The sequence below is a fragment of the Strix aluco genome, chromosome 2, assembly GCF_031877795.1.
Source record: "Strix aluco isolate bStrAlu1 chromosome 2, bStrAlu1.hap1, whole genome shotgun sequence".
In the NCBI taxonomy this organism is placed as follows: Eukaryota; Metazoa; Chordata; class Aves; order Strigiformes; family Strigidae; genus Strix; species Strix aluco.
This window is the reverse complement of record NC_133932.1, coordinates 59718123-59790211: the sequence shown is the minus strand read 5'-3', so window position 1 is coordinate 59790211 and position 72089 is coordinate 59718123.

The following is a 72089-nucleotide window of genomic DNA, read 5'->3' as shown; positions in this document are numbered from 1 at the left end:
TTTTCTGAGCTGTATAAAGTGGGCAGAATAAAATACTATATGGATCACAGGATTTGTAGTGAATGTTGAAAGATTAAGACAGATTTGGATGATTGTAAAAGGCATGAGTGGAAGTTTTCTTTGGGACTCAAAATAAAATTAAACTCTTAACTAGGGAAATTAGAGACATTTCTTTGTTTATGTCAGAATGCCCTCAAATTATATCTAAAAATATTCACATATAAGTTTTATAGAAAAAAAGAATCACAAGCTCTTGCTGTTACACAGATTTTCCTTTGTGAAAAATTAAATAAGGTAATATTTGTAGTCAGACTCATCACAGAATACATGTTTATATCACTATCTCAACCCATGATTTGCAAGCAGTCAGAACTTTGTTAGTTCAATTTCTAAGTAAATTACACAGTCTTTGGTTAAAAGCATTATAAATTTGAAATGGCACATAAAATCATTACAGATTTCTTTCAAACCTGAAAGGGTTTGGAGGTTTATGTTATTTTTAAATATACTGATGTACGAAACATGTTATTATAACACAGAAAAGGCTAAATAATTTACCTGAATTTCAAAAATAATGTCAAAATACAAAAAAAGTAATCTTCTAAATTGTCATTCATAGAGGAAAAAATAAATAAATTATAAAACTATAAATATCTAAAGTGCAATTCCATGTTAATTAAAGTTTATTGCTATAAAGAAATAACAAAGATAAACCTCCAATTATACTGAATTTACTAAATCATATAAATTAATATTTCTTAAAATATCAGTGAATACCATAAAAATACTGTAGACACAATTCCAACTTTTATGCAACACATTTGCTTGAAATTCAAGCCTTGAAAAAAATTAATGTCCTTTCTCTTGTTTGGCTTTCACATCATTACAGTACTTCTACTCACATGTGCTTGTCAAGTTATTTACAGTATTTGGCAATGTTCACGATTGAAAAGCGTATGTGTTCCAAGAGAGCTTGCAACTTTCCTTAGTTTTACCTCTTCTTCATCAACTGCGTTCACCTTATTAATCCTAAAACATTTCACATATCTATCAGACTTTCAAAAGCATCACGTAAACTGTCATCCTTATGTCCCAAATCTGCTTGCTAATTCTCATCACAGAGTTTTTGAAACTTAACTCAAATCAGACAGTCCCCAGCTCTCCCACCATGCACACTGCATAGCCTGAGCTAAGAGGACAAAGGCCTAAAAGTTTGCTGACACTTTCCTCTCTCCCCTGCATCCAGCTTACAGGATTTAATGCCTCATATAGCAACATGACAATGTTTAAGGAGAGATTGAAGAAAAATAATATCTAATGTTTCAGAGCAGCATCTAGGTGACAAGTTCTAGTCATTCATAGTATAATCTGACCACCCCAAGAAGGGGTACAGTTATAACTTGTACTTCTGTCATAGCAAGAACTATAATAAGGCCAAGTTTCCAGAAAAATTGACAAACTGTGAAAAGAAAACTCATAATTCCTTTGTAAATAATTTGGGCAATGACAATGACCATCTTCTGATATTGAAATATCATTTCCTTCCTGTGTAGTTTACTAGAGCAGAAACTGCCTCAACCATGAGTGTTCTCATATCCCAAGTATTTTTTTCTATGAAATGAGGGGTAGCTTGTGGCTTCCTATATATTAGTATCATCAATATTAGGTTTAGAAAATGTGTGATTTTTTTTTTTTAAATTATATCTACTTTTCATTTCATTCTATTATTCAATCTGTCATTGTCACATTACTACCGAAGTATCTTATTTTTTTCCATTTTGCATTCATAACTTTCAAACTCATCTTAATCACCTGCTTATCATTTTAAATACTCTTGTTTGTCTAGTTTAACATCTACAATGTCATTTCCTATAACTACTATTTTTTTATCTCAGGGATGTAGCTATCCTGCTTTTTTCTATTATATCATTTAGTTTAAAACAGAAGATTATTTCAGTTCTTCACATCTAACTGTTCAATCCGTCACATTCTCTATAGTTCTTAAATATTATTTTTAAAAATTAAGCTTATATGATTATGGAACCCATGTTTTATAGATGTAATCTGTCTTTCTGTTAAGGTTTCCTTTTTTTACTCATTTTGGTTTTCTCTCAGGCTTTCCATTTCATTGGTAACATTTTTCTACAAAACTAAATTTTTCTACAAAACTAAACCAGACATTTTTCTACAAAACTAAATTTTTTCTAAATTGAAGTAACATTAGAAATAGATGCCAATAATCACATGATTTACCCTGCTTTACATCTGAAGTTTAGACATCTAGGTGTGACCTGAGTTAACCTTACCTGTTTCAGGTGCTGTTCCTAGGAGCAGATGGATCACCATCACCTGGTGTGTCTTTCTGCCCATTGTATGGTAGGAATTTTGGGTAAACTGCTGATGTTTAGGAATCTAACTTCAGGACAAAAATTAGTAGAGACCATAGAGAATTGGTTACTGAATGTTATGAAAATGAGTCAGTTTTAAACAGTTAAAGTTCAGTTATTTTAAAGTGTCTAAACTCCCCATAAAGAAGAAAGAAATACAAATTGTTGTAGGGTTTGCTATCTTTGTTTCCTCTGTTTCTATCATTTGTTGTTACTTGCTTTGAAGACAGTACTGCTGGCTCTCTTAGTCTAGAGCCAGTCTTTGAGGTGTCTCAATTTATTTGTGCATTCAAGTTATCTAAAAAATTTATGTGAAAAAAACATATATAGGTGGAGGTCTCTAATAAATTAGTCTGTCTTATGTTATTCCCTGCTCACTCTTCTCAAACCTCATAGTGTACTATGTAAGGGAAAGTATCAGAATATATCTCTTACCACAATGTTTTTGGGAAAAAAGAGTGTTTTGTTTGCAAGATTTTTTAAATTATTATTTATTACATATTTTTATAATTTGGATGAGGATTTTTGTATCTTAAAATATTATAAAAGGCATATTGTTGCATTGTTGCATCAAAATCAACACACACAACTTCTGTATGTCACTGAACTACTACTTATTTGTAGATGTTATCTGGATTTTCCTGTTACATAATTTTTAGTGACACCTTAACTATAAAGGGGTTATTGTATTCCTATCAGTGTGAGAGAAATTATGTGTAACTTTCAAAAAACTTCATTTTTTAACTGTATAACTGTTTGTTTTAATCAGATAGCCAATTTTGAAATTGTTTTTATTGTAATAGAAAATGTGAACTTTATTTTTTTCTTTTACATTACTTCTTTTTCCATCTCTGTGAATCTTTTGGTAGATACCTAAAGCTTTATGTACTTCTTGGAAACCTATTACCACTGGCATTCTGTAACATATTATTTCTTCCCTTGGTTGTCAGACTGACAAGATTCTTTGATGTTATATAGAGAATTACAAAATGAAAAGGAAGACTATAGAGGGTGGAAACAAGGACAGATAGCCTGGGTGGAAAACAGGAAAGCTCTCCCAGCATCCAGGAATCAGGTTAGGAAGGCCAAAACCCTGATAGAATTAAATCTGGCCAGGTATGTCAAGGGCAATAAGAAAAGCTTCTATAGGTATGTTGGTGATAGAAGGAAGACTAAGGAAAATATTGGCCCTCTCTGGAAGGAAATAGGAGACATGGTTACCTGGGATGTAGAGAACAGCTGAGCTACTCAATGAACTTTTTGTCTCAGTCTTCACTGGCAAAGGCTCCAGCCACACCATCCAAGATGCAGAAGGCAAAGACAGGGACTGAGACAATGAAGAACCACCCACTGTAGGAGAAGATCAGGTCTGAGACCTGAAGATGCACAAGTCCATGAGACCTGATGAGATGCATACGTGGGTCCTGAGGGAACTAGCGGCTGAAGTGTCTAAGACACTATCCATCTGTGGTGGTTTAGGCCCTGCCGGGACCTGAGACCATGTTGCCGCTGCCTCTCCCCCACCCTCAGACTGGACAGGGCAAGGATTGAAATACAAACCCTGGGGTTGAGATAGGGAAAAAATTTAATACAACAATGTAACAACAACAAACTGAACAACAACAATAACAATAACTATAACTATAACAATAACAGTAATAACAATGAACAGAACAAAAGATATACCGCACGGATACAGCAGTGAGGGTACCTCTCAGAGAAAAGCCGTTCCTGCTCTTCCAGCACTTGGGCGCCTGGACCTGACGTCAGCATGGTATCGAATAACCCAATAACCCGGCTAGATCTCCCTCCCCACTGCTAGAGAAACTTAGCCCTATCCTAGCTGAACCAGGACACCATCATATTTCAGAAGTCGTGACAGTGCATTGAAGTTCCAGCTAACTGGAAAAGGGGAAATATAATGTCCATTTTTAAAAATGGCAAAAAGATCGAGAGAACTACAGGCCAGACAGTCTCACCTCTGTGCCCAGCAAGATCATGGAGCAGATTCTCCTGGAAACTATGCTAGGGCACATGGAAAATAATGAGATGATAGGTGACAGCCAGCATGGCTTCACTAAGGGCAAATCATGCCTGATGAATTTTGTGACTTTCTATGACGGGTTTACAGTGTTGGTGGATAAGGGCAGAACAACTGATGTAATCTGCTTGGACTTGTGCAAAGCATTTGATACTGTCCTGCACAACATCCTTGTCTCTAAATTGGAGAGACATGGATCTGATGGATGGACCACTCAGTGGATAAGGAACTGGCTGGATGGTCACACTCAAAGATTTACAGTCAACGGATTGATGTGCAAGTGGTAAGCAGTGACAAAGGGCGTTCCTCATGGGTCTGTACTGGGAAAGGTGCTGTTTAACATCTTTGTTGGTGACATGGACAGTGGGATTGAGTGCTCCCTCAGCAACTTTTCCAACGACACCAAGCTGTGTGGCGTGGTCGACACGCTGGAGGGAAGGGATGCCATCCAGAGGGACCTTGACAGGCTTGAGAGGTGGGCCCATGTAAACCTCATGAAGTTCAACAAGGCCAAGTGCAAGGTCCTGCACATGAGTCGGGGTAATCCCATTCACAAATATAGTCTGGATGATGACTGGACTGAGAGCAGCCTTGCAGAGAAAGACTTGGGGCTATTGGTGGATGGAAAACGGAATATGAGGCAGCAATGTGCGCTCGCAGCCCAGAAAGTCAACCGTATCCAAGGCTGCATCAAGAGAAGTGTTGCCAGCAGGAGGAGGGAGGTGATTCTTCCCCTCTACTCTGCTCTCATGAGACCCCACCTGGATTATTGTGTCCAGCTCTGGGGCCCTCAACATAAGAAGGACATGGATCTGCTCGAGTAGGTCCAAAGGAGGGCCACGACAATGATCAGGGGGCTGGAGCACCTCCCTTATGAGGACAGGTTGAGGAGTTGGGGTTGTTCAGCCTGGAGAAGAGAAGTCACCAGGGAGACCTTATAGAAGCCTTCCAGTGCCCAAAGGGGGCCTACAAGAAAGTTGGGGAGGGACTCTTTATCAGGGAGTGTAACGTTGGTAGGACGAGGGCTAATGGTTTTAAACTGAAAGAGGGTAGATTTAGATTGGATAGAAGGAAGAAATTGTTTATTATAAGGGTGGTGAGACACTGGAACTGGTTTCCCAGAGAAGTTGTGGATGTGCCCTCCATGGAAGTGTTCAAGGCCAGGTTGGATGGCGCTTTGAGAAACCTGGTCTAGTGGAAGGTGTCCCTGCCCATGGCAGGGGGGTTGGAACTAGATGATCTTTAAGGTCCTTTCCAACCCAAACTGTTCTGTGATTCTTTGATTGTATGTTACCATGTAGATGAAAAGGTCAAAAAATCTGACTTACCTATGTACCTGTTATAATGAATTATGATCAATTAATCTGAGTTAGATTCCTTTTATGTAACCAGTGAGATATGAAATGATGCAACTAAAACTATTCTGTTTCATTCTGCTCTGTTTTTTTCAAATTAAATTATACTAGGAATTGTAATTCATACCAGTCCTCAGGCAGTTGCCTTAGTTTAATATTAGTTCCAAAATCTCAGTGATCACAAAATAGTTTCCTATTAACACTTAAATAAATGATGCAACAAGGAATGACTATCTTGTCAATTATATAAAAATTGCCAGTAACATAGCAGGGCCATATAAAAGTATTTAAGCTTGTGGATTTTGATGAATAAAACAATACAGTTTTCCAGGGGAGCAGCTAAAAACTCCATCATTGCATCAATATAATTATTATTTTAGCTGATGTGAGGTCTTATTCTCAGGAAATCTGTGTAGTAGATGACACTGTACTTGTTGGAAATATATTTTTTAAGGGACACAGTAGTTTTCCAGCTGATATTCTGAGGTATGGAAGTTGCCTTTCTTAAATAAATTTTAAAAAAACGTTTTTTCATAAGACTACTGTTTACTAAGTTGAAAAGAAAGGCTTATTCTTGCAAACCATTGATGAGATATGAAAGCATCCTACTGTACCCAAGTAGTTTGGATAATTGTGATGGTAAAATTGTCCTTTACTGTCTTGCAGTAGTACAACTCTTAACATAACAAAAATGTTTAAAGGATTGGGTTGTAATTGATTGAGCTTTTATATATATATATGTGATATATGTATTTTATTAGATAATACATTATATCATATATATAGCATGCATTATAAACAATGTATATTATATAATTAATTTATAATAGTATATATTTTTCAGAGGAATGTCAGGGAGAGATATATACTGGTTTCTTCACTATAAAAATATACATTTATACACACACCCTTAAATACACAGTATGTTTGCTTTTGCAATCAAAGGACACATCTTTGTCAAGATTATATTGTTCTACTCAAACTACAGCATGTATATCTAAGAAGAATCTTTCACTTCAGTTGTATGACACATCTGAGTATCCAAGAATAGATTTGATGGAGTTGTGTCATGCCCCAATTTCTCAGGATGACAAGGCAGATTTGCCGATTCTCTGGTCAGAATTAAGGTAAAATGACATCAAGGATTCTTCAATTCACAAAATTCACTTTTCATTTGGTCACAACAGATACTGGCATGAAACTTTGTCAGTAAGTCTTTCAACCTGTGCAACAAGCAGTAAACTTCATAACATACACCAACAAACCACAAACCTTAATACATAAGCTGACTAGCAGCAGATCTTATAACATACCCCCACAAGCAGCAGACATGCCCCAACAAATGGCAGACATGTCCTGACAAGCTTTGTCTTATATGCGGGGATACAGAATAAGAATGGGAGAGAAAAGGGGAGAGAGAGAGAAAAAGAGAGTGAGAAAGTCAAAAAAGAAAGATTTCACCAGTCCAGGTTCTAGTCTTGGTCCATCCAGCCTAGGGGTCCAGTTCCATCGGGGCACAGCCACCTGAGGCTTTGATTCATGTCCTCTTATAATTCCTTACCCCTCCTTCAGGTGGGGAATTGGACTCATTGACTAATTAGGCATCATGCAGTTTATGCTTCTCAAATTCTCTTTGCTTTGGTGCATGTGTAGTTTGTACCTTCAGATTCTTCTGCAAATGGGTCAGTGGTCTTGGGGGTCATTGGGGAGTTACTCCTCCCTGCCTGCAAGTATGACCATTGTCTGACCTTTCTTCTTGGCATGTGCATCATGAAAACTTGTGCATCATGAAAAAGTGCATTGGTGCACTTTTCTGAGGCTGAACTTCCTTATCTTGAGCAACTCCATAGAGAACCAGTAGAGAAGTCTCTTCCATGATGCATGCACCAAAGCAGAGAATTCTACAAGCATAGATTGCGCATGATGCTTAATTAGCCAATGAGTCCAAGTGCCCGCCCAGAGTAGGGGCAAGGAATTATAAAAGGACATGAGTCAAAGCCCTGGGTGGTGCACCCCTCTGGAACTGGACATCTAGGCTGGCTGGACCAATGCTGGAACTAGGACTCATGAAATCTTCCTCTTTTTGGTCTCTTTCTTCTTTGTTCTCGCTCTCTTTTTCTTTCTCTTTCTCTCTATCATTACTTTTCTCTCCCATTCTCTATCCCTATATCCCTGCATACAGAGCAAGGCTGTCAGTGTGTGTTATAAGATTTACAGCTTGTCAGTGTGTGATATAAGTTTCACAGTTTGTCGGTATGTGTTGTAAGATTTGAGATTTGTTGGTGTATGTTATAAGGTTTGCCGCTTGTTTCAGAGGTTGCAAGGCTTACTGATGAAGTTTCATGCCATTATCTCTTTTGAGCAAATAAAAGCTGAGTTTTGTGAATTAAAGAATCCCTGGTGTTGTTTCACCTTAATCCTGACCTGGGAATTGGTGAATCTGAGTCGTTGTCCTGAGAAATTGAGACATGACAAAAGGCTCTAAGCAGCATGGTATACCAAGGTCATCTCATCTGATCTGAATAAGTGAGAATATTCCTAATCTAGAGAACCATGGTAAGGCTTGTGTTTGATTTCTTCCTCTACTTTCACCCACAAAATTTTTTTGCCAAGAGAAACAGGTTACAACAAGAGGGGCAGTGTCCCTCTACTTAGTATAGCCTACATGTATAGAATGAGGGAGATAAAGCATTCCTTTTAAATTTTAAATGCTTTTGAGCAGACAACAGGACTGCAGCCAAATACTTGACAAATGTTCTTACTGTTACTGCATTGTGTTACACTACAGTTTTATTGTATACATATCTCTACATGTTCACTACTTTCTTCTCCCTTTCTCTGTTATTTAGAAGAAACTGGGAGGTGTATCAGCATTCTGGTGAGAAATGCAAGCCGATGGATATACTGTGAAAATGCCAGGTGAAGAAATATAGCTAGAAATATGACTAATTTCTAGACCCTTTTTGTGTTTAGGAATATCTGATAAATTCTCAACCCTGTGAAGTCTGAGACAAATCTACATATTCCCAGGGACAGAAAACAAACAACTTTAAAAAGACATAATTAAGTTCAGAAGCCTTGCAAAAGAGACAGCAGCTGGTCATATTTGGAAGCACAGATTTTCAGATTTGTCTGAATTTTGTCTAAATCCCACTCATTTTTTATCTGGAACACTATTCTCTCCCTGTGTAAAGGCAGTGGTTTTGCAATGTTGTAAAGATGAACAAATTAAAGACAGAAAGGATCAAAAGCACTTTGACAAAATGAGTAACCTATGGAAAATAGGCATCATATTTGTTCTTGAACAGTCTCAAAGGAACAGGAGAGGCTGCTGATTTACATGGATCCACATACAGTAAGACTAATAGTATACTGTGCACAGTACTGTTGCCCTTGTATTTATCCTGGACAAAGCTGTAGCATCCGTTGTCTACCCTTGATGTCCACTGCAAATCTGACCATGAATGAGGGAGCAGATGGTCAGTGTGTGCAGAGTATGTTCTGGATAGCTCAGAGCAGCTGAACAGGAGATGCACTTGTGTGCTGGCAGTTTGTCTGGGTTTTCTGGGCAGCAGGCAGACAGCTGGAGTTCCTGTCTCAACAGAAGTAGGTGGAATACCAAAATCCCAGATAAGCAATCTGATTCCCACATCATTTGCGAAGGCAAAAAATCAAACTGGACCAGAAACACAAAAGGCAGTGGTAAGAGGAAGACTAAAGTTTCTTCAGTTCCCTGGTAAATGCATATATTTAAAACAATGTCACTGATTTTTCTATCAGGCAAATCAAATCCTTTAAAATAGTAAAGCCTAAATTTCACTACATGAGGAACTAAAGCTGTATTAACTCCTGCACAGTTTCACTTAAGGATAAAATAACTGAACAAAAAAAGAAGGAATAATGTTATGTGTAAAAATGGGGGCTCAGGAATGCTGTGGAATGGGTGAGAGAAAACAGACTTGCAGAAGTCAGTGTAAGTAAATCACTGAACATCACTGATATTTTTGTACCTTTGTGGAAATACAAATTTGGTCCTTGTGAGAAGAAGTGAGGCATTGAACACAAAAAAGAAAAGTTAGGCAAACATTTCCTGGAATAAAATTTGTGGTTTACTTGGCTGTGTTTATGTAACTTTTCTAGTTGTATTTCAGTCAATATTATATTAAACGAGTTGACTGGAAATGATGCTTTCACAAAGTTAAATGTTAACGGCACTAAATTTTAATTCATTGCAGCATTTACGTATGAAATCTGGGTCCGAGAAAAATAATTGATGCACTTAGAAAGCAACTACTTATGTATTCAAGCAAAACGAAAGAACAGTTTTAGTTCAGATGACCCAACACTCACAGAGCCTACAATGTAATCCAAAGACAAATTATTATTGCTGGAGTTTACTTGGAGCATAAATGTCAATATAGAATATATGTAGTAAACATTGTAAGCTATCCATGCACAGACTATTGACACAAAAGGATAATCTTTGATTTAACTCCTACATAGTGTTTGTTTAGATCCAAATACAGAACAGATCCAACAACTATTTCCTTCCTTCCAGGAAGAAATGTAGCAGTGATTGCAGGTTAAACACAGCAGCAAAGGCTTTAGATTCTCAAAACATAACAAACCTGAAACAAATTAATGCAGTCCTTTTGCCAAGAAATGAATCAAAAATGAATATATGAAAGAAAATAATGCAGTTTAAGAAACATATCAGCTGCAAAAAGAGTGGGCCAATTTACTCTTGAGACACCAAAAAGGCTTTAGGCTTGAAATTATTGGGTTTAGTATCTATTGAAACCAGTAAGATAGAACAGAGTAGTGTTTGTCTACAAAATTTTCTAAGGCATTTGTTTTGGTTGTTTTCCAGTAGAGTCACACAGAGAGGACCTACAGCTTTGAATCTAAGCAATGGAGAATTGTATACACCTTCAAGGAATCTGTAAAAGGCCAGAGACTTTAACATAAAAAGTCAGATTTTACTGTGATTACATTGTCCAACTGTGATGTGCTTTGTAGATCTATCTCCACAAACTGGTCTTCTGATATAAGAAATGGCATTAGTCATGAAGTTTTAAACACCTACATCAGTTCTGGGAAAGCTATAACTCAAGGGTAGTAACATGTAAGATGAACTTTCATCTTCCATATTACTGAGAAAAATACTCTGCTCACTGATGATTGAAATAATTTAGATATGTTTTAAAAGAAGTGGGTATTAAAGACCTATTTTGGGCTCCTAAATTTAGTGCAGTGAATATGAGTGAAATTCATTTTTTTGTTTACAGATGTGTTCTTTGTTTCAGAATTCTAATCCAAAATCAGATGCTTTGTTAGAAGTAGTGATAGTATTTTACAATAATCTTTGTGAAAGTAGCTTTATGAATATTGATGACAGAAAGGTAACTGTTGCCTTTATGCAGAGAGAGCCTGAAACAGTGGTTATTACCTTAGAAGTGCAAACTTTTCTCCTCAAGTCAGTGTCCAAGATTATCTTTTCTGTGTCTCTGCCATCCTGGGACCAGGTGTCTTTTGCCTCACAGGTTTTCTCAAAGGTGAGATTTCTTTGGGATGAGTCAAACCATCAGATATACCATTAATCTTACTTTTGCTGTGAAAAATACAAAGCAGCATAAATGCAACATACAGGCCAAGATGCAGTCAGAGGAACATGTATGCAAACACAGCACTAGACAGGGGTAAACACCTTTTGTAAATAACTGTTCACTGTTGATTCTTGCCCTCATTCTGTCCTCTTTTTCAAAATCTCGTATTGTATTAAGATTTAGATTCCTTCTGTTTTTTTCACAAACCCCAACTCATTATCTCTCTAGTTCCACTAATGAAACTCTTCCTGGTGGCACATTGTAAAGTGAATTACCAAAATAAGGTATTTCAAAGCCCTAACTGGGTATCAGAGCAGGGTATTGAAACATTGGTCTGACACAAAATGGTTGAAAGCTTCTTAGGCCTGACAGACATTATATTAGGTTTCATTTCTATACAGTTTGGGTGCAATGTTAAATTCCTTAGGATTGTATAAATCTCCATAACTTGTGGATTAGTAAGAATATGGAAGGTATGAAAATAAATACTAGATTCTAGCATGTTTAAACTGAAACACTATTCAGAGGATGTTCAGGAGTTTGGCTGTAGCCTTAAGACAATTAAATAGGTTTAAGCAAGCAGTTTAACTTCTATTAACATGGCTGTAATTAGATAGATATTACAGTTTTAATAGCAAATAATTAGAAAGACATTATACATATACACAACGTCATATATATATACATACATATAAAAACATGTATGTTTCTTTTCTCTTTTACTATTGCTATATAACCTGAGTTTAAAGGCCTCCTGAGAAATTTGGAAATGCTAAAGTAAGAATGTAAATTAAGAATGTAACCAGAAATATATTAAGGCTATATTGAAGCATATTTGGAAAAGTCCATGTCTTGCAACATGTCTTAAAAGACTGATAATTTCAGTAGTCCACAGATAAACAAGCTATCTAAAAAAAAAACATGATCCAGAAATGAACAGGTCAGAGAAAATATCTGTTAACAGAATGAATGTGTTATGAAACTAAAGAAAACAGGCGTCTTCTGTAGAAAGACCAGTTAACTTCTTACAGGCATCTCTCATTTTCTTGATATAAAGCAGCCCCAATGTTGACTGTAATTTAACAACATAGATGGAGCTGCCTCTGGTCTTGGTATGTAAGACTGTAGCTAACTTTGCTGAGCTGTGCAGTTTCCTCTTTTCTTCAGAATGAAGTTGGCAGATTATTTTATAGGTGGTCAGAAGTGATTGCTCATAAACTTTGTACTGCACTGTTATCTCTGTAAGCACTGCTATATTATCATTAAAGGGACATTTACCACTATTGCTTGTGCTTGGTCTTGTACTCCACTCTTAAAACCTGGTTGTAATTTGTATGCAATGATATGTAATCTACAGCTATGAGATCTATCATATAATCTATCTACTGACCCCAGCCTACAACAGGCATGTTCCTTCTCTTCTTTGCAGTGCCACACTTGGACTGTGGTGTGAAAGCATGCATTTCAATAACACATTTTCTTCATTTTCCAATACTTAAAGTTTTCTTTTCATTGTTTCAATCTCAGTAAATGACAAAGTTTTGAGACTGATGATATTATATAACTAGTTCCATAGTTTATATATATATATCTAAAAATAAAAATATTCAATGCTTAAAATAAGTCTTCCATTTTACAGATAAGAATCTGGTGCATAGTCAACGCAACTTTATAGTCTGCCTGAGCAGAAGCCGAAGATAGTCAGGGAATCGCATTAGTATTATCAAGCTGAAATATTAAATAATGGTGCAAAATTACAAATTAATAATACACCATGGAAGCTTTTATGAACACACTTAAAATTGTATATTAAATGAAGGTATTTTATTGATAAACTGTAATAATAAATGAGATCTCCACAAGAATCACAAGTGAGTCTCCTTTTGTCAGTGCTGTAAAGAATACTAACCAAATTATTGATGACGAGACATTTAAAGTTCTACCTATTTTTAAAAAATTAATTCTAAACATTTAATTTTAACTGAAGTGGAAATGTTTTCATTTAAGACTATGTATTTAAAATGGTATAAATTATTAAATTCTGCTTTGATGTTTTAAGTTGTTTTATTGGATAATATGTTCTTTATTTCAGAAACTTAAAATGAACATTCCATCTGTTATTGTAAAACATGCATAAATTCATTGCATCCCAAAATTCTTTCACTAAGAAATTTTTAAAATTTTTGACTTAAAAACATTAAACCAATTAGGTCTGGATGTTATAATATCGACATAAATTATATGCCTGTATGCAAAAGTATTTATTTGGGTAGATAAGTGTATGTTTATAAAATGGATTCTATAGCTACAAATTTATTTTTACTTTATTAGTGTGTCAATATATGTGAGCATTTTTCTTGAGTTTTTACTACAGCACTTTCTGTTTCACAGTTAGCGAGTAGTGAGGTAGTAGGAAGTCTCAAAAGTTTTGTTAATTGAAATCATGTTCATTCTCATCAACTTCTGTAGACATTGTGTCAGACATGTAAATTTTATGTTGGTAGTTTTATTTGCACTGAGAAGAGTATCATGCTGTCTGTTATCCCACTGAAATGAATAGGACTACAAAGGAATGGGTGATCACTCAAGGTGTAAGGCATAAGGATCTAGCCCATTATTTTGTTAGGACACACTGTCAATGCATAGTACATTTGCATGAAATCCATACCTATATTATCTGAATTATTTATGACATTTAACATAAAAAAATGTTTCATTATTTAATATTCAACATTGAATGCATTTGATGAATTCAATTTTATTAAGTCATAACAGGTTAAGAAAATTTACAATAGTTATACCTTGAATATTGTAGTGACTTGTTCCTGGCCTCAAAAGTTTGTTCTTGACCTTGTCCAAATTATCAGACATCTGTGAACCCAGAATGATACATAAGAAGGGCTGTACCTCTAAATAGAATTCTTGACAATAAAAAAGTAATAATTGTTGATAATAAAAAAGTATTAAATGTACATGTGTACATCTCAATTTTGAGCTGGAGAAAGCTCTAAATTTCAAGCTATAGATATATGCTTATATTTATTTTTTAAAAAATAGTTTAACAAGATATAAAGTAACAAGAATTTAAAAGATGCAGGTCTCCCTAGGCTTAACAAACATAGATATGTATTAGTTCAGTGCTGAATAGACTATGTCTCTTACTCAGTGACTGGTACCCAGACAAGATATATTTAATAAGTCAAACATGTAAAACTAGTGATTTTATATCTCTTAGAGGTTATGCCAAAACTATGGAACAAATCAGTTCTGTGATGTTTCAGTTCATGGGCTTTTTTTTCCATCCCAAAAAATGGGTTAGCCTTCGCAAAAAATCTCTCCCCAAATGACATCTGGGACAATCTGCATTCAGAGTCAGGCTCAGGGGATAGGGAACACTCCTGGGTCCTATGTCATATATGAAGTAAGAGAAAAGAGACTTAGCGTAAGGATACACATTTAGATAGGAGTTTCACTGTTTCGTTTCTTCAGCAGAATCATGTGGAACCAAACTACCTTGATATGCGTAGGTTACAGCACAGCCACCATAGAATTATAATCAATTATCTACAAGATAATTATCTTAGGTTTCCCATAATTGATTACAAAGGCCACACAGGTTTGATGAATATAATTTGATCTTAGGTGTCTTAATTCTGTTATCTGTGATTTCTGTTCTTTCCTGAATGGTACAAACATGCGAGAAGTGACCTCTGCCTTGAAGGACTTGACAATGCTTAACACTTTGCAAAAATCTGTATTCTGGCTGAAGTTTCTCCCTCATGATGTTCTTTTCATTCACATTATTTGAAAGCAATCTGCTCATTTATGCAGAAGTTTTCCTCCCCAGTTCTTCTCTACTTTTAGCATTTTATTCACGGCTGTTCATTTTTTTTGTCCTTGTCAGATAATTGGACAGCACTTCTACCTACTGACATCAGTACACAAGACAGAAGTAAAATCCCTAATAATTTTGTCACTGAGATGCCTCCACAAGCAAGAGGATTTTTTGTGGTGTTTGGTTTTGTTGTTTTTTTATTTTTTTGGTTTTTTTTTCAATATTACCCCTTTACTCTGCATGCATGCCCCAGAATGGGAAGGTCACCTGTTCTGCAAGTGTTTTCTGCCTCTTCACAGCTGTCCAAGAACACCAGCGTTTAAGGTTCCAATGTACACATCTCCCCTGGCTGGAATTCTGTGGTGAGTGCTGTGTAAGAGATCAGACTGCTTCCTTATAGCATGAAAGCATGACTCTCAAATACCATCTGAAAGGAACAAGTCAGCATGCATATGACTCCAATGCATTGAAACACAGAACATGTTTATCCCATATGAATGTTTCTTCATGTCACCTTCCTTGATTCCTCCTCCCTCAGTGTTTCCTTCCTTTTACATTTAATAGGCAACAACTACGTACGAAAAAAATTACCTAAGTAGAAGTGAGCAGCATAATAAATCAATGTGGAAGTCTTGCCTATGGATATTTTGTCTTTCCCAGAGGAAGCTAAAGATGGAAGGTTTGCTTGAACATATTCATGACCCTGTATTTCCTCCAAAACTCCCTTCTTCAGACTGGTGTGGAGTCTGAAGCAGCTTTCTTCAGCAAACATTCTTTGCTGTCACAGTCATTTAGGGAATTTATCACTGATTCAGATCCAAGGAAGCTGCCACCTAGCTCAGTAACAGAAAGTAGTCTCTGTTCCTCTTCTCTCAACTACTGGCAGAGTGTTGCCACCAGGCTTTGTGGATTATATGCTGTGTACCTTATAGTTTTTAGTTGCACCAAAATTTTGATATGCAATGAATAGTCAGTAAAGCTAGATATTTCTGAAAAAAAAAATAATTACATGATCTATTGTAGAAACAAAGTTATTGACATTAAAAATAGAAAAAAAGATCTAGATCTGTAGTTCCCAACATCTTAAATTCACAAAGGATGTTTTGTCAATGATAAAGTGAAAATGTATGGCACTAATCATGCTTGAAACCTCATCACTGAGAAACAGAATTTAACTATTTAAAACATTATACAGTTTAAGATAACTGAAAGAAAATAGTAGTTTGACTAACGTAAAGAATCCTGTGAAAAAAAGTGATTTTGCAGTCCTTTGATCTTGGTAGGTGTGCCAGACTATCCTGCTTCTAAATACTTCTAAATGCTTCTAAATTTCTGAAATAGTGTTGATGATAGAAAATATTTCACAATAATCAAAAGTCTCTAAAGGTATTCTGAAAGCTTAAAAAAATTTAGATAAATTCAGAATTCATTGCCAAGTTATATTCCTTTCAAATTTGGACATTATCCAAACAGGGACTAAATCTTTTCTTTCACCTGTCTTCTACATCTAAATATCAATTCTGATGATATTAAAAGGGTATTAATAATTTGGCTACATATTTTAAAGCAAAAGTTTGGAAAACGTGAAGAGCTGTTATCAAAGTAGTCATCTAGTCAATGTAAACCTTCATCTTCACTACAGCTGTTTGTAACATTCCTTGTAATAATAATCCCTTTCAAAAAGAACACACACAAAACATTTTCAAGGGAAGAGTAATAACATCTCATCCAAAGAACATCCAAAACCACTGTGGACTCTGGGTACATCAAAGCCAAAAAGAATAACATATGAGGATGTCAGACTACCACTGCAAGTGCACGCAGCTTGACATGTACATAGCCTAGTACATCTGTACAGCTTCTGACATCACAGAACATTTGTTGGTTGGGGGATAGGCTCACGGTAATAAGTTTATACTTAATGAATTATTTTGTCAGATTCAAACTCGGAACAAACTTTAACAGTTATATAATGATCTATAAACAAACTTATGTGCAGCTCTCAGCAGTATATCCAAGATCTAAGTGCCCATGTGGTAAGTCAAATAAAATTGACATGAATATTTGCTAAAGTTTATTTTGATAGTCATTAGTATATACTTTAATGAACACAGTCTCAAGCCTTTTATACTCTACTGATCCCTTTTCTGTCTTTAATAATTAATATTAGCACAGTCTATGGTGAGAGCAGGTCAACTTGTACTTAGAAGATGAGTAGTAGTTAATAATTCTAATGATGCTTCTTTTTGAAGACTATTAGCTACAGAAAAAGTAATTCTTACTTTCCTTTTTCCCCATCCTCTTTCTCTTTCCATTTTCCTTCAGTTGTTTTCCTATGCTAGGCTTCATTTTACCTGACTCCTCATTTACTGGCCTTAGGACACACTTGTATGGAGAAGACATCTCCATCATTTCTACCCAATAGCTTCTGCAGTGGGAATGTTATTAAATATTTGGGCAGCAGTCTTGCTTCATTTTCTTCTCTGACCATTACCTCTAAGTATATGCAATTTTATTCTCCTGTTCCATTTCATCAGTCTCATTGTTCCTTTACTCTCTTTTTATACCCCATTCTTAAGTGTTTTCAGTCACGACTCAGGGGATTTTGAGCTTTCCTTTTCCTGTTGATTAACTGGTTCCACCATGCAGACTCAATACCTTAAAATACATTTCTTTCTTTTCAGTCTAGACCTTTGTGTACTTTACAAATAAATTTTGGCCTCTGCTTGGAAGCTTTGTAAGAGAGCCTAAAGGGACCTATTTGCCACAGTATGAATCTCTGATGAGCAGCTCACTGACTGATCCTTAAACACTTGCCCTTTCTCAAGTGAAGGGATTCTTCAGCATTTCATCTGTTTTTGTAATTCAAGCACTGCTGATTTTGCAACCATTACTTTCTTTTAACAATATCACAAGCTTGCCCTGATGTTGTTTCTATGGCAATCTGTCATCCTTTCAATTTGTTTGACCAGGGAGCACACAATGTAGTGCATTTGTGCAACTGTAACTTAAAATCAGCAGGTGACATTTTAAAACAAAAGCAGCAAACTCCAGCAAATTCTTTACCCCCTTCCCCTTTAATAAATGTAATCTCTATGCCTCTAGAGTTTTGACTGATAATAATTTGTTTCGTTTATGAAATGTATGACATTATAAAAGAAAGGAAAACACACATAGTGCAATAACTGCTACCATAAAAATATTGGAATAAAACATGAGAAACCACTGAGAAGTACACATTTATTATTTTCTGATTTCCTAATCTCTGGAGTTTAACCTTGAATTTAAACAGCAAAGAAAAGCCTATTCTCTAGTATTACAGAATAGAATAGAATAGAATAGAATAGAATAGAATAGAATAGAATAGAATAGAATAGAATAGAATAGAATAGAATAGGAGCCAGAATAGTCACACAGAAATTACTGACTCACAGTATTTTGAGATTGAGAGTGAAAGAGAGTTATATTTTACACTGTGCTAACAGAAAGAGTTTCAGTATTATAAAGGATTTTATGTTTCCTTTGCTTGTTTATTTACTTGTAGAACTGGGAAAAGGAATGACGTGTTACGAAGGCTTAAGGTTGCATTCATGCAGAATGGGAATATGAAATCAACACATGTTGCTTCATGTTGGCTTCCATACAGCTGTCTTCAACATCGCTACAATTTTCTCTTGAGAGGCTGCAATCCTGAGGTTAGTGGAGCTAAAATGACTTCAGTCACTTCACCTCTGCTGAAGTTCTGTTCTTTCCTATGAGTCCTGTCATAGTCCTCTTAAGTTAGAGCCTTCATCAGTTGTCTGATGAATAAAACCACATGGTCCAGTGATTCACAAATCCTCCTCAGCATACCAGCTGGTTGAGCAAATCTGAGATCTGTTTTATGTTTAATCAAATTTAGTTTTCCTCTTCAGGGTCATAACACGGTAGAAGCAAACACACTCAGGCTTTGTAAAGTGGTCTGAAGTCAACATATTTTCTTAGGATTTAGCTTTTATTTAACAGGAAATAAAGAGATTTAGGTGAAAAATAAATTATCTTTTATTCCTCCAGAAAGGCTTATTCACCTGTTTTTGGATGCTTGAACATTACTGATCTGTATAACAGACAAAGAAACTCGCACAGGACATACCTGAAATTTCACCTTCTGATTTTGATAAGGAACCTCCAGCTATGAGAGATACAAATTTGAAACATAGAAAAGCTCTAAGACCTTTTAGATTAAAAGTTAAAACTCACCATGACACACTGACCTTAATTAAGGCACTACATGCTAATGAAATTTATCTTAAACTGGGATTGCAAGGTCCTGTTCTATGAGTAAATTTACTAACACAGTGTATTTGACATGAAACAGTTTGAGGTAAATAAATTAATAGAAATTATGTATTTAAATTCAAATAATTATTTTAATTCTTATTTCTGTGTTGATGTTCTCTGAAGAAAAGTAGACGTAAAATGAATTTTGCTTATGTTCTCACAGTGAAAATATGGAAGCAAAAATACAATATGTACTCTGTGGAGAAGCAGTATGTGCTGTTTCTAAAGTGTGGCTTCAGCATTGGTCCAGGTAACTGCAGCACTAGGAAAGACAGACATACTCCCTGCATTGACATTCTTGTCTCTGTCACTCTAATCTGGATCAGGGACATACTGAAACACACCACAGCTCCTGCTAAAAATGTAAAACATAAGATGAATTGTTGAAAACTGAAACCCCTTGTTCAGAATCCATGCACAGTGTCATTTGCCATCAGCCATTTGCCATCAGCAAAGAAGTAATATTTTCTTGCTAAGGAATATGATAAAGTCAAAACATACACACACAAAAGAGAGTAGTTTTGTTAAGAAAATATATCATGATAGAAGACATGATTTCATGATAAGAACATTTTAAGGAACAATGTATACAGAATAGGCTTCTATAATATTGACTACAAAATTTTTAAAAAACAAGGAATATTTTTTCTTACAAGTTATGCAATTACAGAGCAATTGTGGTAGTTCTTTCATGAGAAGCTTAAAGATAAAGAGATAGAATCAAAAACCCAAACCCAATTCATAGATAGAAGAACAATAATGCAGAAAAAATAAGCATGGAGGATACATAGATCAAGTATTCAGGAAAAGATGCACATAGGATCAAAATACATACAAACATAACATATGCATATATACGTCCATGTGTGTTTATATATATGTGGATGCATTTTTTAATATGATTAAATAAAATTTGACAGCATAATACTCAAAGTAGTTTATATGAATCTACCTTCATTTTGTGTCTTATTTGGTGTAATTATAAGATTTAGGCAAAGGATAAATTTATCCTCCAATATTCTGTTACTGTAAAGACCTGAAGTCTCAGGCCAGGCTAAAATCAAATGTTCTTCAGTCTGGACATCAGTCTTTGTTAATGTGTAAGTATGCATATCTATACTGTGTAAGATAACAGTATGTTGCTTGCAATATTAAAGAAATATTTGGAGTTTAGAAAATACTGAAGACAAAACCAAAAAAAAACCCCTAAATTTGGAAATACTATTTTTAAATACATCACCATTTAATCTTATTTTTAAAAGTAATCTATCCCATTCAAATAAGCAAAATGTCATTACTAAAGTCAGTAGAACTATGTGTGCTTTAGTATGTTTTGTGTGTGACCTTTGTAATCAACTATTTTTATGAGCAAACTCTTCTACAAATTCTGGGTTTTAGGTATAGCAGTAATATGAATTCAGTTTATTTCCAGAGAGGTTATTCTACAAGTATACTGCATTCTTTTCCTGCCTTCCTGCCTGCCTACCTTTCAGCATTCCTTCTCCTTTCCTTACACCTTGACTTGCCTTGCCTTGATTTTCCAGGAAATTAAGAGTGTGTTAGAGATAGAGGAAGGTCAGGAAGGGCCTTAGGGGTTAGGATGCAGATTTGAAAAAGAATAAATTATGTTCTGTAAGTATTTCCTATAAATGAGAGGAACTACATACTTACCATTGAAAAGATTTAACAAAATTTAAGCAAAAAAGGGAACAGCATTTGAATCATTAAGTTAATGAACACTTTTTTCCAAATCTTTCAAATCCAAAGCAATTTCACTAAAGTAGTAGAACAAACTTAGCTCCACACAGCATATGCATTTAGAAGCAAGGCGAATTGATGAATACCTGACAATGTAATGTTGCTTTCTGACACAAAAAAGGGACATGACTTCATCTAATTATATACAATTTTTGAACATATCATGAGGATTTTCTAATGTTTTCTTGAAAGAAATATCTTTTCATAGCTTTCCTGTTTTAGATAGTTATTATCCCTTAACACTTGATTCTATATAGTAGAAATAAAAGTATTCAATTTGTCAAAACTAAAGGTTCAATGAATTTTGGAGTTGGAATTTAACTGGAGTTTGAGGTCTTAATCTCATTGGATGCTGTAAAGTAAATTCACTGAAATTATTTTTCAAAAGTATTTTATTATAAGTCTTAATATTTTCTAACTGAAAAAATCCTTATTCTAAAATCTTTCATATTTTGAAGAGAAAAATAAAGGAAACTTGTCTTTACAGAAGACCTGTTATTATTGTAAAAATCATACAGAAAGGATAAAGGTGCATGGATTAGAAGTCTAAAGAGAGTAAAGAGTAACTTCTTTATTAATTTCTGTATTAATACTTAATTCAAGTTAATAGTTCATGCTTTCCCTAGACTTCTAACCCACCCAACCTTAGTCAGGTCAGGGCTCCATGCTTTCTGAATTTGATTTGACATAAATTATTACTGTGACAAAGTACTTACTGATTTTTAAATAAGAATATTTTCCTCTCTGCTTCTATGTTTGTAACTGCATATCATTTTCATGTTCTTAATGACTGGAGTGGAAGGACATGAGAAACTCGCTCATTTCCATGTTCTGAAGTTAGGTCAACAATATATAAAACTTCTTTGAAGACCTGCAATACAGGTAGTAAAGACTTCTTAACCAATATATTACATAATCTTATCCACAATCTCCTTTCTTGAAGTTTAAACTCATTGTTTCTTGTCTTGTTTTAAAAGAACACAGTCAACAGCTTTATGGCAAGATGTCTGCACTTTTCTGGCAACTTTTCTGGCAAGATGCCATCAATTAAGCCCAGAGAATGACTGAGCACCACGCAGATGCTTGCTCACTTGAAGTGCTAAGGCTTGGACAATAGGCCCAAGCCAGAGTTGACCTATAGATGAATCCTCTATATTTTATAACTGATAACCATTGTGCTAACAGGTATTATACTAAGTTAAAACAAACCACCTAGTCTGATGTAAACGGTGGAAGTGTTGAAGCCTGAGCAACAGGCCCTGAACCGAAACTGTTAACTCAGTATGTAATCATTAATGAAATATGCATGGAAGATGTAGCTATCTTGAACGTATCTTTCGCTTCTTTTCTATGTGAATAGAATAATGGAGTCATGGAGACAGGTGTCTGTCCTCGAGGCCTGATGTGAGACCTTTCGCATAATCCAATCAGATAAACAAAAAAACTCCCTTAGCTTCTCCCTTGAGCCCTGGCCAGGCTCTGGGGGGAATCTAATGTGAGATTGAAACCAGATATTTCCGCTTAAAACAAAGGTGCCAGCTATTCTGGCTTGCTGATTTTTGGGTATATAAGGCTGGACCCGCTCACAGCGACTTTGGATGCCTCACCTATGGGTGGACGCACCGCGTAGGATTTCCCACTTGCCGGGACAGGCTCTCCAAATCCTCGCTGTAACCAGGGCTGCCCAACAACTGCGGATCTGGATGATGGTAACGTATGCAAGTGGTGATGTATCTTTCTTAATCACTATTCTCTCTCGTGTAGTAATGATTTGATGCATTACCCTGTATTTTCCTATTTGTTTAAGTGCACTATTCTGTCTTTTCTTACTGTATGTTTTCTGTATTATTCTGTTATATTATTTAGTTATTCCTAGTAAAATACGCCTGCTCTTTTCACTCTGGTGTCTGAGTTTAATTGATATCCCTAATCAGCAAAACATCACTTCTCCCTGATGCTGGGATGGGGAGGAAAAATACAACAAAAAGCTCGGAGATCGATATAAGGATAGGGAGGGATGAGTCACCAGTTACTGTCATGGGCAAAAGACAGACTTGATTGGGGAAGAAAAAGAACAGCAATTTCATTTGAAACCACCAACACTAATTTACTAATCAGAGTAGAACAGGGAGAAATGCAACCACATCTTAAAAACACCTTCCTCCCACCCCTCCCTTCTTGTTGGGCTCAGCTTTGCTCCTGATTTCTCTACCTCCTTCCTCTCAGCAGTGCAGGGGGGCAGGGAATGGGGGATTGCAGTCAGTTCATCATCTGTTATTTCTGCCTCTTTTTCTTCCTCAGGGGAAGAGCTCCTCATGCTCTTTCCATTCTCCAAAGTTGGGTCCCTCCCACGGGAGTCAATCCTCCACAAACTTCTCCTACGTGAGTCTTTCCCATGGGGTGCAGCTCTTCACAAACTCCAGCGTGGGTCCCCGCCATGGCTTGCAGTTGTTCATGAACAGACTGCTCTAGTGTGGGCTTCCCTCAAGAGTCACAGCCTTCTTTGGGTGCAGCCACCTGCTCCAGCATGGGGTCCTCCATGGGCTGCAGGTGGGTATCTGTTCCACCATTGACCTCCATGGGCTGCAGGAGGACAGCCTGCCCTCTCACCATGGGCTGCAGGGCAGTCTCTGTTTCGGCATACCTTCCCCTCTTCCTCCTTTCTTCCTCCAACTTTGGTGTTTGCATAGGTATTTTCCTCACTCCTCCTTCTCTTCTCAGGTTCCCCTTCTCAAATACATTATCGCAGAGACACAGCCACCATCGCTAATTGGCTCAGCCTTTGCCAGAGGCAGGTCTGACTTGGAGTTTGGGGAGCTTCTAGCAGCTTCTCACAGGAGCCACCTCTCTATCCCCTCCCCTGCTACCAAAACCCCACCACACACAAACCCAGTACACAAGCTTTATCATATTTGAAGACATTAATTTCTCTCCTCAGCCTTCTGTTTTCAAAGCTAAGTCACACCAACTATTTCTGTTTAGCAGATAGTGCTTCTTGATTTTTAATCACATTTACTGAACTACTTCACACTTTTTAGTTGATCTGTATCTTTATTGAAGTGTTGTTTAGAAGATTAGGTAAGTACTCCAGTTTAGATCTTTTTTGGGCAGAATAGAAGATTACTTTGACAGTCTTAAAAACCTATTCCCATCTAGCCCTTTTTTTTTTCTGTTTTTTTTAGTAAAATTGTTATTGGTAACTGATATTCAGTACTGTACACTGTACAGTCTGTATACTTCAGTACAGTCACAAGACCTTATGTGGTGCTGATTCTTAGCCAGTCTTTTCCCTGTGAGGCATTTTTGCTGTCAGCTGCTACTCCAGACTCTGCACAAATCTTTAGTGGGATTTATGATATTTATTTAGACCTTGCACTTAGTTGAGCAAATTATTTTAATGCTAATATTTCCTGAAGTACTTGCAGTCTTCATTTTCTCCTTTCACTTTCTCCTGCTTCTTTCCCAGGCTATTAACTCCAGCTTTGAATAAGGATACTCTGTACTGCATTTAATGAGAACATTAAAAAATAAAAGATCCAAAAAAGCTCCCAAAGGTACATACTGAATACAACCTTCCAGTTAGAATGTGGACCTTTGTAAACACCCTTTGGGACATTTTAATGAGGTCTTCATTATCCCTTCCATAATTTTGTGTAGTCTGTTTCCATATATTATATATGAGAATACCATATTCAACCATATATGTTATGAATTAGTAAATTAGCTAGTAAATAAGGTGAGTAAATTAGGTTATTTGAATATAATTCTTCTTGGTATGTCTGTATTCTATAATTATTTAACATTCAGTTTAAAAGTAATCTACTGAGGAATCTGTTTTCACTAATTTCCCATGTATGGAAATTCAAATGTCTGCTCTACATTTCCTTTGGTCCTGTTTCATCTTCATTTAAAGTTGGACAGTATTTTCATGCTCTACCTATGTTCAATGATCCCACCTGACTTCTATGGTTCCATAGGCTTCAAAATCAAAGAGCTCTAATTTGCTTTAGAGAGATCTCTCACTGCAAAAGAAAGAACTTGATTAGGCTTACTAAACTGAAGACATCTACCTAGCAATTTTAAAAACTGATTCTTTTTTCTCATTCTAGATTAAGCACATATAAAAATATCAACATTAATTTTGTTACTTACAAAATCATGAGCTTTTGTTGTTTTGTGGTTTGGATTTGGTTTTTTTTGTTTTTTTTTTTTACAATGAATACTGATGGTAAAAAACATTCAAAACTTCATATTGGCTATTTTTAGCTTTTAGTATCTGTTACACAGACCAGTTATGTCTTCCACTCATAAAATTGTACTTCAGAATGTTTGCCTTTTACTGCCTCACATTCCACTCATTGTAACTCTTTTAGTCTTGCCCTTTCTTGCTCTACATCTACATGTTATAGAAATTCTTAAATAGTAACCTCTAATAATTTGATCTCATTTTCATATTTTATATATCTCTGTGCCAAGTTTCAGGTCAGTTAAGAGCTCATGAGTCAGTTATTGTATTCTTCCTGCACTTCTCTGCTTTCTTTCCAACTTTGCTAATCTGCACTTGTGCCTTTCATAATAATATTTATTTTAGAAGATGTCAATTACCCAAATACCCTTTTCTTGAGATTTTTATTCCCATATGATTTCATATACATTCTTTGTTTATTTGTTCCTACTGATAAATATGCTCTTCGGATTTGTTGCTACTATATGCCCGTGATGCTTCTTTCCCTTTCTAAGAATGAAGAACTCTTTTGTTCTACAATTGCAGTCACACACCTCACCTTTGACACAGTAGAGATTTTTCCTCTTGCCAGAATCAAATGTAGAAGAGCCTGCTTCTCTCTACTGTCTGTATCAAAAAAAGGTTTTGCAAATTCATTCCAAGAAATTATTCGATAATCTATAATATATATTGTTTTTGCAAACATATCTATATAAATTAGGAAACTTGTTATTCCAATGTTATTCTATTTATCTGAATGCTTCTTGTGGGAACAGCAAGTTCTTTCTCATTTCTCTTAAAAGAATAATGAAATAATTCCCTTTTAGTCTCCAGATTCCCTGTTCATATAAATTGGTATCTGACTACATTCAAGCTACTGAGCTAATTCACACCACACAGAGACATCAGTCAGTTGACTTGCTCATATTCTTTTCAGTACTGCCTAACAATGATATATTTTATTTATATGTACATTATAAATATTAAACAAAAAAGGCAAAGAAAATATCCATTAGCTTTCTCATTATTAGCCCCATGTTGATCATAAGTTTCCTGGAAATTATGTTTTGTCTTCACAACTCTCAACAACACAAGTGGTTCAAATATATGAATTTAAAGCAGGAGTAATTGTAAAAAATGAAAGAATGGTAACAGGAGATTTATGCAGAACAAGGTTAATTTTTTTATATTACTGAGTACTGTTTGAGAAATGTATTGCTCCCTGGGTGTTGCTTGATCCTTCTCAATAGCTGCATGTGTAATTTCAGCTAGAATAGCAACAAATTAGTTCTTCTGGGGACAGTCTTTCTCATAAAAAGCAACTCCAGAACTGAAGGAATCAAGACCTGAAAATTTGCTAGTATTGTCCATCTAATTTTTCACTAAAGACTCAAGGTATTTGGCTACAATGAAGAAGTGATCTAGCATCAGTTATAGCAGAATTCTCCTTATAGTTTGCATGAGATTGTACAAAATACATTCAGGCACTGGGTCATAGACTTTTTTTCGGTTAGGAAAAATGAACAATTTTGAAATACGTAAGTGATTGGAAGTGTTACATGTTATAATTTAATAAACACAAATATTGGAATAGATTTAATTCAGAGAAAATACCTGTTCATTTGTCAAATAAGATCTCTATGCTGCTGCTACTGTGCTCTGTAGTAAACAGAACTGAAGGTTTATTTCAGTCTTAATACCTTTGTGGCTTTGACAGACACTGAAATACCAAATAAGCAGACCACCTGAGGTGCTGGATCATGTTAAAAAACAACTTTAAACATTTATTTAAACTTCATTGATGAACTTTTACCAATCATAAATAGTAACAGCAGTCCTGACAGAACTAATTTTAAATAAATTGTGATATTTTGCTGAGGAATGAGAAGGAAATGTAATCTAAAGTTATAACCACTCTTTCTTGTACCTTAATACTTAGTGGTTTGTGGTTTATACAGGAGGAAATAATCACTGTTTCAACCTGGATGAGAAAAAAATAATCCAGATTTGTGGAAGAAAAATGATGTAGCCTTCTTTTCATTTTAAAAAAAAAAAAAAAAAGGTTTTTTCAACTGATGTTGTTGATGAAGGCACTGCAAGTAATTCCTTTTGATTTATACAACAATTTACACATGTTGGTTAACACATGTTACCTAACATATGTTTATTTGTAATAACAGTAATAGACTCTGGAAGAAGCCTTCCAATTGTTTATTATTCCCCAGCTGTTGAAACTAACACATTATGTAGTCATTGTTGTAATTCACAGAACCCTTCTTAAAAGTAGTTAAATTTTTTTACACGTCTCATAATCATCCTTCTGAAAGATCGTTCCAGAACCCAAGAGATATGTAGGCTATGGATAGACTGTTATTAGCTTTTATACATGTTCCAGTGATAATTTTTTAGCATAGATGACCAAGGGATAGGAAATCAGACAAGAGGATTTTGCTCTCCCTTGTGTTTACATTGCTGTTCATTTATGGACAGAAATCCATTTTGTTAGATTAAATTGACTGAGGTATTTTAGTCCTTTAATGGGACAGAACCCACATTCCATCCATTTTTATTACCCTGAATCTACAATGTAATTTGGATCCCTTGGTCTTGCTATGCTTTGCCTTGCTTTGCTTTGCTTTCCCTTCCCTGTAGGCATATTCTCTGTTTCAGAGGTGTTTCCCAGACCTTCATTAGTGTTTCAAGATCATTACTAGCTTATTGAACAAGATTAGTCACCATATTTACCCCTGAAGGCCTGCCCTTTCAATATCACACTGACCTTCAATGTAATTCTTTTTCATCTCCTCAGAGAAAAGTCTTTCTTCAACTTTATTTCTTATGCATTTCTAGTTTAAATAATATTTTCCTATGAATCATAGTTGGTCTGTCTGGGGTTTGGCTATGATGGAGCTAACTTTTTTTCATAGCAGCCCCTAGGATGTTGTGATTTGGATTTGTGAATTAGTGTTCGTAATACACCAATGTTTCATATAAAGCTGAGCAGTGCTTGCACAGGATCGTGTCTATCTCTGTTTCTCTCTCTGCTCCCTGCAAGTGAGTAGGCAAGACATTGGGAGGCAGCAAAGCCAAGAGAGCTGACCCAAAACAGCTGACCTGAACTGACTAAAGGGATATTGCCATATAATGCCATGCTCAGCAACAACAACTGGAGGAGGCAGGGCTGTCTTCCAAGGTAGCCATTGCTCAGGCTGGCTGGCCATTGATCTTCTTGTGGGAGGTCTTGAGTGATTGCCTTTGCACCACTTCTTTTTCTCCTGTTTCCTTCACTTATTAAACTGTCTTATCTCAAATTATGAGGGTTTTTTCCACTTTTTTTCTTCCTATTCTCCCCCCCTTCCCACTGAGGGAGGAGGGAGAGTGAGTGAGTGAGTAAGTGAGTGAGTGAGTGGGTGAGTGACTGACTGACTGACTGACTGTGTGGGTTGTTAGCTAGCGTCAACCTACAATACTCCATGTAAGTTCTAAAATTCTCCATATTTCTTCTTTGTACGAAAGTAGTTATCTAATAAAAATATTCGGGTTGTCCTGTCCTGATCTACCTTTGATAAAGAAATATTACATTTTATTTAACTTTCCTTTTATGTCTAAACATTTGTTCTCTCTTATTTGACACCAAGTGGTCAGTTCTCTATTTTCATGAGTAGTTCTTTCCTCATACCTCTTCTTCCACAGCCTTAACTCTTAGTTCACTCCTAACATGATGTATTTTAAAAAATATTTGTTGGTGTACCTGGAATTTAAATAAAAATTCCAAACTTATCCAAACTAAGGAGTAAAGTTATATTGATTTTAGTTGAGCTAAGGAAAGGAAAGGCAATGGACCAAGGATCCACTCAGTATCTTGTCTTCAGTAGTAGCTAATAGGGAAAGATCAAGGAAAATTTAAAGAGGACAAGTAAAGATACCTCCCCCACTGTATTCTCTTAAACTTTAGCAATTTACACCTCAAGAATGTCCTGAACTATGTGAATGATCATGATGTTTTTCTGTCCCCTTTTGAATATATGCCAATGTTTAGTGTTCACAGCTTCCCATAACAATGGTCCCACAGCCCAGGTATGTACTGCATGAAAAGTAATTTTCATTCACATGTTCTGAAATTACTTTCTGTTAGTTTCTTCCAGTATAGGAATAAGTATTGAAAAATTGCTATCTATGAATTTTCTGCGATACACACCTCCACTCATCACCTGTGTTCTCATTTGAAGAAACTTAGTTCTTTCATTTATTCTCTTCATTAAATCTATGTTTCAACCAACCTTATCACCCTCTTCACACTTTAACAATTGTACTTTAAAAGAAGACATAAGATGTAAGGTGAATAATCCTCATTATTCAAATATGAGTGAGCAATACGAATTGTGTCCTACCTTCACATGAATATCCCCACTAACCTCTTAGAAGAAATAGATGGTTGTCTCTATCTCACACCAATATACACTTCTGATATATTTACTAAATATATAGAAGAGCTGCATTATAGTGTAAGAAAAGCTGGCAGTACTATTGATCGTTATTTCCTTGATACTTTAAAAAATGGTTCAAGTTTTTCTAAGAAGTGTTGCAATATTCATTGCTGATCACAGCTCCTTGAAAACTGGTTAGAAAATAATTCCAAGGCCAGAGATATTGTTTCTCTCTATAAAATTACTGCATGAACTCTTAAAAAAACTGTGCTTACGTTTTTATCTTTTTTTGTCCTCAAGCTAAAAATAATAGACAAACAGGTCAAAATGATATTTTAATATGAACATTCTTAGAGTTGGCCCAGTTATAACTAAAACAATGGAGATTGCCACACTTTCTACTGGAAACCACTCAATCAGTCTAACTTCCTTAGACATATGGTAATATGTTTATTGGTATTCATAAGATACCAATAAGTTTTTTATAGTATGGAGTCCTATGTGAGCCGACACAGGCAGGACACAGGAACAACCACAAAACCACAGATGAAATGCAAACAGTAAATTTATTCTTGTTACCTCATGAGTCAGATGATCTCCCCAGCAGCACCCAGGCAGAGGCATACAAGTGGGAATGCAAGCACCGTGGAGCTTGGTCCTTGCTAGCCAGAAAAAGAAGAAAGAAAAGTTCTCAAACCTGCTGCCTTTGACTGTATATATCAGGGATTTTTGCAGGTGTAGTTTTCCACTGTGTTTTGATCTTTCCCACAGCAGGGCAGGACTCTCAAGGATGATCGATAAAGTACCTCTGAGTCTATCACAAGCCTATGTTATCTAAATGTAGTCAAGCACAAAAAGCTAAATGAGAATTAGTATGATATATGTGTTTTTCAACACCCCAGCTGCAAGTCACTTGAGTATGTTTACAATTCTCCTTGGCAATCTTCCATTGTATTCCTGCAACTCCTTATGAATATTTTTAATTCTGTGTAAATTTTAACTGCAGTGTTATTTTTTCAGTTCATTAGACCTCATAGACCTGACATAAACTGTTGAAAATTTTTTTTAATCAAAATTATAGCTGTGTTTCAAAGGCTATTATTTCCATTATTTTTAAATTTCACTTTCTGAATGAACACGTTTTTGATTTATTTACTCGTGCTAGGGAAATTGGCTTTAGTGGGAGGTGTAATATAGGATAATTCATTGATTATATAGAAAAGTAATAGATAAAAGTGAAATGATACTTAAAATTTTACAGAATCACAGAATCGTCTAAGTTGGAAAAGACCTTGAAGATCATCTAGTCAACCATTGACCTAACACTGACAGTTCCCAACTACAGCATGTCCCTAAGCGCTAAGTCAACTTTACTCTTAAACACCTCCAGGGATGGGGACTCCACCACTTCCCTGGAGAGCCCATTCCAACATCTAAAAACCCGTTCTGTAAAGAAATGCTTCCTAATATCCAGTCTAAACCTTCCTTGGTGCAATTTGAGGCCATTCCCTCTTGTCCTATTGCTTGTTACTTGGTTAAAGAGACTCATCCCCAGCTCTCTGCAACCTCCTTTCAGGTAGTTGAAGAGGGCGATGAGGTCTCCCTCAGCCTCATCTTCTCTAGACTAAACAACCCAGTTCCCTCAGCCGCTCCTCGTACGACATGTGCTTCAGACCCTTCACCAGCTTCGTTGCCCTTCTTTGGACACGCTCGAGTAATTCAATGTCCTTTTTGTAGTGAGGGGCCCAAAACTGAACACAGTAACTGAGGTGCAGCCTCACCAGTGCCAAGGGTAGGAGTAAGATCTCTTCCCTGTCCCAGCTGGCCACACTATTTCTGATGCAAGCCAGATTGCCATTGTCCTTCTTGGCCACCTGGGCACACTGCTGGCTGTTTTGCTGATGAAGGATACCAATTAAACTTGGACACCAGAGTGAAAGAGCAGGTGTATTTTACTGGTGATAACCAAGTAATGTAACAGCGTAATACAGAAAACATGCAGTAAGAAAAAGCGGAATAGGGCACTTAAAGCAACAAACAGGAAAATACAGGGTAATGCATCAAATCATTACTACACGAGAGAGAGAGAATAGTAATTAAGAGAAATATATCACCACTTGCATATATTACCATCATCATCCAGATCCGCAGACGCTGGGGAGCCCCGGTTACAGCGAGGATTTGGAGAGCCTGTCCTGGCAAGTGGGAAATCCTACGTGGTGCGTCCACCCATAGGTGAGGCATCCAAAGTCACTGCAAACGGGCCCAGCCTTATATACCAGAGATCAACAAGCCAGAATAGCTGGCACCTTTGTTTTGAGTGGAAAATTTCTGGTTTCATTCTCCTGTTGGATTCCACCCAAAGCCTGGCCAGGGCTCGGGGGGGGAACCAAGGGAGTTTCTAACGAGGCCGAATACTTGGGTTCTCAGCCTTGAACAAGGCTGCGAAAGGAAAGTTGGATACATTCTCTCCTCACTACTGATTATATTTTGTCTTTCACTAGTGAGTTTACATATTTTATTAATGACTACGTGCTAAGTTAGCAGCTTCAGCTTGGGGCCTGTTGTTCAGGCTGCAGTATTTCAATGCTTTAGCACTTTTTACACCAGCATAAGTGGGTTGTTATAACTTAGTACAATACCTACTAGCACAATGATAAATATACAGGATTCATCTATAGGTCAACTCTGGCTTGGGCCTATTGTCCAAGCCTTAGCACTTCACTGGCTCATGTTCAGCCGGCTGTCAATCAACACCCCCAGGTCCCTCTCTGACTGGCAGTTCTCCAGCCACTCCTCCCCAAGCCTGTAGCGCTGCTGGGGGTTGTTGTGGCCCAAGTGCAGCACCCAGCATTTGGCCTTATTGAAACTCCTACAGTTGGCCTTAGCCCATCGCTCCAGCCTGTCCAGATCTCTCTGCAGAGCCTCCCTACCCTCGAGCAGATCAACACTCCCACCCAACTTGGTGTTGTCTGCAAACTTACTGTTTAAACTTACGGTGCATTCGATCCCCTCATCTAGATCATCAGTAAGGATATTAAAGATATCATTCTGGGACTGTACTTTGTGCTCAGTTTTGTATTGTGAAAACCTTTCAATGACTGTCAGGCAAGATGTTTTTTGTACATGTTTTGACATAAATTATGATGTTGCCTCTGAAGTTTTAAGAAAAAGTAAAACTACAGAACATCTAGCTTTCTTAAATGGACTAACCTGGACAAATAAACAGAAAAACCTATATAAATGAAGTAGTACTGTTACAGCTGAAAAATTATTATGGAGAGACACCGTATAGAAATATATATCAGTATCCAGTAGATCCTACTCTAGGAATATACACAAACATATTCATACAGAGGAAACATTCTGTTATAATTACCACTTGCTGATCTGAATTAGACTGGTCTTCATCCTAAAATAGTTAAATACCAAAGATGGCCCTTTGTGGTCATTAAAGAGAAAATTCCATCAGCAGTAGTACTATTTGAAACCTATTTTAACGACAGAAAAGAAATCAATAAACACTGAAATAATATGTTGGACCCCACCTCTCAAAAGACATTTGGTAGACCCCCATTTTCTACAGATTTTTTACTGACATCTTCCCAAATTCTGAATATCTCATAGAGGTATAATTTTATATATAAATTATGCATATAAATATCTACAGTTACAAGAATTTTTTTCTCTGCAGATAAGGATCTGCTTTTAGCACAGTTAAAAATATATTCACTAAATCTGCTTTTTTACTTTTAATACAGATTCAGTTGAGCAGCAACTTATTTTTTTCTGTTAAACTAGCCCTGAACTTAGTTCAAGTCCATTATGGCCCTAGCAGTGGTATTAAGGAGAGGTCTCAGGAAAAGCTACTAAATGACTAGGCAGTAACTTCTGAAAGCAAAACATTTAGGCTTTGAGCTTCACAACAAATGGAAGCAGACATGGACAATTATACTGAAAGGATGGTGTTTGTGAGTTTTTTGGGGTTTGTTTTTTGTTTGGGTTTTGTTAATATTTTGGAAGAGTTATTTTTTTATTAAACAGCAGTGTTTTAATCTTGTTGTGTAATAGGTACTCTTCTCAGCCTCTGGTCTGCAGGTCACACACAGAAAGCGGATTTTTCATTCCTTCCTTTATTAACTTTCAGTGATACTGGTTTGATTCAAACTAATGGGATAAAAGCCTTTATGTTTCAGTAACTCACCATCTATCAAGACTGTATAAATATTTTCATTCCTTAATTTCTGCTATTATATACTGTTTATTTTTATGTTAAAGAGAAATTGCATATATCAGTCCCCTAAGAATATCTATTTTGATATAAAAAGAACTCTGTGGATTTTCTTCTAATATTGTAAATTTACCTAACTAAAAGTCTTTTCAACTGGTTGTCTTTCCTCTTGAGGACTGCATTTGTCATTAGGTCTGACATTCTCAATCAGATCATTCAGATCCTTATTTTGAACTGGTATAAAATATACTGTTTTCTAAATTTCCTTAGGACAGTAATGTCTTACATTATAACATTTTGTTCAGATTCCTAATTTCTTTTATTATTATCTCATGATTTACTCCCAGATGTTCCTGTTCCTTAGAATGACAACATTTAAAGAGATGACTGTTCCAGTGTCACTTTTACATCATCATGGGATTAAACATATCGTCCCTTCCCTTCTCTTTTGTTTCCCATCAGATTTTATGTCTGAGAGGTCACTGAAGGTTAAAAAGAGTGAATTTTTTTTTGTCTATTACAATGCATTGCATGTGAAATTGCAAAAAATTTAGCATGGAAATAGTAGTTAACCCAGATATTAAGTAACAGTAATTTTAAGTTATTTTTTGAATAGTAAAATCCATGATGCTATTTTGAATAGCAGTTTTCTCTTCCTGTGTTAACAGCTAAAGGTCCCCTGACACATCCTGTAAAAACAGTTCTAGGCTCTCTCTTTTACTTTCAGAGATCAGCATTAATTCCACCACAACTCAGAAAAGCTAAACCACCTATGAAACAGAAAATAAACTTGCAGTTAAGTGCTTGGAAAGCCAGCATCTGAAGCTCTGGAAAACCAATGACAAGTTGAAGTCCAGGCCATGCCACACTTAGTATCTGGGTACATCTTAAGGACAGAACAGATAATTTGTTTTCCATCCTTCAGTGAATAACACTTATGCAGAAAAAGGTGTGCAATGCACATGAGGTGGCTATAGAGCTCTGCTGACAATCAGCAGTGCTTTGGCCATGAAACAAGCTGAGAGCATCCATGTAAGTTTTGCCAAATTTCAGTTTTCTTACCAATTCAGACTGCTAGTTCTGGGCATTTGTCAGTTAAAGTGAATCTTTCCCTCCTTTTTTTCTGTTCTATGCATAGGATTATTTTTCAGAGAATAATAATGACACATAAGTGTTTGGATGTACATTATACCTTTCACTGGCACTCCAGAAAGGTTTTAAAAGCATTATCCTCAGCAAATTTATATACTTGTGTAATGGAATAATTTGTAAATTAGGTACTATGAGACTTCATAGACCTGTCTGTGGAGAGAAAGCTCCTGAAGTGGATAACCTTTCTGATTTTACTTGTTATGAATAGACTGACAAATAGAAAATATATGTAAGTATATTAGGTTGGAAGTACAGAGGCAAAAAATATTTGCGGGTCATTTATAGGGTTGAGCAAGATGTGAGGATGTGATACAGAGGGGCTTAAAATGGGGGCTGAATATATAATGGGTGATTTATTTAGTACACTCTAAAATAAATGAACAAAGAAATATAATTGAATAACAAAACCAAAAACCCCTAAAGAAAATATGGACCAAGTTTATGTCTAGTTTTCTCCCTCTATAAGTTCTTGAGTAATTTTAGGATGCTCAAACTATTTCTGAACAGTTTGTATTTCTGACTGAAATACAAATTTGATACAAATACTTATTTTCATTTATTCCAGTTCTTTTTATGTTTTATGCAGATTATATTTTATGTTTACAAGGTAGGAAAATAAGTATATTTAAAAATAAATGTGAAGAACTTTGAGGCTTAATATTTAACTGTGATGCCGTTTCAGAATGAAAAAACAGAATCAGAGAATCACAGAATCATACAGGTTGGAAAAGACCTTGAAGATCATCTAATCCAACCATTAACCTAACACTGACAGTTCCCCACTACACCATATTCTCAGCGCTATGTCAACCCAACTCTTAAACACCTCCAGGGATGGGGACTCCACCACTTCCCTGGAGAGCCCATTCCAACATCTAAAAACCCGTTCTGTAAAGAAATGCTTCCTAATATCCAGTTTAAACCTTCCCTGGTGCAACTTGAGAACATTCCGTCTTGTCCTCTTGCTTGTTACTTGGTTAAAGAGACTCATCCCCAGCTCTCTGCAACCTCCTTTCAGGTAGTTGTAGAGGGTGATGAGGTCTCCCTCAGCCTTTTTTTCTCTAGACTAAACAACCCCAGTTCCCTCAGCCGCTCCTCGTACGACATGTGCTCCAGACCCTTCACCAGTTCGTTGCCCTTCTTTGGACACGCTCGAGTAATTCAATGTCCTTTTTGTAGTGAGGGGCCCAAAACTGAACACAGTAATTGAGGTGCAGCCTCACCAGTGCCAAGGGTAGGAGTAAGATCTCTTCCCTGTCCCAGCTGGCCACACTATTTCTGATGCAAGCCAGATTGCCATTGTCCTTCTTGGCCACCTGGGCACACTGCTGGTTCCTGTTCAGCCGGCTGTCAATCAACACACCCAGGTCCCTCTCTGACTGGCAGCTCTCCAGCCACTCCTCCCCAAGCCTGTAGCGCTGCTGGGGGTTGTTGTGGCCCAAGTGCAGCACCCGGCATTTGGCCTTATTGAAACTCCTACAGTTGGCCTTAGCCCATCGCTCCAGCCTGTCCAGATCTCTCTGCAGAGCCTTCCTACCCTCGAGCAGATCAACACTCCCACCCAACTTGGTGTCATCTGCAAACTTACTGAGGGTGCACTCGATCCCCTTGTCTAGATCATCAATAAAGATGTTAAACAAGAGTGGCCCCAAAACCGAGCCCTGGGGGGACACCACTCCTGACCAGCCATTAACTGGATTTAACTCCATTCACCACAATTCTTTGGGCCCGGCCATCCAACAAGTTTTTTACCCAGCGAAATGTATGCCCATCCAAGCTCCAAGCAGCCAGTTTTGCCAGGAGAATGTTGTGGGAAATGGTGTCAAAGCCCTTACTGAAGTCAAGGTAAACAACATCCACAGCCTTTCCCTCATCCAATAAGCAGGTCACTCTGTCGTAGAAGGAGATCAGGTTTGTCAAGCAGGACCTGCCTTTCATAAACCCATGCTGACTGGGCCCGATCCTCTGGTTGTCCCTCACATGTTGTATGATGGTACTCAGGATGATCGGCTCCATCAGCTTCCCAGGCACCAAAGCCAAGCTGACAGGTCTATAATTTCCCTGACCACCCTTCCGACCCTTCTTATAGATGGTGTCACATTGGACGATTTCCAATCTGTCGGGACCTCCCCGGTCAGCCAGGACTGCTGGTAAATGATGGAAAGCAGCTTGGTGAGCACCCCAGCCAGCTCCTTCAGCACCCTTGGGTGTATCCCATCCAGTCCCATAGACTTGTGTGTGTCTATGTGATGCAGTAGGTCACTGACTATCTCCCCCTGGATTTTGGGGGATTGTTCTCTCCCACTCAGACTCTTCTGGCTGATGAGCTTGGATTCCCTCAATACAACTAGTTTTGTTATTAAAGACTGAGGCAAAGAAGGCATTAAGTACCTCAGCCTTTTCCTCATCACTTGTTACCATGTTTCCTCCTGTGTCTAGCGGGGGATGGAGGCTCTCCCTGGTCTTTCTTTTGCTGTTGACATACTTATAGAAACATTTCTTTTTGTCCTTGACTGCTGAAGCCAGATTAATTTCTAGCTGGGCATTAGACCTCCTGATTTCTGCCCTTCTTAGCCTCACAGCCTCTTTGTAATCCTTGTGAGTCGTTAGCCCCTTCTGAGGGGCCAGGAGTTTGTAGGTAAAAGGGTTGGGTTTCTGGAAGGGGATCTGAGTCATAAAAAGTCAACAAGATTTTGAGATTTTATGTTAGTCTATTTACCTCTGAGTTTAGCTGTGATATCATGAGGCCTATTGAAAGTATGTGAGAGAATCTTACCATGTGCTCTTTAACATCAAGACTCTTATTTTGCTGCCAGGAACAGTGAAAATGTCAGCTCAAAAAATGTTAATGGATTCTTCTCCTTTTTAGTATTTATTTTTATTTAATTCATAATACGTTCCAACCTAGAGCAGATTAAAAGCTGCTTTATGTGTATTCTCATTCTTTTCTGCCTTTTTAAATGAAAATTTATTTTCCTAGATTTCAGCAGTCTCTGAGCTCATCAGAAAATGATGTTGCACTTTGGTGTTCACAGGACAATGACCGAGAAAAGAGAGGTGGTAACTGACTGGTGCTGCCTAATCAGAACCAGCCTACAACTCAGCTGATCGTGAATTTTGTACAGTATCAGAGGACTAATATTTAAGGGAATCCCACAGGGAAATGTAAGCTACAAAGAAATCACATTTTCAGTATGTTGTGCTCATCATGTATGTGTTTCACAATCTGTCACACTGAGCATGGTCATATGTTGTCACTCCAGTTTTTAACATGCTTTTGTGATGAAGGGAATGTTATGTCAGTCACATTCTTTTGGCATAGAAAATAGCTCTTTTAGCTCATGAAAAAGTTTCATTTGCTTGAATTTTACTGCTCAAACCAAAAGTTTCATTAGCACAAGCATTCCAAATATTTTGTATAAAAATGTGTTTTCACATTTAAAGCCTCATTGAGAAAAAAATATCTGCTTTTGTTCAGAATTTTATTCTTGGTTTATTATTCTTATATTTTTCAGGATCAAATTATCTGTCTGGGAATGTCTCAACAGCCCCCAAAGTATTTGGTGATATGTTTCCTGTTCTTATTAAGATCTCTAGGTCTTAACCAATAGATCCATAGTATCCTTTAGTAAGATAAACAGAGTCAGACTTTGTTCTTTCCTCCAGAATACGATGAGGATTTTATGAGTGTTGTACTACTAAAATCTCAAAGTCTATTTCTGTTCTCCTGGGCCTTCCTGCCTGACTTGCTCTGTCAGTCAGGGCAAAGGTCTCCAAGTCTTTACTTCTTTACTCAGTTTTACAAAACTGCACTAAACAGTCTGCCTGAAGCTTGGGAATTTGTAAACATGTTATTTGCATAATTATTTATTTACTTTTTTCCCATTTCCCCATTTGCTCTCAATCTGGCGATACTTGTACAAATTCAGTTCAGGAAACAAACAAAAATTAAACCCACAAATAAATAAATAAATATTACCCTTGTTGGTTTTCTCTAAGGGCCATTAATGACAATGATTAGTAGAACACACCAGATACCATAATCCTTCCACAGTTACTGTATTCTCTCTGTAAATTATTGATAGCAGAAAATGTATACAAAGCTATCTGTGTCCAATAAGAGATAACTGAGACTCACACAGTTTTCATCATATGTATAAACGTGCTGGGCTGACCTTGGCTAAGGGGCAAAATCCCACCCAGGCGCTCTCTCACTTGCCCTCCTCAACAAGACAAAGGGAGAAAATAACATGAAAAAGCTCATGGGTCAAGATAAAGTCAGGGAGATCACCCACAAATTACTATAATGGGCAAAACAAACTTAACCTGAGGAAAATTAATTTAATATATTGCCGATTAAAAATAGGACAGTGAGAAACAAAGACAAAAAGATAAAAAAAATCCCCTCCTCCCCTTTTCCCAGGCTCAACTTCACTTTTTTATTCTGAAATCCTCTAGCTCCTACCCCGCACAGCATAGGGTGGGGGCTGCAGTCAGGACATAGCACTTTGTCTCTGATGTTCCTTCCTCCTCACACTTTTCTCCTGCTCCAGTGTAGGTCCTCTCCATGGGCTGCAGTCCTTCATGATAAACCAGCTCCAGCATGGGGTCTCCATGAGTTGCAGTTCCTTCAGGCAATATTGGTCTGCTCTGGCACAGGATCCCCCATGGGCTGCAGTGTAGGTATCTGCTCTGGCACCGTCCTCCACTGACTGCAGGGAAATACCTGCACCTGGAGCGCCTCCTCCCCCTCCTTATTCATTGACCTTGGTGTTCCCTCTGCTGTTTTTCAGTAATTTTTTTCCCCTCCTCCTCTGCCTGATGGTTTTTGTACCTGGTGTTTATTACATTTTCTTAACAATGTTTTCTCAAAAGCATCATGATTTGGGTGGAGGGGCTCAGCTGTGCCCTATGGAGGGTCTGCTGCAGTCGGCTGGAACCAGTTGTGTCCAACATGGGAGAGTCTATCACCTCTTCTTACAGACACTATCCTGTAGCATCCCCACTGCCAGCACCTTGACACCTACAGCCAGTATAATAAAAAAGTATAAAAATAAAGTTCTTTTAAAGTCTTCTTTGTAGTAGTAATACTGAACATATGCATCACCTAGTACATTATTATAGTGTGAAACAGAGTAGGAATAGAAACCTACCAGATTTAAAAAAAAAAAAAGACAGTAACAGTAATACAAAAATAGGAAAATAAATACATATGTAATAAAGTCCAAATTCACCATAAAAAATCCTAAGCAATTGAAAAATAAATTAAAAAATCCACTATTTCTTTACTACTAAAAATAAGAGGAGGAAGATATCCTGAAAAGATGTGAAGGAAGATTGGGTATCTTTCTTTTAAAGAGTAAAAAAAAGACATATTACCATTTAATTGTAAACCTGCAGAGTTACTAGTAATGACTTCTACCAACCATGCTGGACTGCCATAAATTACCCTGGAACTTGTTAGACCTTACAAGCCAGGGTGACCCAAAGGCTGAAGAAAATAGCGAAGATAGTGTGTTCAAGCTTACACAGGTGTGATCACCAGCTGTAGCAGCTGGAAGTAGAAGGGAGACAGCATAAGTGAAGTTTCTCAAAACTCTGATGAATACTTATTCCAGTCACTTCCTAGAAGCATTAAATTGCACCCTTCATGATTATTTTGATGTCCCATTTGTTTCATTAGAATGGAATAGAATTTAGTGTATGGGAGCAAGCTAAAGTATTATAATGCTTGTAATAAAATTATTCCACTTAAATTGAACCAGTGTATGTAGGTGACTTATAAATATTCAAATATCTCTTGGACCTCTGTCATAGAAACCTACAGCAGTGTATGTCTTTGTTACAGAATAGATGAAAACCTTCAGAGAACTTTGATAACAACTGGTAATCTCCCCTAGTCCTAAAACTTCAGAAATCCTCCAATGGTCCTGTGTTTAACTTGGATTTTTAAATAGCATTTTATTTGGGCCTACTCTTTTGCATATTAACATTCAGTTTGAAAGTCATTCAGATATTTATGTTTTCATTAAAACAATTTTTCTTTGCTTGTGCTAGACTAGGTCTTGTATAAAGACCACAGTGTTTTACAGACAATTGCAGCAGAAGAATTTTACAGCTGAAAGCATGTTAACTTTACATTGAAATATCACTGTTAAGGGTAGATTAATAGATAACATCCTGATTAATAATCAGATCAATAATCAGAATAATAAAAAGAAAACAGTTACTATAAATATCTGGAATTTAGTATTTAATATGACTTGTATTAATAATTGATTTACAGAAACTCTGTTCTAATGCCTGTATTAGCTGAAGGGCCTGAAAAAATTATTCCAGGCAGCAGAAATTACGTGAAGATGGAGTTAGAAGATGGCAAGGATGGCATTTATATATTCTCCCTGTCTAGAAATTAAGAGTGACTTTCAGCTCCAAGTAAAAAAAACCCAAAAAGTGGGAAAGTTGGTACTTACATTTAAACTAGTTGTCTAAAATCCCATTATAGTTAATGAAGATCTAAGGCTTTATTCAGTTGCCAGTATGTAACGGGTGTAATCACATTTGACAGGATCAAGAATATCCCACCTGACACCCAACTTATTCCAAAAGACTATGGGTTTTCAATAGGTCATGTGTCATATATGTTGACCCTGAATACTCCAGAACATCTTAGATGCCATTTGACATCAATATTTAAGCATCTGAATTGTAATCCTGAGCAATGCAATAGACAGAAGACAGAGAGCTGCTCAGCCCATGCTCACACAGACACTAAAGATCAAGTTATATGTGGATTTTTAGTGTTATGCAAAGTACCCTAGGCCACCAGATATCCACCTGGTGGATTTCACAGGAACTATGAATCTCCCCCACGCACCTCTCACACTGCACAAGGGGACTCATCAGTATATTTGGTTAGTTGATGTGTAAATATGACATAGTCAGTCTTAGCACCTACAGAGGCTTATACCTATGCCTTATCTTGTATGACTGTTTTAGAATGAAATGGATGATCATCCAGGGGTATTTATTTATTTCTATTGACTAACACAGAGAGATCAGTCTTGATCACCTAACTTCTCCATGTTTGCGCTGGGGAAAGTGTGAATCTCAAGTTCAATTTTCCTGAATCGTTCCCATGTTTTTTCCTTGTTGATTTACCCTAAGAAAGAAACAAAACAAAACAAAAACCACAGCCTTGTCTTGTTTTAAGTCTAGGATAGCATATTTAAATATTTCATTTGAATACAATACTCTCAGATGTTATGCAATGCCAAAAGACCACAAAGGTCTACTTGTGTTGCTTGTCTGGAAAGGGTGTTAGAAAAAAAAATGGTTATCATCAAAAGATCTCAATTGATTATCTGGAGCAACAGAAAATGCATTATATTTAGGCAGGAAATAGCAAACTTTCATTCAATAGTTTTCAAAATCATATGTTGAGAATTTTGAACTTCTTTTTCAATGGTTAAATTGAAAAAAAAATATTAAAGGATATGTCCTCAAGATAATATGTGGGGTTTATTTTATTCTTTAACTAACAGGCATTTCTTACTGAAGAACTATGACACTGCAGAGTTCCTGACCATGAGTTCCTGCAATGCCCTCCTTTGTGAACAAATAAATGGTGTGTGTGAAAGGTAATTAGATAGTGGCTTGAAAATAATATTATATCATCATAGCAGAGAGTCACAGGTCATGCACATACTGTGCAACAGAGGGAAGTGCAGACTTCCTTAACTGGTCTTGACTGATTCAGCTCTGCGGCAAGCAGGAGGATAGTTAAATCTAAACTATATTCTGTTTGGGTTTTTTAATCATGCTAACAGGGATATAGTTTTACTAGGACAGAATCATAAAAACATGCAGGGTGTTAAGCTGCACCATGGAGAAATGATTGCTTGCTCCAATGAGAAAGAATATCTCTATCACAATATTGTGTTCTGCAGCACAGACTTTGTTTCAAAGGGGAGTTTTGCTAGGATTTCCTTTACTGCAACAAAACAGTTTTGGTTTGGTTTGGTTTTTTTAAGAAGAAGTATATGAGTGTTTCTAATAAAATAAATTAGGGTATATCTTAACTGGAAGTGAATTTTGTAATAATCTGATCATTGTTTCTTCAAATTTTAGTGTTATTTGTGATAACATGTGATTACAGTTTTCTTTGAAGAAACATGCTTCTGATGTTGCTATAAAACCTCTTAGTTTCCAGGGCTTCAATATGCATTATTTTTCAAAAACAAGTCAGTTATGTTTCATGTAGGTATACAGTAAAACAGATTAAAAACTGATTGTAGAGAAACATGTTTCTAATAAAAGTACATGACGAAAAATGTTCTTTCTCCTCTATCTGAAGAATCATCTTTGATGCTTATTTTATTTTTACAATACCAAAGTCACTGAATTACCACTTTATATTTCAGTGTTCTTATTACCCTTTTATAATCACACTCTCAGCTGAGAAACATCCAATGAAAGTAAAAGAATTATGCTGGTTTATAATAGCCAAGCATTCACATGTTACTCTCAGTCACTTTATAGATTTCTATAAAGCAATCGCACTAGATAAGGATGACTTCTCAAATTTGGGGAAATGTTTCCACTCTGGAGGCTGAATCCTGAGAGGTATCACTGTCGCGGATGAAAGTATTAACACGGTAATGATTTAACAGGAATTTTAGATTTATTAATAAATAACAGCAATTGATCATTTACAAAATAATTTAGAAGATGTTATTAAAAAAGCAACTTATTTACAGATTCTAAAATGACAAGATTCACACTTTAACTTACTTTATGGTACCTTAATTTATACATATGTACAAGCGCATACACAAACACAAAACGTACAAACACACACACAGAAAAAAAGGTATTCAGATCCAGTAGAATGAAGTATATACACACACACCAGCAGAGAAAGAGTGAGTGAAAGAGAAACTAGGTCAAAGTAAAATTTCCCTCTTCTCGAGTTTAGGGTAAATACTCACAATGCCTTGGAATTCCTCAACGGGCAATAATTGAGACTCGAGAAGGTTGACTTTGCCCTGGCCTTCCGTCAGCTCCGCCAGCAGACGACACCTTAAGGGTTTTTGTACCTGAGAGGCGTCCCAGCTCAGGGGAGATGCTGGTCACAGGCCCGCTGCGATCCAGGAGAGCTCGAAGGGTCTCACTTGTGGTCGCAATTTATAGGGTCCAAGATAATTGACTTTTGTCAGATATCTTTTGCTCACACCCAGCTCGAACAACTAAGTATTCTGGTGCCTTCCAGCAGTTGCACAAGAACTTGATGAATGTGCAACTCTGTTATTGTTCCCATTTGACCGCATACCAGGCACAGGTGTGCCAGGCCCTTAGGAGATGATGGGCTGTTATAACTCACTCCTCCCTTCCTCCCTTCCTCCCTTCTTTCCTTTCAAGAATAGTTTCTTTCTCCTGTTATCCTTCCTTTTGTGTAACAAAGTTCTGGTTAAAACACATATCTACATTTAATTATTTCTTGTGACTGAAGCAACTGACACACAGTTAGAATCATAGAGTCATTTAGGTTACAAAAGACCTTTAAGATCTTCAAGTCCAACTGTTAACCTAGCACTGAAAAGTCCACCACTACACCATGTTTCTAAGCATGTCTTTTAAATACTTCCAGAGATGGTGAGTCAACCACTTCCCTGGGCAGCCTGTGCCAATTCTTAGCTTTTTCAGTGAAGAAATTTTTCATAATATCCATTTTAAATCTCCCCTAGTGTAACTTGAGTCCATTTCCTCTTGTCCTATCACAGGAGAAGAGACCAACACCCACCTCGCTACCACCTCCTTTCAAGTAGTTGTAGAGAGTGATGAGGTCTCCCCTGAGCCTGCTTTTCTCCTGGCTGAACAACCCCAGTTCCCTCAGCTGCTCCTCATAAGAGTTGTGCTATAGACCCCTCACCAGCTTTGTTGCTCTTTGGACCTGCTCCAGCACCTCAGTGTCTTTCTTGTAGTGAGTGGCCCAAAACTGAACACAGTATTCAAGGTGCAGCCTCACCAGTGCTGAGTACAGGGTGATGATCACTGTCCTGCTGGCCACACTATTTCTAAAACAAGACAGGATGTTATTGGCCTTCATGGCCACCTGGGCACACTGAAGGCTTATATTCAGCTGGCTGTTGACCAATACCCCCAGGTCCTTTTCTGCTGGACAGCTTTCAAACCACTCTTCCCCAAGCCTGTAGCGCTACATGGGGATGTTGTGACCCAAGTGCAGGACCCGGCACTGAGCCTTGTTGAACCTCATACAATTGGCCACAGCCCATCAATCCAGCCTGTCCAGACCCCTCTGTAGAGCCTTTCTACTCTCAAGCAGATCAATCTCCTGCTGAACTTGGTGTCATCTGCAAACTTCCTGAGGGTGCACTCGATTCCCTCATTCAGTTCCTTGGTAAAGACATTAAACAGAACTGGCCCCAGTACTGAGCCCTGGGGAACACCACTTGTGACCAGCCACCATATAGATTTAACTCCATTCACCACAACTCTTTGCATGAAGATCCCACCTTTAACAAGAACACTGTTATTTGAAGGTTATGGAGTAGAAAAGAAATCACCGTCTATCTTGTCAAGAGAAGTCTATGTATTTTGAAGTTTCCAACAAACTCAATACTAAATTCCTGAGCCAGAGCAGAAAAATTTTTATAGCAATTCAAATGATGATTCCCATAACTTGACAATTTCTTTAGCTCCCCTTACCTTGTCAATGTTTTAGAAATAGAATTGGACAGACAGGCAAGTGACTGCAGTCTCATGTCCTCTGTATAATTATTTAGTAGTGTAAATAATGAGAACACATAAGCTCTTCTGAGCTTACACAGTTCTACTTCTTATAAAATGCCAGATGTGTGTAAAGCATACTGAATTTTCCTGGTGTCATAATATTTGTTTCACAGTTTCCTTAGTAAAATACAATGATATTCATTTTATAGGCCTATAAATATATAACTTTGATAAAGTGCATTAATTAAGTTTACTGAATAAATCAGGAACATATTTAAAAATGTATGAACAGTTGCCTACTTGTATATATAAATTCATTTAAAAAAATATGTATATGTCAATACAGTAACTAAATTAATGCTATATCTCTAACCTAAAATCCTCCTAGCTTTTCTGTATATCTTCTTCATTGTCAACAAAACAAACCTTTACGTGGAAACTTATGATAAGGGAAACTTCTTTCTATGGTAAGCTTTTTTTCACTCTGGCAGTAGTAGCAAAGTGACATAAAAGGTCTGAAAATATTACCTATATCAATATTTAATGAACTGCTATTGCTGGCTTCTTGTGTTTTGTGTGCAGTAGAAAGAAATGTTTCCATTGTAATTTTCGTCCTGTAGTCACATTTATTAACAAAACAGCACATCAAAAAGGGAAGGGAAGGGAAGGGAAGGGAAGGGAAGGGAAGGGAAGGGAAGGGAAGGGAAGGGAAGGGAAGGGAAGGGAAGGGAAGGGAAGGGAAGGGAAGGGAAGGGAAGGGAAGGGAAGGGAAGGGAAGGGGAAGGGGAAGGGGAAGGGGAAGGGGAGGGGGAAGGGGAAGGGGAGGGGAGGGGAGGGGAGGGGAGGGGAGGGGAGGGGAGGGGAGGGGAGGGGAGGGGAGGGGAGGGAAGGGAAGGGAAGGGAAGGGAAGGGAAGGGAAGGGAAGGGAAGGGAAGGGAAGGGAAGGGAAGGGAAGGGAAGGGAAGGGAAGGGAAGGGAAGGGAAGGGAAGGGAAGGGAAGGGAAGGGAAGGGAAGGGAAGGGGAAGGGGAAGGGGAAGGGGAAGGGGAGGGGGAAGGGGAAGGGGAGGGGAGGGGAGGGGAGGGGAGGGGAGGGGAGGGGAGGGGAGGGGAGGGGAGGGGAGGGGAGGGGAGGGAAGGGAAGGGAAGGGAAGGGAAGGGAAGGGAAGGGAAGGGAAGGGAAGGGAAGGGAAGGGAAGGGAAGGGAAGGGAAGGGAAGGGAAGGGAAGGGAAGGGAAGGGAAGGGAAGGGAAGGGAAGGGAAGGGAAGGGAAGGGAAGGGAAGGGAAGGGAAGGGAAGGGAAGGGAAGGGAAGGGAAGGGAAGGGAAGGGAAGGGAAGGGAAGAACCAAACCTCAAAGCAGAAATCCATTTAACAATAGTCACATATAAATTTGTTGACAATTCCATTATTCTGTTCTTAGATTCAGTTTTCTAGTTCTCTTTTGCATTCACAATGTCTATCCACAAAGCCTAGTTAAAATTTTCCTAGGTATGGGGATAGTCTCTTCTTCATGTATACAATCAATTGCCATCAGCATCAAAGAGAAATACATATTCATCAAAGGGCGAAAAGGCTGTATTTAGGGCTCATTTATTCTTTTTGTACATGGCAAATTTTCACATCCTTTGCCATAGCTTAAGAGCACTCAATACAAGGATGGGGATACAAAATCTTATTGTAATCCTGAGATTGCTTGAGTAGTGGGCTTATCCAGAGTGTATGCTGAAACTGCTGTTCTATGTATTGCCATCTGCCACTATTCAGGTGTCAGGGGATCCATTTCCCTCTCTTTCTCTAGAATAATGACAAGAAAGTTTCAGCCAAAAAAAAAGCATGATAATGTGTCCTTGAGGGATTCCTGTAATGGTTGCTACAATGGTTTATGTTATTCATGTACTGCAAAGGTATTCAGATGACAGCATTATCCAGACCATACAAATGCATAAAGACAGCAGGGAATAGTTTTACTCCTTGCTGTAGCCCTAGCATAGATGCAGTGCAATGAGGTATATAAGCTTAATATACATAGCTCAGTCTAACTGCTGGAAGAATGCTTATGTTGTTATCACGATTCTCAGCAACTTCAGGTTGGGGCAAGGTGAGCCTGCCATAACTTCAGTCATCCAAATTTCTATGGAGGGCACTGTGGTTGACAGTCATTAAGATGTGAATGCATCTTTTGCCCTCTTCTTCTGAGTCTTGCTACTCACACATCTTTGTGAATATCTGTGTAACTCTGCATAGCTCCAATAAAACTGGAAGTTTTTAATTTCTATTTGTTGCTCATATTGAACAGTACCTAATAATACAGATAGTCCTACTGAAGTTACTAGTATTTTTGTTAATACTGCAAAATCACAATAAGCTTGTATCCCATACTACCCTTAAATTCAAAATAGTGATATATGGTTTAGAAAGGACTATAGCGAGGATGAAAAATTGGACAGAGCTTAAATGGTTATATTTAGTGCTATGAAGTCAAGCTGACCACTCATAACCTGTTGTGTTTTTGCAGAAATGAACCTGAGATCCCAGTGGACAAGTTAAACATGAATCTACAGTGTGTTTTTGCAGGGGAGAGAGTCAGCCTGGGCATCCTGGGCTGTAGCAGCCAGAGTAATGCCAGCAGGTCCAGGGAGGTGATTGCTCCCCTCCATTTGGCAGGTGGGAGAGTATCCTTGAGCTCACCAGTACAAGAAGGATATTAACCTACTGGAGAAAATCCAGCCAAGGGCCACCAGGATGCTCAGGAGCTGAGGTACATGATGTGCAAGGAGATGCTGAGAGCCGGGTCTAAGCTAAGGGAAGATCTAATTGTGCTTCAGCTTCCCAGTGGTAGAGTGTAGGAGAGAAAGACTTGTCTTGCAGGTGTAGAGTCCACTTGAAGGTGCACAGTGATAGGACAAGAGGCAATGGACAGCCAAGTTGGCATATGGGAAATTCCAATTACATCTGGAGATGTTTTTACAATGAGGGGTGTCAGACACCTTGAGAGGCTATGGGAGAAGCTGTGCAACGTCCATCCCTGAAGATGCTCATAAGTCAGCTGGGCACAGCAGTGAGCAGGCTGATCTATGCTGGTCCTCCTTTGAGCAGGCAGATAGACCAAATGTTCTCCACACGGCTACTTCAATCTAACATATTCTAAGATTATACATTTTTATGAAAAGTTTCAGGTTTGGATTAGTAAAATGCATTCCTTACAATATGATGTGAGAAAAAAAACACTTTAAATTTTTTCTAATTAATTGATAAGCTTTTTGCTGTTTGGTTAGAACTTAGCCATAAATATTCAAATATTATGTTCCAGTGAAAAAAAATAAATCTGTAACTTTATTTATTTTAAGGCTGCAAACTACTATACACCTACAATGTTTGAAAAAACCTAAATGAGTGTTCTAAAATCACTTCGAGTTAACAGGTTGCTTCTAAGCACCTGTTCTCTACTTATTTTCATTTGTGATACAGTATTTTCATGAGGTAAGTGTAAATAATTTAAAGTATTTCTGTTCTTAAAAACTTGCTAGCAAAGTCTTAAATGTGTATTCTGGTTAGATATAAAGGTTGGTATGCTAAAATCAGTGGTGTGTTTTCAGATTTTGTTCACAACTATCACAAATGAAAATAACAGCTTGAACATGGTTTTCAGAACTGGACCATAAACGAATTGTGTGAAAATGTATGTAAAACACTGGCATATATTAGGTAAAATTTTACTCATTCTTCTGCTTCACTTTCATCATAGTCCAGCAATTTTCCAATACTTTTTTCCTTATTACTACTAATAATTCATTATTTAAGTAATAGTAACCTAACAGGAAGTCATGAGCCAGTAATCTTTGATCTTTGGTTATAAATAATTTAAACCATTAGTGTAGACTTAACACTGCCCAACCTTATTATCAAATTGAGAATAAAATAATATGATATATCTGAATACATTGGATATGTCATCTCACCAGTGTTTAGGTGAGTTTAGGCTTTCAATCAGTTACCAAAACATTCATAGTCATAGTAAATGAAATAAGTATAGTGAACAGAGTTTTGAGTGGTGCTCTGCCAACTAAATGCATCTGTTCTTCTAAGGTGAACTGAATGAGCTCTCTAATTCTCTTTAACTGTATTGATTAGTTATCTATTAATTGCAGTGGTAGTTTAGATACTTAGTAAACACAAGCCTACGTTCAACCACATAGGACTCTATATTTACCTAGTCATATATATTCCATTCCATTTTATATTCCACTAGATACCCTAATGTATCCTTCCTTGGTCTCCAGCTGTCAATGGAAGTCTATGGCCTTGTGTAGGTTATCTCAACCGGTCACTCAGTATTTATGTTTAAGTAACTGAACTAAGATCCAAGAATTTATACAGCTGGGACTCAAATAATTTGCTCATACTTAAGTGTCTAGTGCCATCTGAGATGCCTAGAGTATCCAAGATAACTATCAGGAAAAATAGAAGATGAAGAGGATACTTGTGGTCATCTGGAACAATAGCGGGAGGCAAAGGGGCATGTGCTATAGTCAGAGATGTTACAAAAATGGCACTAAATGATTTTGTATTGGCATATGAATCAAATCTCAAAGATTGGATTCAAATGTTTGAACAGAGACACATTTTGCTGTGTGACCTGCTTTAGGCTGCTCAAGGATACATACATCTGGCAGATATAACAATTTGTCAGAAATCTTCACTCATTTCTAAGAGGCAAAGTTTTGGAGGCCAAGCCAGACACTCATAACACCTAAACTAATTTTAGATAGCTACATTTAGTCAGAACTGCTTGGATACTATTAATGTCAGATATGATGCATCCCAGCTGTAATTCTTACTCTGTGTCAGGAAGAAGAAAGCTTTAAACTAGTATTTTCAATATTTGGTTATCACTGTGCTTTTAAATAGGAATAGTTTTAGATCATTGAGTATAATCAGACTCCCCATAAGATGAATATTTTAAAATCAGGCCTCTTTGTTCACTGGTCTACAGCATGTACATCTTAAAAATTATAATTCTTATCTTCAGAGTGGCATGACACTGAAAGGAGTAAGTTACCAAAATTTTCAAAAAGCCTGCACACTTCAGCACTACAGAAATCACGAGCTTCCATTCCAGCAAGCCACTCTTCAAATCAGTTTTAAACTGTAGATGTTTATAATTAAGTAAACATCTTAAATTTGCCATGATGAGGTTTTGAGCATAACAATAGTTAACATGTTAATTTTGGTAATGCAAAATAATAATAATAATTTTTATCTACGTCTTCATATTTGTGAGAGTGAACAGATATCAATTTTCTGTAAAAACACATGTTTTGCTAATTAGGCAGACATTAAGAAAGTCACAGAATCACAGGATGGTTGAGGTTAGAAGAGACCTTTGGAGATCATTTGGTCCAAACCACCTGCTCAAGTAGGGCTTCCTAGAGACAGTTGTCCAACACCATATCCAGAGAGCTTTTCAATATGTCCAAGGATGGAGACTCCACCACATCTCTGGGCAACCTGTGCCAGTGCTTGATCACCATTAAGGTAAGAGAATGTTTCCTGATATTCCGACGGACCTTCCTAAGTTTCAGGTTGTGCCCATTGCCTCTGGTACTGTCACTGGGCACCACTGAAAAGAAAATGGCCCCATCTTCACTGCACCCTCCCTTCAGGTATTTATATGCATTGACAAGATCCCCCTTGAGCTTTCTTTTGTCCAGGCTGAACAGTTGCAGGTCTCTCAACCTTTCCTCATAGGAGAGATGCTCCAGTACTTCAGTCATCTTTGTGGCCCTTTGTTGAACTCTCTCCAGTAGTTCCATGTCTCTCTTGCCCTGGGGAGTCCAGAACTAGATAAGAGTGCTCCAGGTGTGGCCTCACCAGTGTTGAGTAGAGGGGAAGGATCACTTCCCCTCACTTGCCTATTGCAGCCCAGGATACCATTAGCCTTCTTTGCAGTAAGGGCATATTGCTGGCTCATGTTCAACCTGGTGTCCACCAGGACACTTTTTCTGCCATGCTGCTTTCCAGATGGGTGGTAGTTCATGGAATTGTTCCTCCTCAGGTGCAGGGTTTGGCACATCCCCTTGTTGAACTGTCAGACTATTTCTCTAACCTCTCAAGGTCCCACTGTATGGCAGCACGATCCCCTGGATTATCACTCATTCCTCCATTTTGTGTCTTCTGCAAACTTGCTGAGGGTACACTCTGCCTTATCCCCCAGATTATTACTGAACATGTTAAATAGGACTGCACCCATTATTTACCCCTGAGGTACACCACTAGTCACTGGCCTCCAACTAGATTTTGTGTCACAAATCACCATGCTCTGGGTCTGGTCATTCAGTCAGATTTCAGTCCACCTCACTGTCTGCTCATCTGGCCCATACATCAACAGCTTCTCTATAAGGATCATATCAGAGACAGTGCCAAGGGCCCTACTGAAGTTGAGGCAGACGATATCCACTGCTCTCCCTCAACTATCAAGCCAGTCTTTCCATCACAGAAGTTTATCAAGTTAGTCAAGCATGACTTCCCCTTGGTGAATCCATGCTGACTATTCCTGATGATTTTCTTGTAATTCATGTCCCTGGAAATAGTTTCCAGGATTAGCTGCTCCATCAAATTTTGCATATATCAATTACAAACCCAAGTAAATTACATACATACATAAGTTAATTACATACTTTGTAAAGTATGCAATTTTGTATTTCGTTAAAATCCTTGGAAATATAAAAGAGTTCTTATAATTGAAAATTTAACATTTAGTTCTAAAACTTAAGGTTGCAGATGTACTAGACAAATCCTTATCCTACAATATAATGAGACACAAATTTACGTGACCCATCTCAGAAAAATATCAGTTAGTAAATCTTCTGGTGTACAGTATGCAATTCAATCATATGTTGGCATAGAAACTAGGCTCAGCATTCTCTCTAGCAGACAGAAAGCAGTACAAAATCTATAATACTTATAAGCTGTTACTCTTAACTGTTTCATACTCTGAAAACTGAGGTTTACTGTCTAGAAATACTTATAATAAATTAAACCAAATAAATCAAGATGATAAGACATTCTTATCATGAATTTTTACTGGCATTATTCAAAAATAGCTGTAAAACATTGCAATTGAGGGTTTGGTTTGTTGTATATTTTGTCTTTATTATTACTTCAAACCACATATTGAAATCCCTTATTTAGGTTAAACGATCCTTCAGAGTTGAATTAATTCAATCAGTAGTGGTAAAGTGAATGTTGCTGATGCTCAGGGTAATAATACATAGGAGACTATAGCAAAACTTATCACTCTGAATATGTTATGTGATTTTTTGCAGAGTGATTTCACTCACTTTTCTTTTATCCAACTTCAGTAACTCAAGTGTGACAATACAATCCAACCACTGTAGTGTAGATAAACTAAGCATAGATAACACAGACATGCTGTCCCATTAAGTAAATTAAACTTACATATATACATATCACCATTTTTATGGAACCAAAACCCACAATTATTATGATCCTCTGGTCAGCACAGGATAGTTAGATAAATCAAGTTAGATAACTTCTACATTCACTTTGTAGTAAAATTCTTTCAACTATCAATAATAAGAATTATACAACAATAAAAAAGACAGGGATAGACAATATTTAAGGAAATTTGCAGAATTTATCTCATTAGTCCTAACAAGGTATCTGGATCTCCTGAAAGTTTATTTATAGACAAAGTTCATTCACCCCTTTAAGATCTGTCTATGCATACTGGAATGCTAAAGCTGTGTTTGTGCTCATAAATTGACTCAAAGTATTTTCAAGGTGGAATACAGTATCTGATAACAGTCACAGCTTGCTCCTGGCTGAAGCAAGCTGGTGTTCTCTCAGACCTGGGAAACCAGGCCCCTGGCATGATCCTGGAGATATTGCTTCCAGGGTCAGTAACTCACAGGAAGGAGGTGGCACAGAGCCAGCTGAGCAGCTGTTTTACCTATACAGATGCAGGCTGCTTGTTGCTGGTTTCTGTCAGTGCTAAGGAGTACACAAGGTTTAATTTACCACTGTGAACATTTACTTATAAATGTTGTCTAAGAATACTTGTGTCTTTAATGTGACTTCAAATTCTATTATATATTTTTGATTGTTGTCAAATAGGAAATCCAGAAAAAAAAATCACTGTCGTAATTCATTGATTGATATGTTTTCAAATATATATGTCTGAATTATTCTGACTGCAGCATCATGGGTCAAGTTCAAGGCTCTGCTGTATATATGCAACAACTCAGAAAAACTGCATGTGGAATAAAATATATTACTTCTAATAATTTCACAGATCAGCAATATTTTGTGCTAGTGGTTTTACAATTAATTTCTTCAACTGTTAAATACTCAAAATAATGGTGATTTTCAAGTCAGATGACAGTAATGTGTCTTTTCTTTCATAAAACTAAATTAGTATACATTTATATACATAGCTGAATATATATCTTATAAGTGTGAATTTATATCAGTATTTTTTCCATGTTTAAAATAGGAATTGATAGTGACCAGATTGCATTGCAGAGAAAGGATGAAGAGTGATAAGTGGTAGAAACTTAATTGCTGCTTTAATATTAAGTTATTCCTAACCCTATTCATCTCTATTCCTGGTATAAAAGCAGACTGAAACTGGAGACAAGAAACGGTGTAAAAGGAAATGTTATCATATTGAAACATGAGGATGTAACAACAACCCAATAAAGAGTACTGCTTTTTCATTCAATTTAAAATAAGGTTTTTAAGGAGATTTTGAGCTTTCTTTTATATTCATTTTAAGTGGAAAATAATTATTTGTGTTTGTCAGGAAATATTTAGGAAAACAACTTGATTACGTATTTTAAACGTTTCAGTTTTCTGAAATGGAAAAAAAAAAGAAAACCATGTTTAATCTGCTATTATTGTTTATAAGTGCATACATTCTTTCATTCTTTGATGGACACAGCCTTGATTGCCGGAGTTAGTTCATAGTTATAGATAGCATACAGTACCTAACTCCAACAATTAAGTTTGTGTTCACCAAAGAATTAAACTGTATCCACATGTAAAATCTTTGCTCATTCATTGTTTTTATTAACAAAAGTAATGGTCTGTGTAAAAGTCCCCAAAATTATAACAGTCCAGGAAAATCTAATACAGGATATACTTTATCTGTAAAGGAGAAGGAAAACAGGAAATAACTGAATCTTGGGAAAGCTCAGCTGTGACATCTCGGGAAAAATGTCTAAAGACATGTATTTTGACCCCCTGTGTAATACTTAATGTTTTTAATAAAACATCATAATGAAAGAAACATTATACTGGGAGAAGGTTATAAACATTTGGTAGACTCTCTGGAAGATTTTTTTCTTATATTTAAATTACTTGGACTGTGACAGATAAAACACTAGTAGTTTATATATCATTATTTTAAGGTGTACAAGGTTTTCCTCAAGACACAACAGTGATTCTCCAAATAATAAGAAACACTTTTTACAAGTGAAAGACACTCCAGCTACACAGAATTCAAGTATGTAGTTGAGTATAGAATAATTAGAAAATTGGAGTTCACCCATCTTTCTTGAACCATGAGGCAACACAGGAACCATTATACCTTTCTATTAACTTCATAGGTGTTTACAGCTTCTAGGGTAAAAAAAAAAAAATTATTGAGTCATAGTCCTTTAATATTTCATGTTGTTTCGGGAGGGTATCTGCACATTATATGGGCGTTTCCTTCATTAGTTGTCATTACATTGAATAAATTCTACCCAAATAATTTAAGAATACAAGCACATTACAAGGTATTTTTGTATCCTGTACACTTTTGAAAACCCTGAAACTTAGCTTAACCATGGACACAATGGCTCAGAGACTCTCAAATGCTCTTGTGAGTTGTCTGGTTATGATGGTCAGAGAGAAGATAGGAGCAGACTTGGGAAATGGAGTAGGAGGAAATGTCCCATGATCACAGAGCCTTACCATGAATGTATAGCATGGCATTGGCACCAACTATTAAGATATCTCACCTGAAGTTCCACATATCTGATTCCATTTCCCACCTGTATAGATTGTCAGGGTCATTCCCTCTATTCTAACTGTTTCAACATTATTTGTCTCAACAACCTGTTTACACTTGGAGATTAGTCTAATCCCTTACTAGAGATCACCTTGTTACACTGCTTTTTCTTACAGCATCCTTTTAAACTCTAGATTAATAAGAAGGTGCTCTGCATGCCCAGTTTTCTTACATTCAGACAGGCTATAAATTGCACTACCAGTACACACACACACCCCAAATTTTCATGCAATAATATCTCATTGTGTTCTGAGTGAACTAGAAGAAAACACAAACACATCTTTTAATAACTTGCCTTTGTTTACTATCTTTTGTGGTTGTGACAAATAAGTTCATGATACTTTTCTCACTGGTGGCAATAAAAATTAATATATCACAGTCAGTGGAACTGCAGAAGGATAAAGAAAGGGAGATCTCATTGCAAAGTCCTTGAGACAAATAGAAACATTCATGTTGTCTTCAGAGGGAAATGGCACTGGTACTACAAGAGATTCCTTGTACAAATGTCTTGGCTTCTCAATCTCTAGAGTCAGTTCAGAAAGATAGTTTTGCCACTACATGGGGAATATGATCAATAACTCTCTACCCTGAGTAAGTGAGCAGGATGATGAAATGCTGTTAAATGGTTCAGAGAGTACTTGTGTTGGTCATGTTACTAAGATCCTACTTGACACTAGAATCAAAGACTTTAACGCTTATAGGAGTTTTCCATTAAATGGAATGGGTTTTAGCTCAGGCCTTGGAAAAGAGACAGAATTCAGGGGTTTTCTGGTTTGTTTTTGTTTTTGTTTGGGTTTTTTTTAAATGTGTGGATATGGTAACTAAGGATGAGGAAAAGGCTGAGGTTCTCAACACCTACTTTGCCTCAGTCTTTAGCAGTGGAACTGGCTGTTCCCTGGACACCCAGCCTCATGAGCTGGGAAATGGTGGGGGGAAGCAGACTGATGTCAGCACAGTTGAAGAGGAGGTGGTCACAGACCTGCTACACCACTTGGATGCACACAAGTCTGTGGGACCAGAGGGGTTACACCCAAGGGTGTTGAAAGAGTTGGCAGATGTGCTCGCCAAGTCACTTTCCATGATTTACCTGAAATCATGGCTAACTGGGGAGGTCCCAATGGACTGGAGGGTGGCAAATGTGACATCCATCTACAAGAAAGGCAGAAAGGACAATCCAGGAAACTATAGATCTGTCAGTCTGACCTCAGTGCCAGGGAAGGTCATGGAGCAGATCATCTCAAGTGCCATTAAAAGTCATATAATGGACAACCAGGGGATCAGGCCTAGTCAGCATGGGTTTACGAAAGGCAGGTCCTGTCTGACAAACCTGATCTCCTTCTATGACAAGATGACCCGACTATTGGACGAGGGAAAAGTTATGGATATTATCTACCTGGATTTTTGAAAAGCATTTGACACAGTTCCCCATAGGATTCTCATAGAAAAACTGGCTGCCCATGGCCTGGATGAATGAACGGTCTGCTGGATCAAGCACTGGCTGGATGGACGGTCCCAGTGAGTGGTGGTCAATGGAGTTAAATCCAGCTGGTGGCCGGTCACAAGTGGTGTTCCTCAGGGCTCAGTGTTGGGACCATTTCTGTTCAACATCTTTATTGATGATCATGATAAGGACATAGAGGGTATCATCAGTAAATTCACAGATGACACCAAGTTAAGCGGGAGTGTCGGTCTGCATGAAGATAGGGAGGCTCTACAGAGAGACTTGGATAGATTGAATTGGTGGGCCAATGTTAACGGGACAAGGCCTTCGACAAGGCCAGTTGCCAGGTCCTGCACTTGAGCCACAACAACCCCATGCATCGCTACAGGCTTGGGGAGGTGTGGCTGGAGAGCTGTGTGGAAGAGAAGGATCTGGAGGTTCTAATTGACAAGCAGCTGAACATGAGCCAGCAGTGTGCCCAGGTGGCCAAGAAAGCCAATGGCATCCTGGCTTGTATTTGAAATAGTGTAGACAACAGAAGTAGGTAGGTGATAGTCCCCCTGTACTCTGCACTGGTGAGGCAACACCTCAAGTATTGTGTCCGGTTTTGGGCACCTCAATATGAGAGGGATATTGAGGTGCTGGAGCAAGTGCAGAGGAAGGCAATGAAGCTGGTGAAGGGCCTGGAGAACAAATCCTATGAGGAGCGATTGAGAGAGCTGGGACTGTTTAGTTTGAGGAAGAGAAGGCTGAGGGGAGACCTCATCACTCTCTACAAAGGACATTGTAGAGAGGTTGGTGCTGGTCTCTTCTCACAGGTGATTAGTGACAGAACAAGGGGGAATGGCTTTAAACTGCAACAGGGGAGGTTTAGACTGAACATTAGGAAAAAAATTTTCACAGAAACAGTGGTTAGACAGTGGAATAGGCTGCCCAGGGAGGTGATGGAGTCACCATCCCTGGATGTGTTTAAGGGTCATTTAGATGAGATGTTGGGGGATATGGTGTAGGGGAGAACTTTGTAGAGTAGGGCTGATGGTTGGACTCAATGATCCCAAGGGTCTTTTCCAACCTGAATGATTCTGTGATATCTCACATCAATATCTTTCATCCTATTAGAGAGAGAAAAAAAAGTGTTTGGGAAGGGATAAATTACTATAAGAACACAGAAGTATAAAATATGTTGATTAGTAAAGGATGAACATCTAGAATCCAGAAAAATATATGTGGCAATTAAACTATAAGCCACTGTACAAAGCCTACATCATGCAGTGGTAGAGTGCCTTGGCTATTTACAGATTCATCAGAGAAATTTGCAGACTTAAATAATTCTTTGTAAACGGCAGTGAGATTTTATCTTGTTGTTCATTGCTCTGTAGTACATTTGTTCCAAGCTGTAGTATAACATATTGTTCACTTCATTATCTACCTTCAGAATAAGTTATTATAAAATGAAAGTGCGCACAACAGTATTTAGCAAAATCATTTTTCTTCCCTTTAGAACTCTAACAGCTTCATAAGAGTTTGTTCATGGCAATCTACTGTGTCATAATATTTTTTTACCCAGTAATGCTGGCTGACAAATATTTACTGCTCATCAAAAATTCACAGTCTGAACTCTCTAACTTTTGTGGAAGTTATAGTTTTAATGCTGTTTCTCTTACAGCAAAATAGTCTAAGGACTGCAGAAGTACCTAATAAACATGATGGGATTAATGAAAAATAAGGTATTATGAATGAGTGCTTACTGATAAACATTAACGTTTTTCATTCAGTCTTCAGAAAGATGCTTCCCCCTAAAATGAAATTGACACTACTCATATCTAGGACCTTTAGGTTGATAAATGAGGTCACTTGAGTCATCCTATTGGCAAAGCAGATAGATTCCTTCTAAACTGAGTCAGATTCCACTGTAATTAGAAGACTGTTCCTTCCAACTGGTATTCAGACCCCTCTCCATCTGAAATAACCTCAGGAATGACCCTCATCTGACATCAATGTATTTCTCACATATAAACTGCAGCCAAAGACTAGCTTTTTTTCCTTTTTTTTTTTCTTTTGTTCTTTTACGGGTTCTTTTTTTCACTGTTTTTATGATCACTGTATTTTATCATGATCTTACCTTCAGAAATGCTCACCTTCTATAAGCTTTCAGCAAGATATTTTTTATCCATGTCTTCCTTTCTGTTTTCTTTCTAGAGCACACATTCCCCTCACTTTCACACTCAACAATCCTGATTTCATAGCTTCCATCTTCTGTTCATAGTCTGTGACTCCATCACTGTCTGGAACTGATTTTTTTTTTTTTCCCTTTTTTTCCCCAGTTTTGTACTGTGTTTATATAACATTTGATATCCAAGAGAAGCGAAAGTACATTGATTTTTTATCTTTTATATATTACTCCAAACTTAAGGTCTTTGTGAATGTCTCCAGCTGCTGAGAATTCTAAAATGTAATTAGGTCAATCACAATATAATGCTCTTAAAATGCAAAAATTAACATTGCCAAATATCTCATACATTTGGCAGATGGGTACCCGTACAATTCCTAGTTCTAATGCTACAATCAGCTTTTGAAATACTAATTTTAAATCCATATTCCTAGATCCTTTCAGATAAAAAAAGAAGTACCAAAAATGGTACTTTACTGTCTCTTACAAAACAGCTCAATACAAAAGCTTCTCAGCAGATAATAAGACAGTAGCTACTGTAGTAAGCTGTGTACTTCTCCAAGCATGCTTTCTTTCCAGGGAACTCCTTTACATTTCAATAAAGTCATTCTAAATAACACACTTGATTACATTTTTATAGCTAAAGTATGGTCTGGAGTTTATATTGTAAATTCTTTAACTCAAATTCAATTTGTTCTAAAACCAGAATTTGTTTATGTAACTGATTAACCACAAACAAATTAGGTCAAACTATTGACACAGTTTGAAGCTGTAATTGGTTTCTCTAATTGGCAACTATAAACCAGAATGTAATCAGCTCAAAGTAAGTACACTTGGTGCCACTAATCAGTAAAGTTTGGGATCTCTGGGAAAGCTGTTCAAACTGTACACTACAAACAAGATTAAAAGTCTATCAGTGTCTGTTCTGCTGAGAATTTTGTTATGCAAAACCAGCCATACAGAAGTGTAATAATGTATTTTTGTCAAACAGCAAAAAAATAATACTAAAGATTTTACCCTGATGTGAAAGCTTCCACTTCAGAGAATGGATTTGAACATTATATTATTTTCCTAACTGTAACTGAAAAATCTGCTTTCAGATACAGTATTCTTGACTGAAACATGATCACATTATATGCATCTTTTAAACAGATCTATCTGTAGTCAACAAAATTATGCAGAAGTGAGGAAAAAATCAGGGAATTTTAAGTCTAAATAATTTTATACAAAATCACAGTAAAGAAATTAAAGTGCCAGGTTGTGTGGAATGTTCAGTTATGTCTTGTACTCTCAGGACATAGCTCACAAAGTATGTGACCGCCTCCAGTGACATCAGTCTGATCCTAATTTGTGAAGCCTCATAATCTGGAAGCAACATTGTCTATATGACTACTAGTTAAGGCTACACTATTTATTTGCAGAAGTCATAATTTCTGTGAACACACAAGTAGGATTAAAAGGAAACTCAGAGTCATCTACTCTGCCTCAAAGGTAGATTCTGTAACAGCATTGGGTTGTCTGGTGGATTTTTGCCCCTATTTTTCTCACACTTCTAAACAAAGATTAGATTATATAACATTCTTAAAAATAACTTGGTTTTATTATCCTTCCCTTTCCCTTGCTTACTCCATTTCATGACTGTTCTTACATTTTCTTTCACCTTCTCAGTCAGTTCTTTCTAACTGCAGAGTCAATCCAGAGATCCTTTTTTATTTGTCTTAGTGCTCCTTTGTATCAAATGATTGTTAACAAAGCCTTTAAAACAGGTGGGGATTTACAGTTATAAAGCCTGAACAAACATAAATGACTGCATCTGAGATAGCCATCCAGTCTTACAAACAATGGAGAAAGATTCTTCTAAGGTGTGATGCATCTTATCCTGTGTGGATGTCCACAAAGTACCAGATACAAAAAAAATAACAGTGCCTATTTTTCAGAGGAAATGTTGTAAAATAGCTTACATAACGGTATCTACACTGTGGAAATGCAGAGTTAGATGAGATGAACTCTGACTTTCTAGAACTGCTGAAATGTTCCTTATATTTGGATAATTAAAATCTCCAATGTTCATCAATTTCTTCATGTACCTTCTTATTTTGTGATGTTGCACTGTCAGACTCTACTGAGATTATAGACACAAGTTATCTTTTTCCTTTTTATTGTCAATATAGAAATTTTAACAGGTCTGTTTTTTTCTAGTTTTTACATTTCATATACAAGGGAAGATTTCCTGTTTTTTACTAGCTGTTCTTCCTAAAAAGGTCTATTTTTTTTATGGTCACATTCTAGAAATATCTTCCTTCCATATCTAAAACTTGGAATTTGCCTAAGAGAGCTTCTACACAAGGAACAATGAGGGAGACTATTACATGTAACTAAAATTAAAAAAGCTTATCATAATTTTATCAACATTATTTTCTAATAAAATCCAACTTTAAAGAGATCTTTTTCAAGTATCCAGTAGTCTCCGTATCCTGCATCTCAGAAGGATTTTACACACCAAATCTCAAGCACAGTGAAGGTTCTAGAAATCAGAGTATGCACAATAGCATTACATTATAATTTATGTCTCTGTCGTGGTTTGAACTCGGTCGGTAGCCGATCACCACACAGCCAGTTGCTTACCTTTCCCCCAAAGGTAAAATAGAGAAGGGACAAAAAGGAAAAATTCATAGGTTGTAAAAAAACCCAAAAAGCTTAGTGATGATAACAAAACAACAGTAACAATAGGAAGTCCAAATGGGTAATACATAATGAGGTTGCTCACCACCTGACAACCAGTATGCAGCCTGCCTCCAGCAGCAATTCCATTAGAACAAAAGATCCCACAACACCAACCAGAAATGAGAAGGAACCCGCCTCCTTTATATACTGAGCATAATGTCACATGATATGTAATACTCCAATGGCCAATCCTGGCCCAGCCCTCCAGCTGTGCTCCCTCCCAGCTCAAGGAAAGTTAAGTTGAAACCAGGACAGCCTCCAAAGACAAATGAGGATTCTCATTTGTTTATTTGTTTTGGTATTCTTATCATTTTACTTAAATATATAATTAATCATTTACACAATGTAGTAACAGAAAAAAATGGTTGGTATTCATGTGTAACATCATTTTCTATAAAAATACAAGTGAAATTGCTTTAAAACTAGCATCTTTTTATTTGAAATGTTGGGAAGATTATGGGGTGGTTGTGGAGTATCATCTTAACAGACTGAACTTTGGAAAAGATGCACTTTATCATTTTTTATTTTTTATATTGGTTGTGGACTAGCAGTCTGGACCAACAGGTCAGTGCAGTTCAGTCTGGGAGTTAAATCTGTTACATAACTGGTAAGGTACAGTCTTCACTATCTCTCAATACACTTATTTACTTCTAATTAAGAGGAAGGAAAATAAGTGACCTTGCCAGTCACTCAAAATTATGATCCATTATAAAGAATGGATCATACTTACTCAGTAACCTAGGTAATCACATGCATAACAAGAAAAAGTAAACTGTAATAATTAAAAAATAAGTCTAGTAATAATTAAAATGTAGCACTAACATTTTTCTTTTCTTTTGAGGACTGAGTGAAGATTCTCAGGATGCTCTTCAAAGAAATACCCAAGTTGAAATGTTCATATGTTGAAAGTTTTAAAGAAAAATTCTGGGCTTATTTTTGACCTTTTGTGTTGGGAGGATATGTAAGGGACCAAGCTGAGTAATAGATGTCTTACAGTTACCTGAATCTGCATCATGGCTATGGCCAGCTTATAACTAGTGGACTCTTTTCTGTAGGAAAGCATGAACTTTGTTTTTTCCTATGGGCACGCTATTTAATTTCTTATTTCTGCCTTAGTTGTTGGTGTTTGGGGGTTTTCTTTGCTGGTTTATTTGGTTGGCTGGTTGGTTTTATTTAGTTTTTAAATCTTGGTTTGTGTCTCTTGTTATTTTCTCTTTTGTGGCTCACTGAACTTTTCCAGTGGGCATAAACTCTCTTCAGAGGCTCCTTAAAGACTTCTGTTTCCCCTCTCCATTTTCCATAAAGTCCCCGAAAGGCAAAGTTCTCCAGGGCAATAAAAATGGAGTTGCAACTTGGTATATAATAAGAGCTCATATTGATGAGTTATTTTGACAGATCTTAGATGTGCTTCCTCAGTGGTACTAACTGTAGAAGAAACATCTACGGATTTCTGAAAATTAAGAATAAAACCTGCTGAGACCTAAGCCTTCCTGAAGAAAGAAAATATAAACCATGTAATTATATTAACAGGCTCTGAAGCAAGCCTTAGAGTACAATATGTTTCAACAATATAGCTTCATCTAATGTGTGCATGCAATATTGTAAGGGAGTTATGTCAATGAAGTGCTTAAATGTAGTTCAGAGAAAATGTTAGAAAATTGAACATCACAAATAGGTATCTTCATATATTCTGTAGTTTAGCACAGACATCCATACTAACAAATAAATATGCCCCTGTGGGTCTAGTTGGTGTGAAGAGTGTAATCTGAACTGCATTTGTTTTAAGTGAAGGGTAACACACTAAGAAATGTTCATAATATAAGTGTACAGTTACATAAGTTAATTTCATTCTGCTGTATTAATTTGGTGCAGTTCTATTAAATCTTTCTTAAAGTTCATGACTCAAGTAACAAATGAGCAAAAGAGACAATATTTTCTAGAGTAACATAGCAACATTTTACTACAAGACAGGGTCCATCTAGTTTAGAGAGTAGTTATAGTCCAAAGAAAAACTCTAAGTGAAAGTAGTGTCTGACAAGGTGTATGGAGTTGCAATTATTCTTGGTTACTTTTTTCTCCTCTTTCTCTGTTAATCTATTCTCGTAAGACGACAAATGTGTAGTGACCTGTATATTGTTGAACCAAACTCAAGAAAATGTGTGTGTGTGTTTAGGTGTAGTGGTAGTGTGTAAACATTTTGGTGTAATTAAACCATAGTGAAACATCTTGTTCTGGGCTACTAATTGAATCCTGGCTATCATCTGAATTTAAATAAAGGAAAGATCTTCACCTTAACTGTGACACACTGCTGCTCTTTAAATGCAAACAACATTGAAGCATCATGCCCAACATAACAAATCAAATATTCTCTCATTGTGAAACCTCGGTAGGTTTGTTTTATTTGTTCATTTCAGTTTGCTTACAGTCTTACAGGTTACAGATTGCTTAAATCTGAAAATGTACTGTATCTTGGAGAGTATAAACCAAACATTCAAATTCTCTTTATCTTCTTTACATAATACTAATTTTTTTACTCTCAACTCTGAATCAAGAAAAGGTAGCGAAATATTCATAAAGCCCATATTATTCACCATGCAAAACTAATGCACGTAACAGTCATTTGAAGTGTTGAATGCAATAGATGCATTTCCTTAGTGCTGTTGCCTTTTACTGCTGCTTTATATGCATTTATCCCTAGGTAGGAGCTGGTCTGGTGGTCTGAGGGAATGTTGTGACTCCCAGTGAAGATGAAATGAATTGGTCACAGCATCACAGGGTAGTATCTACAGGTGATTTTTTTCTGAAGGTATCATTGTCAATAACTTTGTAATGCCATTTACAGTTTGACTTGGTGGACAGTCTCAAAGGGAAGGTCCAGATGGCACTTTTCCTGCTAGTAATAATTATGCCTTCATGGGTATAACCAGGTCTTCAACACCAATTACACTCAAAGCTCATTTGTACTGTAAGTTAAGAACCTTTTAAGTTCTTGCTGAAAAAAAAAAAAAAAAATCAGAGAAACAACAAAATAGACTAATTTTTAATACAGTAAAATGCCTTAGTAGAAATGTAACTCCTTTCAGTTGTAGCTATAACATTGCTTAATGATTTGGGATGATTACTTAGGATTAGATTGCTTATATCTTGTGCCATATCATCCACCTTCAGAGATAAGAAAATTTAGCAATATAGAAATAGCCCTGTTGACTTAGGTCAAGACCACATAGCTCCAAATTCTATTAGAATTCTATATGGAATTCAAATTGTGTCTAGTGGAAACAAGGACTTTTGCAAGATGATAAAAGAGCTCCAAACTCAGAAAGAAATGGGGAAATACGACCATACCATAAGTCTTAAAACATATTGGAGTGTCCTATTTCTAAAATTTTAACACAGCAGCAAATGAACAGGACTCTGGGGGTGAGGTAAAGGTGAAAGGACTAGGAACCTGGGTGGCATTTTCCTAAACTGCTGATGAAAGGGAAGACATTCATAAAGTCATTCACATTCTGCAGGCCAACACCTGGCTGTAAAGTTTGTGCTGCAGTCATGTCTTTAGCTTTTAAAACCAGAGGACCCTCCCTAAGAAATTAAGACTGATGGACAAACAGGAGTTCATCTGACAAAACAAGGAGAGACCATCTTTGACAGCAAGCTTCCTAATCTTAATAGCTGGGCTTTTAATGATAATGGATAGTGACTAAATAGAAAAGAAGTTATGGGGGCATATTAAAGAATTGACCTTCACACTCCTTATGTGAGAGCAGAATAACTCGGGATCCTTTTCAAGTGTCATTGCACAAATGGATCTGTATGTGAAACAGAAGAGGAATTAGCAATCCATGAATGGTGCAGAGATATGATTCCAGTGGGATTAGAGAGATGTGGTGACACAGTCCACACAGCCGGAGTGCTGCCTTGCATGGACAATGGCTCCATTAAAAGATCATGCCAGCTAGCAGCAAGAATAATGCTGTTCCTTAAAGGTAAGTTGGAAGGCAAGAGCAAGAACAGCACAAGCCAGGCAATGTCCTCTCCAGAGTGTGCTGTCTCACAGTGCACCAGACAGATGAGTAAAGCAGAATGGGTCCTATTGACAGCTCAGTGATCATCAGACAGAGTTACAAGCCAAATTCAAAGTCAAACTAAGAATTTCAAACAATTGAGGAATACAGATGATGACAAACCTTGGTCTGAACTTAAAAGGGCCCATGCATAGAAGGCATAGATGGGGTTCTCAGGTGAGGTTGGTCAGGTCAGTTAAGTCCTGTTTGTGCGTTAAAGGCTTTGACAGTACAAAGCTGGAAGATAAGAAACACTGGTTTGTGATGGGTGATGAGATAACAACAGCTTATGGATCAGCACAGACAAATGTAAAATCCTGCACACGGCATGGAATTAGTATATGAAACATAATAGGCTGGTGGCTGACTGCCTGGACAGAAATTTTACAGAAATGGACCTGGGATCCCAGTGGACAAGTTAAACATGAATCTACAGTGTGTTTTTGCAGGGGAGAGAGTCAGCCTGGGCATCCTGGGCTGTAGCAGCCAGAGTAATGCCAGCAGGTCCAGGGAGGTGATTGCTCCCCTCCATTTGGCAGGTGGGAGAGTATCCTTGAGCTCACCAGTACAAGAAGGATATTAACCTACTGGAGAAAATCCAGCCAAGGGCCACCAGGATGCTCAGGAGCTGAGGTACATGATGTGCAAGGAGATGCTGAGAGCCGGGTCTAAGCTAAGGGAAGATCTAATTGTGCTTCAGCTTCCCAGTGGTAGAGTGTAGGAGAGAAAGACTTGTCTTGCAGGTGTAGAGTCCACTTGAAGGTGCACAGTGATAGGACAAGAGGCAATGGACAGCCAAGTTGGCATATGGGAAATTCCAATTACATCTGGAGATGTTTTTACAATGAGGGGTGTCAGACACCTTGAGAGGCTATGGGAGAAGCTGTGCAACGTCCATCCCTGAAGATGCTCATAAGTCAGCTGGGCACAGCAGTGAGCAGGCTGATCTATGGTGGTCCTTCTTTGAGCAAGTAGATAGACCAGATGACTTCTAAAAAACCATTCTAACCTGTATTATTCCATAATTATACAATTATTTTGCAATAATTAGGAGTTTAGATGCATATGATTTTGAAGAAATAACGTTGTTTGCCAAGAAAGTAATTTAATAAGGTTTTAAGGTTTCCCTTTCTCTTCTTTTGTGCAGGGTAATCAGTACTTGTTCTGATGATCTTTTCCAACAATAGATGAAAATACGTCTGTTTGGTAACTGCTTGTTTGTTACCACCTGTTTATCACTGTCTCCTAGGAAGCTCTGATTTCAATCAGTATTTTTGATTTGGGTTGCATTTGCTTTTCCTCTTCTTCTGTTATTTCCAATCCCTCATTTTGGATATAAACAAAAATATATAATATATATGCATGCAATGAAATAAAAACCTGATTCAAGTATCACTATGGCCTCTGAGAGATTTGAGATTCATCTGAAGGGAAAAAAACTGTAATAGAAAGTAAATATGGAAATGTCAAATGAAATACAATGACTGCAAATACAATAGAATTAAACCCAGCACGTTGTAGCCTACAAAAGAATAAAGAGTAACAAAAGCTCTTTAATTTTGCTTAATCTAATCAAAATCCTTGCCCATCTCCTAAGTTCTATTTCTGTCTTTCTGTTTGAATATAAATTAGCAGATAACAGTGCCTGACATAGTTTTTCCTATTTATTTTTTTAATTTGTATATCTTTTTTCATGTCAGCTCCTATGCTCGTTTTTATGAATCAAATATTTCAAATGTTTTCATTTTCCCCTCCTAAGAGAATCTTTTCAGATCAGTAATCATGTTCCATGCCTCTCCTTAGTTTCTCTGTACTTCACTTCTGCCTAAGTAGAATGAGATGCTATCAGTATAATAACATTACGATCCATTCGGGGCAATTTATCATCTTTTTAAATTTTGAAAACTTCTCCCTACTGAGCAGATATATTGAGCAACAATATTAACCTTCACAATTTTTTCCCAAGTTCTTATAGTTTATATGAATTACGAAAAGCATACCTATATTTCTAATTGTTTTTCTGCTTTGTGTTTAGGTATAGCAGAATTTCTTTATTTCTACTTATTAGCTATGTTCTGACAGAAAATCTCCCAAATATTTTAATTTCATTTATTGGAAAATGCCTTTAAATAGGTCACTAGTGTACTGAAGTATGAATAAATTATAATTATTACTTACATATAAAGGTATTAGAACTCAAGACACTTTAAAAAATAAAGCAAGGATTTAGAGAATAGAAATTAAATGTTCTGGAACATAGCCTTATCAATAAATACAAAACATAAATTTTATTTTCTGTATATCTGTTGTTTCTGCAACTATTCTAGATGGAATAGCTTTCTTCTGGATAACACAAAGACTTGAAATTAATATTGGCCCATTTCCATGAGAATCTACTCTCATTTTGTCTAAGCTTTAGCTTATGGGTTAAGTGTTATACTTTCACAGCTTGTCTACAATATAGATCTACAACAAATACTTCATTTTAGTCCAGGCTTCATCACTGAAAATTACAATATGCTGTGTTTCCTTTCTGTCTGTCTTTACAACTGTAGAGGTCATTGGTGACTCTATTTTAGTACTCCTCTTTCTGTGATAGATGTTATTTCTCAGTGCAGGCTATTAAGATTTTGCTAACAGTCCTGGTAGGTATGGTGCTTCATTTTCTGCTTCAGTCAGGTCAGCAACAAATGGAAACCCTATAAAATTGTATGCATGAAATTCTGTTTGATCTGATTTCTTTCATCATAACCATGCCTTGGCCAGTAAAACCCCACTGAATGGGTTTCACTATAATCCTAACTGATCACTGATTTTAGGCCTGATCTAGCAATCATTTTTGTTTACTGATTATAGTCTTGTTCAAATCAAAGATATATTAGGTTGTCTTTCTTCTTGTAACTGTCCAGATTTTACAACAAGATAAGAAGCCTGGATTTTATTTATTTATTTTCCTCAGTAATTATTTGGACCTCAAAGTTTTCTGCAGAGAAGATAACAGCATTGGGTTCTAATAGCTAGTATCTGATGAAAGGCATTTTTCCTCTATTCCTAGACTGTAATTCTATTACTTGTCAATTTGCTAGCATCTAACAGAGTTGGCTCGATAGTTTGATATAACTCTGGAGTTTTAGGCCAATGTACACAATATCTTCTAACAATTTTGTTAGTATTTAGGGCTATAGCTCCTCATAATGATTTCTCTGTCTCCAACTGTTTTTTGGACAAATCTGCCTGTTCCATGATAACCACTGAAAGGAACAAGCATTTTTTCTGGGACACCCTTTTTAAGATCAAAAGATATATTTTACAAGACAAGCTTTTCTAGTGATTATTTATAATTTCATGTTCAGTTATCCTTGGTTCTTTAGTGCTGACATGGAAGTCCTGGACACAACTGATATGATTGATGTGATCAAATTAATGCCACTTTATTAAAGGATACACAGCAATTTATACACTAGCATAAAGTACACACGTTGCTATCTTATTGCTAATAGGCTAAAGCTACTTGTCCATGCGCCCCTTTGCCCCCTATGATTGGTCCCGGTGTAGTGTCCACGCGCTGCTCTCCTACTAGGTAGGCATTCTGTTTTCAACAGTCCAACTTCCTTATCTTTTGGCTACGCACACAGTTTCTTAATCTCCCTTGACCTTGCATGTGTCCTTCACAGTAGCTGCAGCCTGTTGTTACAGTGAGGCCACTCGGTCTGGATCGCTCATAATATGTCCGTTGTTTTCCAGCCACTCCACACTTTAGAACTGGAGGTATTCCAAAATCTTCTCTGTTGCTGTTTTTCATGACTGATGGTCTAACTATCAGCATGATCCACAGCCTCTAAAGAATCTTTTAAAACTTCAGATCAGTTTTTAGCATGGTATGTTGAATTCTTCAGAGTTTCATGAAGTGTCTGCAACTTATGTTTTGTTCACTTTAGTATAAATATTTGCTGCTGTTCTTGACACAAAATAATAGAATTGAGCACTACACAGTAAAGTGCAATTGATCATGTATTGAAATTTGAGTAGTTTTCTGGATGCCTATTTTGCAGTTCTAACACAAAACATAATATTTCAAATATGAAAAATGATAAATATCAAACCATATATTATAAAATTATGTATTATAAATACACTTAATATTTTAAATTATTTAAATTTATATAAAAACATTTTTCCTTACTGTTTAGTAACTCTACCTAATTCTGCATGTGATTCTTTTCCTTCTAATCACATACAGTAAGAATACAGTTTGAATAAAGTTTAGTAGTATTATTTAACTTCTTTTTACATTCTTTAAAGTCATTCATCTGCCCTTGTATTTCTATTATTTTTCCTACTGCTATAAAAACTGTAGAAGTTTATTTTTAGGAGGCGAAAAGAAGTTAAAAGAAAAATAATTGTTAAATTCAGTTGTCAATAAGTGAAAAGAAATACAAGGGAGAGGAAAAGACCAACATGTTAAATCTCTTGTTTTGAATCCAGTCCAAGACAGTCTAGCCCAGCAAAAACACTTATTTGCCATCATTGTTAAAAGGCTGTAATCCTGTTATGCTGACCTGAAGCGCAGTATCTCAGAATTTATGTGGATTTACATTGGCCTGAAACAGTTTTACTTAGCGATACACTACGGGTCAAGTGACAATTGCCTAACCTATTTTAACTTAAGGTTATGCAGTTGGAAGCCTAATAAACCTAGGTAGTTACTGCATAAGAAAGAACAGCTAACTGACGTTGGATGTGCTAGTGTGTGACTTTTTAACAGGGAACCAGTAAGAATGAAAAATGTTTTAAGAAAATTTTAAGACACAAGAATGAGTAGGAAAAGACTGTCACTATGAGTATCAAAACCACTCCCTGCAAACTCAAGATGCTTAAGACTTGCTGAGACAACCTACTTTATGTCTACTTGAAGAAGATTGGTACTGTTGACTTTAGGACCTAGAAGGACCATAACCCTCTTTGTCTCCATAATCCCACTGCAAACCCTTGTCTCTGAAGCAATTGGCCACCTGTGTACTGAGGAGCCAAGGCTCACCTCTAACATGTCAAGAGTGCATCGTTTTCCCTGAGACTGATGAGAAAGACCTGTGAGAAAATCCATTGAAGAAAAAGAAAATAAAATTACAGGCAGCAGCAGATTTGTTGACATGTGATCATTAATAATTCAGGGATTCAAAAGGAAAAACTCCAACATGAAAATATTAAAATCTTAAAGGGGGGAAAAAAACAAGAGAAGAAGTATGGCAAGGAGTTATCAAATTATTGGACCAGTTCATCAGCTTTGGCTCATTATTAATTATGCTTAACAACTATATTATTAAAGTAAACCCAAATTTCTAATAAAAATTAATACAGAGAACTAATTTATGTAAATAAGTTAAAACAAATGAACAGCAAAGATCCTAAAAATTCCTTATAAAACACACTTTCTAAGCTGTAATGTTCTTGATATATGATAAAGAAAGGGGTCAGTATCAAGATGGAGAATGAAATTCTAATTTAGTCTGAACACTGGTATGCAGA